A 52,634-nucleotide genomic window follows, 5' to 3' on the forward strand; every position below is an offset into this window, starting at 1 on the left:
CACCTAGTACTTTTAGTACCAAGTATTTTTCTTCCATCACACGAGATTACATGAATTATAAAAATTTTATCCCGACCTCAATCTACTAACCACATAGGCAATTCACTTTTTCTTCAGTCACCCTGCCTAACTTGGCAAGTTTTTTTTTTTTAATGAGACTGACGTGAATACTGAAAATGGAAACTACAATTCTTATTGAACACAAAAAACGAATTACATAACAAAATCTTTATTTGACTGAAAAGTCCACATCTAGCCCACTTTCTGGGCTTGTTCTTTTGCCTTTGCCTTTTCCAACTTGTTAATACGAGCTGCAGATTTAGATCCCAGCAATCCACCACCCCAATGACGGCGAATCTTTAAAGAAAAAAATGATTTTTTAATAAAACCCAGACAAAAAAATCTGATAATAAAAAAGATAAAATCTCTAAATCAAAAAAGAAAATAGAGGAGGGGTTCACATTACTATTTCAAATTCAAGTGGACAGGATGACCACAACAATGGGTCCTACTGTTCGAAGATAATATTGCACACATAAAACAAGATACAAAGTGATTTTTTAGCGAGTATAATCAATAACATAGGTGGCAATTCACTGATTTGAAAAATCTGTAGTTTATCCCGTGGCGACACTCAGAATCAAAGAAAACATGTCAAACAATAAAAAGGGTAAAGCAAGACTTTTTGAAATTGCAACGGGTGCCCATATATAAATTCTGTTTTTCCACGACACATTTTCCCGTCCTGATTTTTTAGCAATAATTACCCAATTAGCTTGCATTTTTTAATCATATTTGGAGACAATTACTGATTTTTCTTATTTGAAATCCTGATTGGAATCATCTCATGCGTACTACAGAGAGAGAGTAGCTTTACTGCAACCTCATTTAGACTTTCGGAGGGTAGATAGGACAAATTACCGATGTTACTTAATACTCGAAAGAATGAAAACTTATGAGAAATTTAAAAATGTTTTGTTGGTGGCTTTGAGTACAATAAAGAAAATAGTGATTTTGAAATATTCTCAAAAGACAGTTATCCTTTACTAAGATTATTCCCCTCTATATTGTTATATCAAGGTGTTGAATATTTCTATTCTATTAATATTTATATTTCATAGGCAATTAAAACCATTGTTATAAAAGGAATTTATCATTACATTGAGTATTTATTAATTATTTATAGTATTATTGTAGCAAAGTTCCACTGCAATCCTTAAACAGGGTTCTCAAAACCCCTGTTTACAAGTGCAAGATCGGGGATCACTCTCGTGAGATTACCTGCACCCCCCATGGGAGAGAGAAAAAAACAGATCCGGCAAAATAGGGGCATCTTTGTTGTTTGGGACACTATGTCCAGCCACTTCTATTCTACTCACATGACTAGTGACATCCAGGAAGACGAAGGGGGGGGGGGATACTAGCATAAACTAAATGCCATGTAAATGGGTTGTAGAGAAAATCTATTACTGGTAAATTCTAGGGATATTTCATTTTCCACGTAAATGGGGCTAGAGAGATGTTGTGAAGATGACTATATTGTTTTGCGTGCCTGTTTTTTTCCCCCCAGAAGGTGGGGAGCGCTCCTTGTCAAACTATTTTCAGAAGCCGCTGCTGACAAAAGTTAGAGAACCAGTGATACACATACAGCATACGATATTAGACTTTACAATTTACAAATATTCAATTTCATTTTCTGACCTAATCTCATCTAATAATTCCTAATTCTGAAGAAATATCATTGCAGAACACAACCCCCCCTAGTTCTTGAACTCACAAAAACCAAATATCATGCCATTTGAAGCTATTAAAATTATAAATTACTATGGAGAAATAACATTTTCACGTACTTCTTCAGAACGCTCATTGAAGTTTGTCTTGACAGATTCCACCAACTTATTCATATTTGTACGATCCTCACTAAAATAAAACAATCACATATTAATAAGGTTTCAGTAACAACCAAATCACAATATCTGGTTCCACTGGATTTTATAACTAAAAGATATACACTTATGCATAATACCAATCACCTAGAAAATGATTGGAAGAAAAAATATGCAAATGAGTGATTTTATTTATGAGATCTGAGACACTGAAGTACCACAATGAGTGAAATCAATTTCCTGGATCTCAAAATTAAATTCATCTGGCAACCATCATTCTGGTTACAACCTTTTCAAATTCTGTACAAAAACTATCCAGACAAACAGAAAAATTAGATGTTTCTATATATTGAAGTAAACTGTAAAAAGATTTTTTTTTCATTTTATGTCTCTACCAACTTAGAAAAAATAGTTTCAGAAAATAAAATTTAAAAATTCAAATTATTCCAGATATTGAAAAATTTAAATGATAGTACAAACCAGTGTTTCTCAACCTTTCTGACAATATATAAGGACCAATAAAATGTCAAATGATTTGGCGGACCACTTGTGTCCCATATTACAGGGCATTCCTGTAGTTTTTGTTCTCACATTTTCTTATACATGTTTTTTCAACGGCACTTAATTGAATTTGTAACAATTACTAAAATTGTAATACACAGCGTTTCCATAATATAAATTATATGATAATTATGGCAAAAAATATAAATATTAATCTCACATATTTGACTGGTTTACTGTTTCTTCCAGTTTTTCACATATATCAATTACAATCTGTGATTGTGACTTGTAATTAATTTTTTTACATTTGGCAATGCCGTGATTTACATATTTTTCACAGTGAGAAATATGGTCACCAGATCATTTGATTTTTTTTTTTTTGTGAAATACTGTACATTTTTGTAAACTATGATTTGTAACAGCCCTTTAATTCCACACCATTCAACTATTTTAGCAATTAGAAAATTACACAAAGCAATAAATTACAATTTCTGGCAAAATTTGGTGATATCCCATGTTTAATATTGCAAAGCTCCTGTATTCTTCTTGATGTATGGTGAACCTCAGTATATAATTTTATTTGAATCCATATGAATATTACTAATATAAATTAGACTGGTGAATAGTTTTATCATGCCTGCGTGCGGGCAACTTATGCCAGCGTTGTGGACCACAGGTTGAGAAACATTGGTATACACTTTACACATTAAATTCTGAAACAAGATTCTACTGCACATAGATACAAACTCACCAACACAAAAAGAACTTATCAAATATTATCAACACAAATTTGGAATTAGGATACCAATCATCTTTCTTAAATAACTTTCAGTGTCAATACTCTGCAAAACCAATTTTCTCATACAGAGAAAATGGCGACTTTGAAATATTAATCACTTTTTGAGGTCACAAGTCTTTGCAAGAGAATAAAAAAATCTCACAAAGTCCAAGCACACCTCAGAAATTCTATAGCAATTTTCATAACTATTCATCAAAACACATTTCTAAAAACAATATTTACACAAAAACCAAAATCCTATTTGCTTCCCCCCCCCCGCCCTTCTTTTAAAACCACAGCACAAGCGCAATATCACGTCATTAGATAAATTAATCATTCATAAACTCTGGTACCAGTCAGTTCTTAAGATGGCAGCAATTGGCAATAAAAAAACAGGCAAAGCCTTACACAGGATTGTTACTGTAGTAAAAAAACGCCCTTTAAATCATAAGCACAAATAGGAGAGCAAGCTAGTCCAAGCATTTTAACTTGTTTCTTAACAACCAGGTGCTGACATCAATAACACTAGGCCACAAGTGATTTGCCATAAAAAGTTCTACAAACAAGAAACAACTATCAAGAAATTCTGTAACATATGAAAACAATTAAGGATATATCAGAACTTCTGTCTGGCATAAAGACATTATAACCAGGGGATGGTATCTGAATTTGATGTAGGAGTAAACACTAACATTGAAACAATACTAAAATTGTATCAATGTGGTAAGCCACTCCACACAAGACAATCCTCAATGACCTTGATCACGTCAACTTACAAGGGGATATTTTTTTTGTAGGATTCTGTTTTTGTGAAAATTTTCCTGAAAATGGTCATTTTATGGAAACCAAATAATCAAGTTAATTTATCACAAACACAAAGAAATGAAAGATGTATGGTTTCATTCATTTTTATTTTGTGAAGGGTCCAGAAAACAGACCAAAATTTTAGGGACAGAGCCCCAGAATTGATGAATGTAAATCCACCAAAATCAAGTAATAAGGTTATCGTACAGTTGACAGATGTGAAAAATAAATTGCAAAATCGAAAATTCATAAATGGGAAAGACTTTCGAAGAAATGACATTGTTTATGACCAGAAAATTAGTTCATTAAATTACACGTGGACTATACAATGCAAGTCTGAGAATTTATAGAGCAAATGCAAACCAATGCCACTATATTCAGACTAGAGCAGTGGTTCTCAATCCATAGGGCCCAGCATACATTTCCCAGAAACTACTGCGACTCCAAGAAAAATAAAACTCAGTAAATGCATAAAACAGTAGGAATCTATTCTAAAAAAGGCTCTGCAAGTAGAAATGGTTGAGAACTACTGACTAGAACATGGATGCATAAACGACAGCCAGCAGCTAATTTGGCTATTCCCAAAACTTTATTCAGCCAGTGAAGCAATTTAAAAAATACATTTTTATCAAAATATAATTTCAAAATACATTCTAGCATGCATATTTAACAACTTTTTTCTATGTGAAATAGAATTACATAAAATGCATTGATTTCAAGAGAGTGCCACAACACAAATTAAACATGTCAACTCTTTGGAATTCAACCCATGAAGGAAGAGAATTTAGTCCTTATAGCATTTTGCAAATACAATCCTAAGCAAAACATGGCCTGCAAGCCAAAACATTAATGCACCCTTGTTGCTTATTTCATCCCACCATTTCTAGATTTATCTTTTCACTCATATACATTTATTTTAAGCCTTAAATTATTAGGCTTTAAATATAAAAATACTAGGCCAATTTCAATTATAATCAAATTCAAACAAACATCATACTAACACTTTTTTCACTGTGCAAAGAAAAGCTATTTACTCAAATATCAACATTGTATCAGAACTTCTGTCTGGTATAAAAACGTTATAACCAGGGGATGATTTCTGAACTTGATGTAGGAGTAAGCATTGGCATCAATACAATTATTCAAATGTATCAATGTGGTAAGGTACTCCATAAACAAGTCAATCATATTGGAATTACTCATAAAAAACCAAAAACTGCTACTAGAGGGACGATACTAAGCACAATCATTCTTAAAAAGGTCTCTGTGTTCCCCTAAAGTCATTATTGCGCTTTTAAGAGGCGTAGTTTGTCCTGGATTGGAATATGCTGTAAGGCTTTGGAGACCATACATACAAAGAGACATAGATTTGATTGAGGGCATGTAGAGAAGAGCTATGTGTGCTCTTGACACACAAGGCCTGAGCTATGAAGAGTGACTATTTTGATAAAAGACAACCATAACCTATTTTTATGGACTAATATTACATATTACCAATTATTAGTTTTTGATGATAGTTTTATACGAAGGTTTTAAACAGCTGGCTGATGCGAAAATGAATTTACATAAGAGAAACTTCAACTGCCCTTCCAGGGAATTAAATCCACATCTTCTAACTTGCCAGGCGAGTACCCTAGACCAGTGGTACCACTAGGGGGCCATGGAAAAAAAATGAAGGGCCTATGACAGGTGGTTTGGAGGGCTAAGAAAAAAAAGGTGTGAAGAAATAAAGCTTTTATATTAATGACTATACACTTGCAGAATCCAACAAAACCACCCACAAAACCAGGGCCATCTTAGGGCATGGACCCACCTGGGCCTGACTGCCTACATTTTGAAACAGGTCCCCAGCTAGATTTTTACAGACTCCTCTATATTATATTTATAGTGTGAAAAACAAAAAAAATGATGAAAACGACATTAGGCCCCGGGCTGCAACTCTTTTCAGTCCCACTCTTGTGAGGGGTCATGCCCGAGGGTCTCATGTCCATAATGACCACATCTTATATTTTTTATAGTGCAATTAATTTTGAAAATAAGTAGGAAATAGTGTTATGTAGGCTGTTTATTTCCAGTTAAGTATGCGACTACCATAGTATCACTTTGCCTGGGGGGGGGGGGGCATGTTGAGACGGCCCTGAATAGAACTCGGACTAGCGGGGAGATCAATAAATTCTAAATCAGTGGTCTGGAGGCCAATCTTTGCAATATTTTTGTTCAGTATAAATTCACTGAAAAAATCATTTCAATACATATAAAGGATTTTGCTTCAGATGAGAGTTGAAGACCCTGGTTGGGAGGAACCACGAGAAAGAAAAATGTTTAAAAAGGGACCACAGGTAAAAAAAGGTTAAAAAACACTTCCAGACCAGTGTTTCCCAACTGTACTGGGCCCCTGATATCATTTATACCAGGCTGTGAGTGAAGAGCCAGTTTCCTTACCCATGCAATTCCCTTCATTCATGTTTGACTGTGCCTTCTACTTACAATAAATGAAACCAGGCTGCTTTGTTCTAAAGGTTGAGAACCACTGACCTAGACTTGTTCACAAAAGCAACAAATATTTTTTAAAGCTTGTGTGCACTGAACAGGACTACATGGATGGTCTGACTTAATTCAGGCTAAAGCATATAATTACTGACACTGCTATCCATATAAAGGTTTTTAACTGGTTGATGCGAAGATGAATTTAGGAAAAATTTAAATGGTCTAAGATGCTCAACTGAAAAGTGAGAGTACATGGGTTCTATTTCCTCCACTTCTCACAAACTCATATCTGCTAACATACGTGGACATGCTTATTTGTATTTGGTTAACATATATTGGTTATATTTGACATCCATATTTCTTTATGGACATCTTTTCGCAGCCACCTTGCTGGGCAATTTGTCTGTTGTGGCCTTTGTGTTTGTATAAAATTCCACATTTGCCTTTCTCTGCCATAGTATACCAAAATTTTAGAGGGAAGTAAAAATAGGGTAATAATTTTTTCCCTACTAACAGCCCCCACAAAACAATTTAAAAAATAAATTAGCCACAAAAATGAAAAACAATGCACATGATTGACAAATACTCACGAGTTAACTTGAGTGATGGCAAGTGCTGTGCAAGTCTTCCTTCTAACCACAACCCCAAGTCGCGATTTATTCTTCACGATGCAGTAAGGAACACCCATCTTACGGCACAAAGCTGGGAGAAAAAGCACTATCTGCGACATAATAAGAAAGAATTCCAATTTTAAACACATGAATTTAACACATTTTGTTAAGCATTAATCTAGTTGCAATATAAATTTTTTTTTTGTTGCTACAAAATACGAAATTACCTCGATAGGATCAACATCATTGGCGATAATCACAAGTTGAGCTTTCTTCTGCTCCACAAGGGAAGTTACACAATTGATTCCCTGCCTTACAACAGGAGCCCGCTTGGTTGGAGTGTCATCTTTACCCTGGGCCCTGAGCTCTGCTCTGTTGCGAAGCCTTTCCCGTTTCGCTTGCTTGGATTCAGGACGATACTTATCCAACAGCTTGAACAATTGGGTAGCTATTTTAAAAAAAATTCATATTTATTTAACAGAAATTAAGACAAATATACAATAGAAAACAAAGAGTAAAACCAATTACATTGCCTCTTTACACCACTGGGGGAGTTGATGAACAGGATGATGAAAGATGACCAACCAACATGAAATACTATTGAAAGGGATAAACACAAATTTCTAAGACACCCAACAAAAATTTCCAAGACATCCTTCCCAAATCATAAACAGTGATAGAGGATTGCACTCCTACTGAATATCGACTATCCATGCCTGCCAACTTTGGAAAATGAAAATTAAGGTTATATCATGCGGATCCAAATTATGTACAAAACAAATGTATTGAGTTTTTTTTCCCGTAAAACAAGGAATTTTCATCAATAAAAGTGAAAGATTTTTCCCCTTTTGCAAAAATGTGACATTGTGCAAACCGTCACACATCAGCGAGTAATCAGGGGTGGGAAGTGACTAAGTCCATTTCGGAACAGTTTTGGAGCAACAAATTTGGGATTTGGAGCAGATATTTATAAATTGGAACAGTGAAATTAACAAGAATATTTTTGCTAACCCTCAACCCTTTTCAAAATAAAATTGCACTGTCTTCTGTTATCGTCTTTCGTTAACATTTTTTCGTCTTGATTTTTGTGTTTTAGGCTTTTGACACCTTGTTTGAAAGAGCGGCTATCATAAAATTTTTTGCACCCGTCTATTTAAGATGATTTTTACTTACTGTGGGCACTATTTGCTGCCTTGAACAGCAGCACTTCAAATGAGCTAAAAAAATTTTACAAGTTTTTAATTTTTTTATACTTGGAAAGAAATTGTTGCAAAATGGGAGAGAATTTCGGAACAATCAACTCGATGTTTGGCGATCTGACACTCGTTATACGACAACATTAGCGATTTAACGCTCGTTATTCGGCAAAATTAACGATTTAATGCTCGTTATTCGGCAAAGTTTCTAAACTAACATTCATAATTCGGCAGACATGCGCTTTTTACTCCCAGAATGAAAATTTTTTTCACGAAACATCAGGATTTAACACAATGACAATCAACTACAGTAATTTCTGCTGCTTCCAGTGACGACTTTTTTTTTTACGGAAACACTCAAATTTGCACTTTAAAGCTGAAAGGCATTGCAAGCCATCTTCAGTTCCACAATCACAGACAACATCCGGGGTTTCGCGATGGAAAGCCCGATCAGGGGTCGATAGTTTAAGTATAGTGGAATAAAACACGCTCTTCTCTCTCGTAAAGAAACGTTTCGTGGCTAGCAGGAACAAAATTTTTTTGGCGTCCTTTCCGAAATTCCGGGCATACTGAAGCAAAATTCGCTATTTGGCGCAGAAAAATACGAAAATAAGCTATTGGAACAGGATGGAGCAAGATATTAGTTTTGGCGCAGTGCGGCACAGAGTTCCCACCCCTGTATAATACAAAGGAGTTGCCACTATAGATGTAATATATTAACATTAAATAAAATGTATCAGGGACGAACCAGAGAAATAATTTTGTTTGGCAATCGTACAGAAATAGTTAACAGGATTCACAGAATATTTTTCCTCTAATCTGATTTAACGCAATGGCATCAATTCTCTGATTGAGGCAATTGCATTTTTTACATATTAATCATGGAAATTAATTACGATAATGGAAAAAGAAAAAAACTTACCAGTCTGCCTGTCGAGAACCTGAGTGAACTGATTGATAGAGGGTGGCACTTTCAACCGTTGGTACAAGACAGCTTTCTGACGCTGCAGCCTGATGTATTTTGGCCATTTCACAAAACGACTCAGATCACGCTTGGGTTGGATGTCCTGACCTATTTTTGAAAAATTGTCAAAACTCTCAAATAGTTTCTATAGCCTTAATGAAAAGTTTCGCATCCATGAACATTTTTCAATACTTGCATATAAAGATATGTTACATTTCAGAAAAAAATACATACATTAAAACAAAGTCGAAAGGCAGGCAGCTAGGGCCTAACAGCTGTTTTTTTCTCTGCCCTAAACATAAGAAATCAGATTTGCACAACAGCTGTATCATAGGCCTTTAGCCTCTGGCATACTAGCTACTCACCAATTCCAAAATTACGTGGACGCTTCTCAAATAAAGGGTTGACCGGTTTCTTATGCTCTCCCTTCTTCGCAGCTAATGGTGCTGCTGCAATCTTCTTCTTTCCCTTCTTCCCCTTAATCTGTAAAAGACGAAAATTTCTAATGTATCACATCAACACAGTTACCACTTTCAACGAGGCATTGCTTACTTTGGACGGTGTTAGCAATTTAACTTATTGACATTAATGATTTTGAATTAGTTATTTGAAAAACATTGATGATCTAATGACCGTATTCACCAACACAGTTCAAACTACAATCACAGATAAAAGGATTAGCAATCGACACGGATTGGTTAAAATTCTCAATTTAACCAATCCGTTTCTATCTTCAATCCTTCCACCTGCGATTGCAGTTTAAACTGTGTTGGTGAATACGGCAGAAAGACTATATTTAACAGTACTGACAAATTAATTTTTGCTGACCAACCGCACAACCAGACTTTGCAACGGGAAACCACATATAAACCTCCCATTTACATGTGCATGATTGGAGGATTGCTTAGATAATTACCTACATGGTAGCTTTTTTCCTTATGGGGGGAGGGGAAGAGACAGATCAGTCAAAAGAGACCCATCTTTGTTGCAGAATGGTAAGTGACACTAACCTCCTGTTTAGGTGAGTGAGTTAGGTGAGTTAACCTTGTAAAACTACTGTTTAACAAGTCTATAATCATCTAGAGCAGGGGGGTTCTCAAACTATGCCACAGAACCCTGGTACACCCTTGACAAAGTTTTCAAAATATTCTTTGTTAAACAGCTCTGGGAAGCTAACGTTCTTGCATAAACACTGAATAGAGTAAGATGCCGTAGGTGAAAAAGTTTGAGAACCCCTGGCTTGAGGGATATTGCAGCGGTTTTTTTTTTTTGGTTTTGTTCTTTATCGTTTCACCAGCCATAGTATCTATTTTAGACGCTTTTCTTTGCTAACAAAGACGTCCATGAGCATGACTCCATTTCACTCCCAGCAGCTTATGCACGTTTTTCTTGCCAGAGAAAAATTATTCTGCCAACTAGGAGAGGAGGTAGTTGAACAAGTTTCAGGCAGGACTTAGCAAATTAGAAAATACTAGGGCCTATATACTTTCTATACTATATACTTTCTCACCAAAATACTACACTGTGACAACAGCATTAAATACCCACGCATTCCTCACCCCTTGAGAAAGAATTGTATATGGGCCATCTTTTTAAGCTGTTTTTAAACATTTCATACCGAATATTTTCTTCCTGCAGATGAGATCCGTGGCCCACATCCCAGAGGGGCAATCTCCTCCCAAAAAATTGTGACCGTAACTCAAACCATCTCGGTGAATATCGGCACAATGGGTCTGGAACATCACCGGAAATGTTAAAAAAAAAGACCCCTTGCCTCAAACTTCGCAAACCATGCTGGGTGGTACCACAAAACAATCCGTACGTTTGTATACAATGTAAAATTTGCTCAGATCAGAGTTGATGCCGATTTTATTTCTCTACGCAGAATCAGACATTAGTTCGGATTACAATTCAGAGATCGGTTCACCACACACGTTGCAAGTCATTGTTGCCGATCCAGCTCAGAAACCAAAAAAATTTCTTTTGATTGGGTAGGAATTAATATATATATAACTGAAATCGCAAACTTACTTTCCTTTGCACCATCTTGGGATTTAATGGAGACTCTCGAATAAACTATAAAACCGATGGAAACAGATTGCCGACGTTCACCAATTTCAGCAAATGTGGTGAGCCAGCAGCAGCCAAGCAAGAATGGAGGATAAGGATAAGGATAAGGATGCCTTTGTAACGGCTAGCACCGCAACACCGGTGCCTCTTCTCATCGTGGTTGATTTCTTTTGCTATGCCACTGCATTAGCAGTGCTTTCGTGTCATTCACGATTTTTTCCTTGTCAGATGGTCTTCTAATGTTTAGACCGAGTCTAAAAGCAACACGTTCATCTACATCTGGAGGCTCTTGTAGGTACATTTGGCAGCGTGACAATTCAGGACAGTGTAATAGGATGTGTTCTATGGTTTCCTCGTTCATCCTGCAGAGAGGGCATGTAGCGATCATGTTCACAGTGAACTTAGCAAGACGGTGGTTTGTCTCCAGTGAGCGAGTCCGAGCTTTGAAGAGGAGTGTTGATGGAAGAGATCCATCATACGCGCTCTCCCAGGAATAGGCCAACTTCCTGCAATAGTAGTTCAATGATGATTTCTTTAGTACTTCTTGCCTCCACAATTCGTGGGCCTTCTTGCGAATCGATGTTTTAATTGCTTGACCTGGTCGCTGGATGTTTTGTAGCACTAGCGTGTTAAGATACTTTTTACCGAGGAAGTTGGTCCTACGCCACCAGGATGTACTTTGGAGGCAATAGAAAGAGTAGATGAAGAGTTTTTTCACCACTCTACGATCATCCAGTGACCAAAGTCGGGCGACGTATGATAGTTTTGATCTTGCTTCCCTTACTTCAAAGGTGGAGATACCAACTTCACCTTGGATTGCGCACGTTGCTGCGAGTGAGGTCGCTCCGAGGGCGAATCTACAAACCGAGGTCTGAGCAGCTTCCAGAGCCCTTCTGGTTGTTTGGTCGAAGACCAGAACATGGAGTCTCTGGAATTGTTGCCACATACATTTGCAAAAGATCTGGCGTTGTAATGATTATACAGGACAATTACGCATAAGGTCGTTTCCTGCTCGAGAAGGACACATATGACTAGTGAGTAATGGTCACATGGATGAAACGAGGCTAATCTTGATTAGAATTATTTTCCCGAATCGAGGACTCAGACACGGAAGGAAAGAAGATATGCTCTTTCAACAACAAAGGTGTGTGAAGGCACTGAAGTGAAGGATATTGACATCATCACCGCCCCAATCAAGACCATCTCCGCACATTCGCACTTCACTTTCAAAAATCTGGCAATTTTTTTAAACATTTCTGACGGGTTTTCCCATTACTTTATTTCTCCTCTAAGGGTTTTCCTAGGAATAGGTTTCTTGCGCCGCGTGAGCCGAATTAGACCATTTCGCGCCAGCAGAAACGTGTTACATAATTACGCTACGCGTTTGTGATTTCCTAGCGAGGCGCATCAGATCAAGGCGGCTATATTACAGTATATGGCCTTGACATCAGCTACTCTGTCGTCTACATGTTCCGATTTGAAGGGAAGGGATAGAAAACACACAAGATAGAGTAAAGCCGGGTTTTCCTAGGAGCAGGTTTCCTGTGCCGCGCGCAACGTGATTCGCCCAGCGCGACACGCCGTCCACTCACCAGTAAGAAAAGCAGCATGACTGTTTTCCTACAGAGCGCAATACGCCTGACGACAGCGCTTTACGTCGGGCGTGATTGGCCGACTGCTTCTGGAGGAGTCAAATGCGTCGTGCGCCGCGGTTTTGCCGATATTCTCTTCACTCTTGTGTGTTTTATTTCCCTTCCCTTCAAACCGGAGCATGCAGATGACAGAGTGCTATTCCTAGGAAAACCCGACTTAAGGAGAATATCGGCAAAACCGCGGCGCACGACGCATTTGACTCCACCAGAAGCAGTCGGCCAATCACGCCCGACGTAAAGCGCTGTCGTGAGCCGTATTGCGCTCTGTAGGAAAACAATCATGCTGCTTTTCTTACTTGTGAGTGGAAGGCATATCGCGCTGGACGAATCACGTTGCGCGCGGCACAGGAAACTTGCTCCTAGGAAAACCCGGCTTTAACGAATAAACGATCTTTTTCTCATTCGCCCCATGGTTCAACTCTGCCATAATTTTTTGGAGGCAGTTGTCCGTGTGAGATACCCAATTCCCGCATGATTCTTGGCAAAATATGGTCGGGTTATAACCATCGCATCCTGAAATTCCTATTCAATTACTGCGATTCTTCCTGCCATCTATCAATAAATTTTAGAACTTAATTGTGAATCTCAAACATAAATACAGAACCTACGCCACAACGCCTTCTAAAATACACTGACTTCTAAATAACACTTCTAGAAGGCGTTGCTCATGCTGTCATCTATATATTTAGGAAAAACTACAAGTAGTACTCTTTTTAAAACATAGATGACAGCAAATGTATGCGTGATATTTCTTAACTGTTGGCACAAGCCGTCCATATTCTTCAATGTTCAACAAATCTGGCGGTGACCAATCTAGTCAGGCCTTAAAGGATATTTTCGACGATATTGCTGACAAGGGCGTACCCATGATCTAAACTAGAGGGGGGCAACTCACCGATACTAAATTGATACGTCTGTGCTGTGCGCCAATTACATACTACACTTTAATTTCTCTTCTGGGGGTCAGCTGCCCCCCTCCTGCCCGTTGCTGGGTTCGCCCATGGACCAGGATACTATAGATCATAGCTCTTTCCCAGTCACTAACTTTCCAGTCCATAACTTTTTCCCAGTCACGGGCACTGCCTGTACCCATCATAAAAAGAAGAGCACCCTTACGGCATGCTTGACATGCAAATGCATAAAATAAGGTTGATTTCAATCCTTGAATGCAACTTGTAACAGGTGGTTAATTGGAATCATAGGCGTACGCAGATTTTTTTCCCTTCTGAGGGGCGTTTTTTACTTTTTTTCCTGCAAAATAACGCTATAATCTTGGCTCGAGGGGGTGTTGAAACCCCAAAAAGACCCCCCCCCTTGCGTACGCCAATGATTGGAACTTGATCAAGTGCTCGAGAGCATAAAATCGGGCACGAGCACTCTGGTTGCTTCAGGGAGAATCGCGTTGAAGATGGCTGCTATAGATGTAACAAACTTTCCCTAAAATACAACCGTTAAGCCGGGTTTTCCTAGGAGCAGGTTACCTGCACCGTGGAAGCGCTGATTGGTTAAAAAAACGTAAATTTCAGGTTTTTACCCAATCAGCGATTTCACGCTGAGCGCACCGTAGAAAACCTTTTCCTAGGAGTAGAATTTTTCAGCGCCGGGTGCAGCGTGAAAACGATGATTGGTTAAAAACCTGAAATTCAGGTTTTTCTGACCAATCACCATTTTCACGCTGCACGCACTGTAGAAAACCTGCTCCTAGGAAAACCCGGCTTTAGGAATAAAATTGTGTCAATGGTTTTTTTTAGATAACGGACAACTACAAAACAATCATAAGAACATCCGTTTTATGTACGTTGCTGGTGTAAACATGGTCGGTCTTGACTAACTGTAGCTTTCCCGGAAAGCTGTGACTATACAATCCTATATTGTCAATAATGCTTTCTTGATGGAGCGGTTACTGCCATATATGCTTCATATTTATCGATGATGTTTTCAAATTTGCCGATAGATAGCAGCAAAGAACAGAATGTTCAGACCATAAATTAATAATTGAAAACAGAGCGAGAAAAGAAATTTTTTGCACCATTTCAGTAAATGAAAAAAAAAAAAAGAACTATAATGTTTAAAAAAACTTTCTTCTGACTTGATATTGCTTTCATGTGATTTTTTTCATTTCTGGCGTTTCTTACTCATATGCGATAAAGCCAATATTCGAATTCAAAAAGTCGAGATCTAATCACGTGTTTGTTTATACAGTTTGGTTTTTATTTCAGTTAATAGTGAAATCGTATATCCGAGATCTTAGATCGCTGGGAATAAAACATGGATCAACATGATGCTTACAAGATCAGGTATAAACAGTCAAGTGAAAAACGCAATGATAATGCATGTCTCGTTAGCTTCAGTAATGGCCAATTGAAAGCTGGGGAAGATGCTGATAACGTGCAGTTCAACGTGTACTCTAAAACGTCCGATTCTTCGACATACGTAGCCAGTAGCGTAAAGAAGCGACGTCTCTTAGTTGCTAACACCCCAAGAATGAGTTACGCCGGTGCAGGTTACGACGAAGGTAACAACGCTAGGAGCTGCAATTACTTCCTGTGCGTTGTAAACAAGCGTAAAAAAAGGATGAGGATATACGACACTGCCTTGTACCTGTGCAAACCCGTGCTTGAAGTGAACGACGGCCTTGGCGACAAGAGCGAAAAGTCATTCAGAGAGAAAGTAGATGATTTGACGCACACGTTCGGAAGCAAAGCGAAGAAACGCTCAATGAAATCGAGACACAGATATCAGGTGAACGAAGAGGATATGGAAAAATCCCTGACGGATGCCGTCGAGAAGTCTGTGACAGGCAGCTGCAACAACGAAGAAGTGGGAGAGACGTCTATCGATGGAGAAGTAGATGAAACAAGTGGCTTTCTGCCTCCGATCGACAGAGATGCTGTAGATGTCTCAGAGGTTTACTGCATATTCGATATCATCCCGAGAAATGAATACGAAGAGTTGGAAGCCGCAGAACTCATGAACGCCACTGATTTCGATATTGAGAAATGGAAGGATGAAATGAAGTGTTCAAAGTTAATGTTAAATTACATCGAAAATCATAGAAATAACGTACCTCTGGACAAAGCAAAATTACTAGTGTATTACGATTATCTAATGAAATTTTTCAAGCTTGGATACAGAGATTTTTTAAAGAGAGATCCGTGTCCTGATATCCCGGAACCTTTCAAATCTGGGTTTTTTGACCGTTTCGTTGTAACTTCGTTTACTCAATCCGGTAGACAGTCTAGAACTATATCACCAAAAATGAAAGACAAGATTATCAGTTACGCTCTAGTTATTGGTCTGTTTATTCACGATTTTGTTGTTGATCTGGCCTTAATCCTGTCTGACTTCAAGTATGGACCAGTAAAGATAACAAAAATAGTTCATGTTATGGGCTGCCACCTTGTGTACAATAAAAAGGGGAACTCTCTCCAGCCACAACGTTTGGCGCAACTGAAATTTCCCTTGTTTACTGTAAGAGAAGATAGGGTCAGAGGGAGAGGGAAAAAATAACACGATGAAAAGTGACTAAAAATGTACAGTGATCAATGACCCTCTATAGTCAATTTATAACGTAAAAGGAGGAAAAATTATAAGGACTGTCTCCTGCCAGAGAGCTGGAGCCCTGTCAACCCCACCCTTGTGAGAGTCATGACAGCAATTTTTTTTAAACCAGAATTTTATCTTTTAACTCACAATCTCCTACATTTTACTTCAGATAATGTTATCAAATATATATTTTTTTCATATTTACACTTGAGCATGTAATAGAGAGATGGAACACTTTATGGCCGAAAAAAAAAGTGTGAAACTGTTATACAAGTAAGGGAAATCACCTTTCCTTCCAAAAAAATGTGAACAGCCAACACTCTGCCACTTGAGCATTGTTTTTTCCTACGTTACCTAAACATTTGTGTTTTAAATTTCTCGGCAGGTGTGTGTTCATGTGGCAGCTGTATTGTAAGAGTTGTTAGTGCATCACGTAATGGAGCAGGGAATCAATATGAAATTCTATTTCAAATTGGGTAAAACTGCAATGGAAACCCACAGTATGATGCAAATTGTGTACAGAGATGAAGCTGTATTTTACAAGATAGTATTTCAGTTTGTGAATTGTATTGGAAATACCAAATTTCGTCCCCAGTAACAATTGAATCAAGTATGATTTGAAGTAAAATGGTATGATTATCTGCCGTATCGATGAAGTCACCACACAACTTCATTCACTGTTGTTTTTGTTTGTCGCTTAAGCTGATGAGGGACAAAGTTTGCATTCACCCAAATTCTGAGTCAATGGTTCAGACAATTTTACACAGAGGATTCAATTCTTCTGCCATAATTCGGATGGACAAACGCTCATCTCATAACAAGAATTGCTGAACTCGGTCAACATTTGTGGCTGTTCTGCTCATTACTGGTCTCCCATCTTCTATGCTTTCATGACCTTCACGGAAGCATGTGAGCCCACTAAAATCAGCCTTTCGAGATACAGCTTCATCTCTGTACACATTTTGCAACATTTCGTGGGTTTCTGTTGTTGCAGTTTTACCCAACTTGAAACAGAATTTCTTATTGATTCTCTGTTCCATTATGCAATGTGCCAACAACTCTTTATGTTACAGCTACTGCGTGAACAAACACCTGCCAAGAAATTTTGAAAAAAGAGGTGCGGATGTTACATAACACAGGGAAGAATGTACCATTCATGTGGCAGTGTGTGTCAGGTTCTCATTTCAGAAAGGATGGGGTGATTTACCCTACTTTCCAGTCACACCATGTATTTTAATATTTCTATTCTCATCTTTCGTGAATTTGAATTTTAAAAATGCTTAAAAAACCATTTGATGTTGGACCCAATTGCTTGACATTTTTTAATGTTTTCTGCTAAAGTGTGTCAATATAATTTTACTTTTCACTCATTTATTATCGTCTGTATTATGTACTAAAATTTTTGCTAGTCTTTGTGAATACTTTCTTTTCAATTTGTTTTTACTATATAATTTTAGTGTGTGTTTTGTAAACTGTCAAAAATTGTTATGTTTATTTCTGTTTTAGTTCTCTCCATCATTGAATTTTAATGTGTTACACTTTTAACATGAGGTATTTAATGTTTGTAGTTCATTTCAAGACATGATTCTATTTAATTTGTTCCACAATAAAAATTGAAACACTGGGTAGGCTTATTTTATATGGCACAAAGAGAGACACTGTAAAACTTTGATTAACTGTCACCGTCTGGACCACTATGACAGATAACAGAAATCTTTCAATACATATGTGCAGTAACGTGATTTCACTGCGAGCTTGGGATGAAAATAAAATCTTTTAAAAAACTGAATATACACATATATTGTGTTCAATTTTACACAAAACGATCCATATAAACTTCAATATAAGGTCAGTCCGTCCCGACAGTGGCAACAGTGAAAATAGCATCCTTTATGTTGTATCTTTTCTGAAATTCTTTGACAGTCCTGACTCCATCAATAAAAGCTTTCCTGTAACGTCACTTTATTTTTTCAATTATGCCCTGGCCCATAGACTGGATAAGTGGAGTTGTATTCGCTGGGGGAGAGAGGAGGGGTGTGTCTGAGCATTGTCCACTAACAGCAGTGCATCCTGCAGCAACTGCTTTTTTTGGCACGAAAACATTGTGGAACCATTCTGAAATTTTTTTTGGGGCATAATAGTTCACAGGCAATGCGTTCATATTTACATTTTTGAAAGCATGTTTTTTTTTTTTTTGGATTTTCCAATTACAAGCGGGGGTAATCTATGATTGCTGGTGGCATTTTCACAAACCATAACAGTAATCCAATCTTTTTGGACCTTAAAACCTGGGGCTGTTTTTTCCATAGCGGATAACAGAAAGGGGCCATTCAAGTATTACGTAAGCAGATTTGTAGCCATTTTTTGGCTAAAAATCTGAGAGAGTTTCTCTTGAGAGCATGGCTAAGCGGGAGATAAGTCTGTGAGTAGCGAGTGGGTGGAGATTAAGTTCGAGTTTAAGATCGGAAACAACTAAAATATGACCAGCAGTTGTGAATAAAGCGGGCAGATTTATTTTGGATAGATTCAAGTTTGTCTATGTTACTAGAGGTGTGGGGGTCCCAGACCTCAGCTGCATAAGAAAGAACGGGAGAAATATAAGTTTGGTAGCAGAGAAGTTGGACGAGTAGAATGTTTGAGGTTGCGGCGAAGGAAAAAAGTTTGTTGAGGCATTTCTGTTAGACATAATTGATATGATTATTCCAGCCGAGATTATGACTCCCAGATATTTAAATTGAGAAACTTGGGATATGGTTAAATTATTGATCGAGTATGAGAATTCGAGAGGAAGAGTTTTACGAGTAGCTCTCACATGAAAACTGTTTTAGATTGGTGCTGATGTTGGCACATGCCCATTAACCTATCTGAGATGGAAACAAAATTACATTGGAGAATTTCTTGATCAGATCTGTTATTAATAGATTACACAATCATCAGCAAAAAATCTAGTGGTGTAGTTGTGGGTTTCAGGGAGGTCGTTTATATACAGGGTGATTATAAAAAAAACTATCCCGACATATGGGCCCCTAACTATCATTCCATTCACAGAAACTGAATGAAATTTTGGCATAAGGTATTTTGATGTATGCGCTCAAGAATGATATAGAAAACAACAGTGTCACTCTAACAGTTACGGTTACAGTGAGAAAATTTCGAAAATATCAAATGGCAACACCAAGTTTTTTGTATTGGAATGTGATCTCCATTGTGAAAAACCCTAAATAGCATTTGAACGGCAACTGCAGCATGAAAATCACCAGCAGTAGATAGGCTAAAAGTGAGGACAACCAATAAGGACAGAGAAGCAGCATAAAATAAAACATTTTATTGTGTTTCACAAATTTTCCACATGACCTTGTGGAGGACTAATCAGGCTGGGATCTCAGCCGAAGAAACGGTGTGACGAATGAAACAAACATTAATGCTCTGGTGCACGGCAAAGTCCTTTTTACTTTTTCCTTGCCTAGCTCCGGGGATTTTCGTACCATTGACGAGATCAAAATAAACCCCTCCGTGAGAGAACAAAAAGACCCCTCCAAGAGCGGCAGGTCACGCCCACTGGCGCATAGGTCTACTTAACCGGAAAAAATAGAACCGTTCTTATCTCACTTACCAACTAAATCACTTGTGCACTTGCCAACTAAAGCCGTGTAAACGGCCCTTATCGTCTGCATACATTGTATCATACTTGGCAACTAAAAATTAAGTTACCAATTAAAGCACTTGCCTCGTGTAAACGGGCCTTTATACAATTCCAATTAGTTGCCAAAATCTTGTATTTGAAGGGGTTGGATTACTATCTTTAGCCTCTAATGTTTTAAATGAAAAATAATTTTTATTCTATGAATAGGCAAGTAAAAGGCCCCAGAATGTCAAATTTTAGAATAATAACTCTATTGATAGTTCAGCCTTCTTGAGTATAAAAAATTGGAAAACACTACACCCACATATGACTGAACTGCACTTACCATATAGAAAACAGTGAATAAAATAAAGGAAACAAATGTTGCACTTAAATACAAAATGAACATCAAGAAAGTGGCATGTTATCAGTCATCTATATTTTTATGCGTACGTTATTTATATATAGAGTGAAATACACACAAAACTTGTGCATAAAAACTTTTTCAAATCCCATAAAAATTCTGTCTATAATAGGTAATCTGTGTCATAATCGTCTATTTCTAACCTTGAAGAACGTCTTACAGGTGTAGAATATGCAACTGAGTTACGTCTTTCAACTTCTATGCCATAAATATTCCCTTCAGAAACAAGAGTGTTTTGAAGCAGCTTAGAATGAAAAGCTGACTTTGATGAAGCATTACTGCTCTCAGAATGCACAGGTCGGTTGGACTGAAAACTAAAACTTGTATGAGCTGCTGCTTCTTCTTCAGTGTTGCAGACTTCATCATTTTCTTCCAGTATGTCTGGTATATGTTTCTTTCTTTCATCATAGGAAACTGAGCTAACACATAAGTTTGAACTGAAAAGCATGAAAATTATATACAGTTAAAGTCTGATATAATGAGTGATTTGTAAATGATTGTCAAAGAGCTAATGTAAAAGATACAAAAAACATTCGTTTGTGGCAAGTTGAAAATCAAAAAGTGTTTACTATAGAAATATGCCCCTCTTTCCTTTTCTATCTCTTCAAGAATTAAACTACAGATGGATTGTTACCACTTATTACCACACTCCTCATGAATATTACTCTGCAGTACTTCCAAAAGGTGGGCACATAAAAGTCAAATTTTTTCACCCTTCTTCATATTCTTAGGTTTTTTCAACATACATACAGGAAATGTAACAACATCATTTGGCTTTTATCACTTCCAGTGACTGACACACCATCATTTTTCACTGCCAGGGCTGTGATTGGAACTTACTGTTCTTAAAGTCGCTTCCGAACAACTGGACAAATCACGCTAAGAAAACTCTTCCAATTATTGGAAACATGACAATGATGCAAAGATGCATAGGAGTCCAAAAAAAAAAAGAAATGTTTTATGACCGGAGAATCCTAATCATGCACTAATACTAGAACAAAATTATCTAAAAAAGATTATTATAATGTCAAGCAGGAATTTTCTACAATTTAATTACTGATAAAGTTAATTTTTTCTAGGAAAAAAAATATTCTTTGATCCTACAAAATTTTAGCTGACGCCTAAAATTTATTTATTTATTCATCAATCCCTGCCTTATTTGCTTAATGGTTCTTAATTGCAAAGAGTGATTATAAACAATGCATGAATTAAATATGGAGCAAATTAATCACTTACGATGAGAATTCTTCAATATCAAGGTCGCTATCATAGTCCTGGTTTAGTTCGCTTATCTGGTGAGAATCAACATCCTGATTGAAAATTTCATTATCAGAGAAAGATGCCTATATATTCAGGAGGAAAAAAATAGCATGTTATTTTGCAGAACACCTATATATATGGTATTGCTAGAGCCCAAAGTTCACAAACTGGCCAATCCAGTTGACCCGAAAATAATGAGCATCATTAATTATTGCCAAAAAAGTAGCCAAAAGTGAGCAAAGTTTCTGTTTATCAACGAAAAATTGTCAATGGTGGAAAATGAAGTTCTATTGCAAATCACAGTGGATTAAAATGTCATTCACAAAAAACCCCCTTTTTTTTTATGAAAAAGTTCACAAAAACAGTGTAAGAAACATGTGAGATGAATATTTATTAGACAATAATTGATTTTTCAAAGGTTTCAACTGGCTGATGTAAAGATGAATTCAGGCTAGAAAATTCAACTACCTCTGCAGGGAATCAAACCCATGTCCTCTCATTCGCCAGGTAAGCGCACACATTAGACCATTACAAAGGTAACAGAACTTCTTTCTGTAGAGCTCATGTGCACTGAATGGGACTGTACATGGACAGCTCAGGCCAAAGTTCACAATTGCTGACACTGCCACCAGATGGCGACTTATACAAAGATGGTGTCATTCTTCACTATTCATAAGATGATTTCAACAACTGGCTGATGAATTAGGAAAGAAAATTCAACTGCCTTTGCTGGAAATCTGGTGGCAGTGTCAGCAATTATAAGCTTTGGCCTGAGTTAGATCTGACAGTCCATGTACAGTCCCGTTCAATGCACTTCAGCTCTAAGGAAAGAGATTCTGTTGTCTTCGTAATGTAGTGGTCTAACATGCTCACCCAGCAAGTGAGAAAATGTGGGTTTGATTCCCGACACAGAGGCGGTTAAATTTTTTTCTCCTGGATTCATCTTTACATCAACCAGTTGTTGAAACCTTCATATAAATAGCAAATATCTGAATAATTGTGATAAATTATATTATGATTATTATGACTACTGTGTGTAGTCAATGAGAGAAAAAATGGGAAGTTTTATAAAAAATTTGGGATCTCCAAAATTACAGAAATGACCCGTAAAATACAGGTCATATGGTCACAGATATACATACAAGTTTCTAGCTCGCAAGCGACAGAAATACAGCATGTTTGGTCCATGAACTGAAATGTTTGAGCACCCCTGCCTTAAAATTTTAGAATTTCCTTTAAGAATTTTGAAATTTTAAGTAACAGCATATCATTTGAAAACTTTTTCTAATTGAAAGTATGTTTCTAAAGTCAAAGATATCTGCTGTGCCAACAATTTGGGACAGCCTGTATAGCCTAAATATGTGCCATAGCTAGGTTCAACAAAATTCTGTGCAAGAGAAATATATAGCAATTGAAACTCTGAATAGATTTTGTGAAACAATTGAATCAATTATTTTCAGCAAAAACCAAGCAAAACATCTCATGAGAAATAATTACTTCTCCTTCTCCACCACCAGGAAATGATTCACTTGGGACTTCCTGATTTTGCATTGCATTCAGTTTCTGCACATGTTTACGACAATCTGATGCACAGCCAACACCATAAACCTGAAAAATACAAACAGCAACAGTTAGTTCTCACCAGCAAAGATCAATTGGGATGAAGTCAGGATTGATAATAATCAAATTTCAAATAATTTTGCTCACTCAAAACTAAAATTTATCTTACTTTTTTGACTGATTGTTTCACTCCACATACTTTGCAGTTCCATTTGTTCGACTTCTTCACCTGATGGACCTGGAACAAGCCACATTCACAGCAGCAAAGAACATTGAATTCTTGAGGCATTTCTGCTCAAATATGGAACTGCAGCTGGAAAATAACAAGCAGTAGTGATTAAGGGGGACAAAAAAAGCATTCATTTTCGTGTCCATCATAACATTTCCTATCCAGACCTCTTGCTGGATAGCAGGCACTGCTGGTGAATATACTGCATCCAATGCTCAAAGTCTACTTGCAAATCTACAGACTTTCAGATACCACTGTAACAAATTGACTGGGCTGTCATTTGGTGGGCTAGCCAGCCATAACAAATACCTATCCTTTTCCTCGTAGATGCAACTTAACTTTCTTTCCATAAATCAACATCTCTTCATAGAATTAGTGTAGTATACTACCACTACTTAACCATGCATGCATAATTGGGTGCCCACAGCACAAGTCCATAAAGAGACCTCTATGTACGTTTCCTTTGTAGAGGCAACTACAAATGATTTGTCTTTCCAAAAATCATCATCTCTACATTGTATCTGACTTCCTGTATATCTTGTATAAACAGTGGGGAGTGACATCATCTCTGAGCACAAAAGTCCATAACTTTATTGCTACTCTGCTATAATCAAACCATGCATACACCTTATTCCTCTGAGGTACAGCAGACTCTTAATAATCCAGCCATGCATTAATCTGGCATTTTCTTGCCGCGGTTCTTTTGTTCTCTTACCAAACCTTTTTTCACAGGAAAAACATTATTCGTATAAACATGTTCCACAAATACGTGGATAAGATAAAAAAACAAAGACAAACTAAAAGGAAGACATATGAAGAAAAAAAAACAGCATGTGCTTTGTGTGTGGCCTATATGCCCCCTACAAACATCTCACCTATGAGGGTTGTTCAGGGACACAACTAGTGGGGAGAAGGCAGGTCTGGTGCCCCAGTGTCGGACCACAGGGGGCACAAATTTCATTATTAACCCATTAACTGCCAAAATGTTTTTTCTAAAATTTTTGGCCAGATAAGTTATATATATATATATGCACAAAAAAGTTGTAAACGTGAAGCACGTAAAATTCCAAAATCCCTAAATGGGGATTGTGGCAGCTAATGGGTTAACTTCTCCTTTAACAATGCAAAGGGGTGCCAAAATGTGTGATTGCCCTGACTGACCAAGCACCTAGTTGCGGTCCTGGGGTTGTCGACTCCTTGTGGATGTGGAGAAATAGAAAATGTTGCATACATCCACTGCTTAGAGGAAAACAATACCGGCCAATAATCTGTATTGTAACCCGCCCATCAGGTGTATATGGTTTAATTTTTTTTGATTCAATTAGATCCTCAGCCTCCTTCGTTTTTGTCACCATAGTGATGGTAGACTGAAGTTGGATTTCTGTAGTTCCCAACTTCGAGGTGCGAATGCAAACAGATTTCCCCATTAAAAAATCTTGCCACAGAGAACAACAGGCCTACAACAATACAATTATTCAATCATTACACTTCACTCATAGTTACAAAACTTGATGGTAGATATAAGCACTACACGCAACAAGCATTACACAGAAACAAACTTCACGTCAGGTTCACTTCCTGTATATCACATACATATACAGGAAGTGAATATCCATACATGCTGGAATGTGTGTGTATCATATATATACACACACACATTCCAGCATGTACCAATTTGTTAGAAGTTCCGCAGAGGAATATGGATGAGGTGCATGTCATTAATTCTGAATCTCCATCGATTCTGCAAATATTTCACTCATTAATTCTGAATCTCCATCGATTCTGCAAATATTTCACTCATTAATTCTGAATCTCCATCGATTCTGTCTTTTTTTTCTCTCATGAATTCAGAATTTTCACCGTCTCCTTCGTTTGTGATAGTGCCTTACCTGCATAATCTGTTGTTTCTCTAGTGTTTGCAATGTTGTTGCAGTCGAAACAAAAGCATAAATTATTAACTTACTCTTGTTCAGAAAAAGGTGATTATTAAAAAGCTTCAGAAAAGGTGGTTGACCTTGCCAAGGAATATGCCCCCTGTACAACCCTGGTTGTGTTCCTCCAAAGGAATAATAGTTACCAATTTCACTTTTTTTTTGTTGTTGTTGTTAATGAAAAGAAATGTACAGACTAAATGATGATATAGATGAGTTTAACAATAACGTAAAATCATTTAAGCAAAAATTTATAAAATGTACGATATCCTAGATTCATACATAAGGTTCAGTTCATTTTTTGCTTTATACAGTGTTTTGTTCATAAAAAAATTTGCCGTACAGTGGTTTAAATAGTTAGAATGCATTGTTTTTTTTTCAAAATCTTTCCAGTATCTCCTGGTCTTGTATGTGCCACATTACCGAGAGTCTAATGTATGTTTAAGGAATCTTTTTTAAAGGTTTAATTAAATCTTTAAATAAGACTGACCATGACATAAGTCGGTACAGACTCCAGCGTCTAATGAGACAGCCCTTGCTATATATATGGCTCTGCTCCCACACGCCATGGTCGCCTTTAGGGGGCGGTACATGAGGCTTTGCACTCGGGTGGCAGGTGAGCTCATGGCCGCTGTGGTGGTCGAGTGGTCATAATGACGGACTCGCATCGCGAGGATACGGGTTCGAACCCCACCATCGCCATAGTGGTGGTCGGCTGAAGTTGGTTTCCTGTGGTTCTCAACTTCGAGGCGCAAATGCGAGCCGATCTCCCCATTGAAAAGTCTCGCCACAGTGAGCAACAGGCCTACAGCGATTAATTATTCAATCATTACACTTCACTCATAGTTAGAAAAACTGGTGGCAGATGGCAGCACTACACATAACAAGCATTACACAGAAACAAACTTCACGTCAGGTTTCACTACACTTGCACACACATTCCCGCATGTACCAATTCGTTAGACGTTCCGCAGAGTAATATGGACGAGGTACAGGTGTGGTATAGTAGTAGTAGTAGGTGAGCTCGTGCTGACCATGCCTCTGGATGTGATGGTAGCATTAGAATTGATCGAGTGAATAAAAATAAGAAATTTTCTTCGTAGAAATGATTCAGGGCAAAAACATGGCACTTCATCATTTTATCAATAAATAAATACAGTAGTCTATGTGTGAAATATTGAAAATGAATAATGAAATATTTTAATGAAAAATGAAATGGGGGGGGGGGGAATTCACACTTCACACAAAAATGTTTACCGGTTAGAGTTTAGCTGGATCAAACCAGCCCGTTGAATATCACTATTTATTATGGAGAAAACGCCTTCAATCGAGTGCGATAAACCTTGATATTGTGTATCTATAAGATGTAAACAGAAAAACCGAAAAAGAGCGGGAATCCTTTAGTCGTTGCCAAATCTTAAAAACCAATTATGCAAGAGGGAAAAATTAAGAATATTGAGCTGACCATATTTCTCTCAAGGAAAATACGTGAAATCATTATCTCGAATACTACCACGAGTTGCATATTACTAGGATGACCATACGTCCCGTATTTCCCGGGACAGTCCCGGTTTTTTCTGTTTTTCTAGCCGTCCCAACTTTTTGGCAAAAGTGTCCCGGTTTTTCCCGTATTTTACACGAAGCCTACTTGAATTTTTATTCTTTATTGAAGTCAAAGATTGACATTATTTTTCAATTCATAAATTATTTTATGATACATCTATATATGAGTCTATAATCTCCCACATTTGCCTTGGTTTGGTAAACTTTTTTCGTGGAATACATTTTAATCCACTTCAATTTGCAGTAATGCATCATTTCCCGCCATTGTGATTTATCCGTAATTTCAACAATATTTGGCAACTTAGTTTGGTTTTGGCGTCGTTTTTGGCGATAATTGGCGATGTCCCGTATTTTCCCGTATTTGTAATCCTAATGTCCTGTATTTCTCTCGAGGAAATATGGTCAGCCTACATATTACCCATAATTCCTCAAGAATTATACCTATGATAACCCTAATAAGATGTGGAGCGATGATATTCCCTAAATTATTAATTTAGGACATTATATGACATTCATGTCATATATATAGCCATCTGGTGGCTCGTCGTCCATGAGCTATTAGCTGATCGGTTCACCGTCCATTGCACGGTTCCGTTTGGCACATATAAGCTCTAGCGAAGGAAAATCTCTATCTCCTCTGTAGCTTAGTGGTCAGAGCACTCGTCCGGCAATCGAGGGACCCGGGTTCGACTCCTGGTAGAGGCAGAAATGAGTGTTTTCCTTCCTTAAAAAAATTAACATCTCAAATAATAAATATCTTCACAACATCCAGTCTTCTGTATATCTTGTATTGTACTACCCAAGTTGTCGCCTGACGTTGAAATAATTTCAGCATTAATGAAAAAGTGATAATTCCAAAATTAATGAAAGAGATAATTCCAAAATTAATGAAAGAGATAATTCCAAAATTATAATTTTGATTAATTAAATTCATTATTAAATAATTCATAATTAAATTCATTAATTAATGAAAGAAACAAACCCAGAATTGATGAAAGTAATTACTCTAAAAGTAATGAAAGAAATATTCAATAAAGGAAATAATTCCAGAATTAATGAAGGAAAATTCAAGAATTGATGAAAGAAATTTTTCAGCATTAACGAAAAAAATTATTCCACATTAATGAAAGAAATGATTCCAATATTAATGAAATAAATAATTTAATCTTTCTTCATCTTTAGATGAGTTCTCTATATATTTTTTTAATATTTAAAACGCAATATTTACCGAACTGTACATTTCCATGGGCAAACGAGCTTGTTTTCACCGAGTCACGTGGTTTCCTTGCATTAGATGTAGCCGCCGTCGCGGCGGCTGGATGCTCCCTCCAGTAATAGTAAGCTCGATGGGATTGTCCCTATATCGCGCAATGCCACTACCGATCGTGTTATCGTAGCAGTAACCACCAGGTGTTATTTTACGAATATATTATACTTTATACTTTATTTCTATAATAATACTTTAATATTTACTTTATTTCTCCTCGATGGTTATATTACAATTTCCGTTAAGTAATCTGTAAAGTTTAGCTGATGGCAGTTACTTTTTTTTTATCCTTGAAAAATATAATAATCATAAATATAATTATTTGCGTTATTTATAATTATCGAAAAGAAAAATATCTTCAAATTCATTTTTTTAGTTCAATGTACATGTCAAAGAAAACATTGCATCTTTATCTTTTCCAATTGTTGACAGATTTCACAGATCCTCTGATCAGCGCAGATAAAACAAGAAAGATTATATAAATTGTAATTTATGTACGTGTTGATAAATTTATATGAACAGTTACTCATTGAAAAGTTTTGCATTTCCATTTAATCAAACGAAATAGCAGTTAAGTAAATCATTTATCTCGTGACAACCAGTAATGAAAATAGGCCTAAGGTAATTTTGAAACACTCTCTGAAGGTTCATTAACAAACATTTTAGATAATTTTGATGTTTTCATCCGGCTATGCTAATGCAAGTGTATTGGTGACGTATATATCAAATTCATAATCATCAGTGGGGTTTTTTATTTCTGAATTTTTAAATTGTACACTGCTGTCTTCTTCAAAGGAGGAAAGCGCCGTTAGCATAAATCTAAAAAAAAAAATCATTATTTCCAAAAATGTCTACTACTATTACTAAACCAGACAGGCACCTCCTCCATACTCCTCTGCAGAACCTCTACCGAATTGGTACATGTTGGAATGTGTGTGCACGTGTAGTGAACCTTCCGTGAAGTTTGTTTCTGTGTAATGCTTGTTATGTGTATTCCTGCCATCTGCAATCAATTTTTTAAACTATGAGTTTTCTTTCCTCAACTCATAGAGCGTGAAGTGCAATGAATGAATAATTATAACGTTGTAGGCCTGTTGCTTTCTGCGGCGAGACTTTTTAACGGGAGATCTGCTCGCATTTGCGCCTCGAAGTTGGGAACCGCAGAAAACCAACTTCAGCCGATCGCCACTGCGGCGACGGTGGGTTTGAACCCGGATCCTCGCGATGCGAGTCCGTCACTATGACCACTCGACCAATACAGTAGCTCCAAATATGTCTGCATGTTGTTATATATCTCTCGTTTTCTAATACATTTCCAAAACTTCAGATCTGGTTGTTTACGTCCTGAATGTGCGGTACGGGGTAGAGGTGTGGTGTCGTGTTGCAATTTAGCATGTGGTAGTCACAGGTGAGACGAAAAGAGGTGTTATCTTTCTTTTTCACAACATGGATCGTGACGCATACTGCGAGTTGCTGGGTCGAATAATACCAAGATCGAGCCATGTGGCCAACTCGTTCTTGACGAACGCGTACTGTTTAGGAGTGAGCCGTCGGGACTTGCATTGCACAGGGGAATTTTCCTGAGTGTCGATGTAATGTGGACGTCGTGTTTGTGTGGATCGACTTTCAGGTTGAACGGTCGGGTAAGCGACGGGAATTTTTTCAAAAGCGAATGAAATTCGGAATTCTCGGACAAGACAGGCGAGATTTGTAAGTCGACTTGCTTACCTTTTGTTGACAGTTCTCATTCGTGTGAGGCCCATGCGTTTAGGTACCTGACTGCGTGCGGGACATGTTTTTTGAAAACTCGGTGATTTTCACAAGTGGGTATTGAATAAAAATACTGTATGAAATAAGGAAATCCAGTGAAATTTCTGAAATATCTCTAAAACTTTTTGAGATATTCTAAATTACGTCCTCAAAATTGGCTCATTTTCAGTACTTACTCTAAACATTGTACACTAAAAACCCACACAATTTACTTGAATAGTTTTGATCATGTATGTTTCTGTTGTCTGTGCAATGAACCAAAAGTTTTAAGATACATAAGATATTCTCTGAGATATATGACAGTTTTCGTGAAACAATACGTGAATTTTCACAAAAACATTCAATTTTTTGAATGTTTTACAAACAGCTATAAAATATTGAATTCTAAACATATGACAAGATCCTAGTTCATTGCACAGCAGACGTTATCTGTAACACTGTTGAATAATTTCATGGGAATATCTTGCATAGTTTTTGGGGAATTAGGTTTTAATTCGCCAAGGTTTAGGTTAGGTTAGGTTTTAATATTAGGAGGTTATAATTTAAATCGCGCGGAATAAAAAGTAACGAAAAAATGAATCTTCAAAAAACGCGTTAGAAAATTGTTTGTTGCCTTCGAAACCATTGTTCCAGATGATTTAAATCAACCATAACTTTGTTGTTACTTACTGCATGTATGTACAAGAATGAAATAGTTTTGGATTCTGTGTAAAACATTCTTCCAGATAAATATATAAAACCATTTCCGACAATTTTCGAAAAAATCACCATTTGAACATAGTCAGGTACCTTAAGACGGCATTGCACTGGACCACAGGTGTGTGGGTAAAAGAATAAATCCATCTCTGCGAAAGGAACAGTAGCGCAAAACGAACAAGATTTACTTTTCAACTTAGAACATCTGTGCTGTCGTAAAGTGATACACAAAAATTTCAAGAATGAATTTAAATCCTCTACAAAATGAGCGGTCCCTATCGTTCGCCGTATCAGATGTAAGAGATGAAGATCTTCCTTCTCTAAGTATCAGGTGCCAGTTTTTCTTGATTTCCGCGAATCGATTCTCTTTGTCGAGGATTACAGTGTTTTTTGGGTGCTTTGTCGTCCCTTTTTAGAGCAGCGATTCAGGAGGGTGAACTAACTCTGTGCACTCCATCTCTGGGGATTCATCCCCAGCAGAGATAGTTCAACCCCTGACACATTTGTACCGGCTAGAGAACCTACATGAAGGTTTCTTAATACTGCCAGGTGACCCAAGTCGACGTCGAGCCACTAGGCGTGCGATACGTTCATTTGGCTGATTTTCACAGCTCAACACCTTGCACCCATACAGCGAACAATGAGAACCATGGAAATTCGATAAATCCAGTTATTATGCGTAATCACTGGCTATTATGCATAGTTACCAACCATTGTTGTAAGTTTAATAAATTTTGTTTCTCACATTTACTGATGGTTGTGTGTAATCCCAGCTCGTAATGGTAAATATGAAATATCGACAATAAATTTACCGGATAATTTTGCTCAAACTTCAACCTAGGATGATGGATTCGATTGGTGATGTTGCTTATGTTTAAAAATGTCGATAAACGTGGAGCAACTATGCAATTTTTTATGCATTTGTATGCATTAAAACTTAAAAATGTCGAGATTTTCGAATGCATTTTGCGTATAATCTGGGCTATAGTTATCAAAAAGGTTATTCGAACTCACCCGATATGTTAACAAAGAGAGGAAATACTAATACATTTCATGTGCATATGCAGTCATACCTCGGCTAACGAATATAATTCGTTCCAGAATCTCATTCGTTAGCCGAAATACGATTTCTCATAGGTTTATATGGGAAATTGTTAATTAGGTAATTTTTTAATTCGTTCTGGGTATGGTCAAAAATTTTGAAAAAAGACAAGTTTTATTAAAAACTAAGAAACACTGTAAAAAAAAAAAGGTGAAGACTGAGTAAAAGCCACAGAGTAATAATACTATAGAGTGCGCGCGAGGGGTTACAATGTGAAGCAAAGATCTGGAGTCACGTGACTCCAGTCGAAAGGCTGGTCAGGGAATCTCGCTGGCAATGCTTTCCTTATGGCTACTCGTATGGCGATCTACACGCGCTGCCTTATTTTTGATTAGAATGGCCAACACTTGCGCAGCTTTCGGATGTTCTGAGCGGTTTAGGGAAGGGGAACCAGTATCCTTTCACAAGGGAATACTTTTTTGCTTATTCCCCTTCTTATAAATTAAAAATTGGAATATTAAATTGACGATTCAATGGATTTCTGACGTAATCTCAGTTTTTAACGACTCCATTTTGGATTTAATTCAATTAAAGTTCCAAGTTTTGGTAAAATTCAAATGTCATGAATCATTATTAAATGTTTGAATAGAATTTTTGGCAATAAATGATTGAAATTGTGTTTTATGAAGTTTTAACTGAAATATACGTCTCCGCAAGATTTGGCGAGATTTGGCGAGCTAGTGAGTTCATTCGACTTTTGCTCAACTTGGAAGAAAATATGCTTTTCAGGAGGAGAAATTTATGAAAAATATTCTATTTAAATAGAATGTGAGGAAAACTCCCCCCCCCCCCCTCTAGACAATTGCAGTTTTGCATAAAAGTGCATAACAACCTCTAAAAATAATAGTATTTTTACCCCTCTTCACACCTGAGATAAAACTATTACAGAAAAGAAATTTTTTTATTCATTAATTTATGTTTGTTGTATGTGAAATTGCCGCTTCAAACAAGAAAATTAATTATTCAATTGATTTTTTGAGTCAATATCTGTACTAAGACCAGTGCCGTCTTAAGGCATGGGCCCACCCGGGCACGGCCCAGGGGCCTCGAGCGAAGAGGGGCCTCACAAAAATGAGATCTGGTTGAAATTTTCGACAAGTTGTTTGCTAGGGCCTCAGAAAAACCAATTGGCCCGGGGGTCCATGATACTCTTAAGACGGCCCTGACTAAGACCTGAAGTCATATACTGTGTACCTCAGATGTTATCTTGAAAAAGAATCATTCTAAAAACGATTTAATACCTTAAATTAAGATTAACATATGCATACTTTTGGAGCGAAGAGATTACATGTGTTATATATATATATATATATATATATACACACTTTAAATTATTACATATATACTCTACATGGAATTTTAATTCTTATAATTTAGAGAAATTGATGATGAGATTCTGCAATTTTCTTGAGTAAAATCTATTTTAATCCTGAAATATTATGTAAGTGTTTACAGTTTTGTGTGATGAGGTTATAAAAGGTTTTTCAGGAATGTTAGAAATGAAACTTTTTCTTATTGTTTGAATATTATTTCATGACTGAATATGGTATGAGTGTGAATGTGTTACATTACATAACATAATATGATGCATTATAATTAATTATACATTAATTATGAGTATATAGAGTAATTGTAATGTTCTGGAAAGATATATTTTTGTTTTAATAACCCCTAGTATAAATAAATTTTCGAAATTAAAAGCGACAAAGTGAATGAAGAGAATATTTAAAAATATAAATGAATTAGGCTTTACAACATATACGTTGTTCCGTTTTCCAATATTTGTTTATTTTATAGACTTTATTTTTTCAAATCTGATACTCCCTAAATATTTCACATAAAAATGAGTGAAATTCATTGAAAAAATGAAGGAAAGTTTTCATCAACTTGATCGAATTGAGTCAAATTTCGTTACAGCAACATCCTAGCTTCTGCGAAAACGCGCCAAATGTAATAGCGCAGAACCTGTTCTTTCCCCGACAATACTGCTCATCTTTTCTTCACGTTCGACAAGTTTTATGAATAGCGTGCGCGGTCTATTTATATCTTAAGTCTATGGTAAAAGCTGAGCTGAACATCTTTACAATTAGATGTAAGAGAATTTAAAGCAAGATGAGATGCAGGTCAAAATAGTGCCGTTTCATCCGAGGTGATAACGTGAATTTATCCGCTCTTATCCCCCTCTTTGTTATCAAGATTACACCTTCATGGGGGTGGGAGAACATGTCGGGTACCCGTTGTTCGTTGTAGCTATTGTACTTGATGTGTCCATTGGCTACCTAACCAAAGTAAAAAAAAAATCGTACCAGAGTGATTGTATTACATTATTACAATCAGTACACAGTGGCTTCATAAGCGAGATACATGGGTGAATCTTGCATAACTCGGAAATAAGGTATTTAATTTCCAAAATATGAATAACGTAGACTTTATCAAAACCAAGACGGTACATTCCTGTATAATATACTATGTATTTTACTCCTGAATTTAAATATCCTGTAAAAAGTTGAGAAACTTTTAAGAAAACTTTTGAAAAAAATAAGCTGCTATTTCCAGGAGCTATATCTATGAGAACTTGTGAAACCACGGGGTGTTTTATCTTGATTGACAGTAATCCCCCTATCGACATGGGGGAGGGGAGGGGAAAGAAGAGATCGGATGAAACGGGACTATTTTGAACTAAGGATGAATCGGGAAAGGACGAAACGGTCAAAGCCTCCTAGAAGTAGTATCTAGGAGGCTTTGAAACGGTACCTAGCCCCATAGTAAGAACCACTGGTATGCTCCGTAAAAACGTTAAGAAATACGGATTTAGTTTATTCTGTTTAAAGTCGTTTGCATTTACCATAGTTTATCACCTGTCATCAGGATTCGTACTCATTTTCTTGAACAAATTTCTTTGATTTTTCCAGTAAAATTTAAAGAAAATTTTAGACACTAGGTAATTTGTATATTAAAAAAAATGGTGAGTTTGTTTTTTTTTTAATAAAAAAGAATTTTATTGATATAAACCAATTTTTTTCCAACAAATTCTAGCTACATTTGCATATTTTTTCACTGAAAACAATAGTTATTCTTCTTTTTTATCATTCTTGGCACAACATTGGCTTTCAGCATTCAACACCAGGAAGTTCGTCTCTTTTTCCTCCTGACTAAAGATGGGTTTAAATGGGTCGACCCCATAGCTATCAACTGGGTCGATTCAATCGAAGTAAACTGTGTAAACGGCTCATTTCAATGAAATTGATCAAAGTGGATGATGAGCGGAAGAGTCAACCAAAGTGAGCTTTGTAAGCAAAGATGGCGCGAGTATAACCATATATACTAAGCGTGCCCAACCTTTTGGAAAGTGCGGGACCACTTCATTGGTTTGAAACCGTGTCATGGGCCATTTAAGTGCTCTGGAACTGGACCGCGGGTCACTCGAATGAACCGTAAATATGCTGCGAGTTACTCAAGTGAAGTGTAAATGTGCCGAGGGTGACTTGAGTGATCTATGAACGTGCTGCGGGTCAGGAAGAAAGTCACTTGAGTGATCTGTCAATGTGCTGCGGGCCACTTCGTTGATATGGAACTGTACCATGAGTCACTTAAGCGATCTGGAAATGTACCGGGAGCACTGGAGTGATCTGGAAATGTGTCGCGGGCAGCTTGAGTGCTCTGGAATTTTGTCGTTGGTCACCCAAGTGCTCTGGAATTGTGTCGTTGGTCACCCAAGTGCTCTGAAATTGTGCCGTGGGTCCCTCAAGTGATCTGTAAATGTACCGTGGTTCACGCAGGTAAAGTGCGCTGCGGGCCAGTTGAGTGATGTGGAACTGTGGCACAGGCCGATTGATGGCTCTGTAAATGTGTGCCGCTTATTTCATTTTTACAAAACCAGGCGTGAGGTAGCGGGTCACATCAGATACATGTTCGATGCGCGGGTCACATAGCGGGCCACATCAGATAACTCCGAGGGCCACATTTGGCCCGCGGGGTATGGGGTTGAGCATATTCGCTGTATACGCATTCAAATCACTGAGATAATTTCGATCGAACCAACCCCGCACTCGGCACAAATAAAAGCCTTTAGACAACATTTTTTCCTTCTTTTTCAACAACATTCTGCAGCGTTTTTCATCAATGTCTTTTCAGTATATCACAAATCGACCGCAGGAAAAATCACTGAAGCTCAGCATCACCACATTACGCGCACTTAATTCGGTTCATTTTATAATGGAGTATCACGTTGCTCATCATTCGAAAGACGATTATGAATATCACTGGTACACCGAAGTAGATGTAATAGTCATCATCATTCACGCCCATCTGGTTCATTATTTGTCGTCGTGTAACGCATTCTGCAGTCGAGCATTCCACCGTTTCCGTATCGTTCATGGCGTACACGGAGAAAATGGACGCTTGCAAGACGTATCTGATGTTCGACACGTAAGCGAAAACTCTCAGGTACACGGGGATGGCAGTCAATCTTATCAGGAAACCGCTGAATATAGACAGCAGCGCGAAGACTGCACTGCCCACCAGTATTGCAACCTTGAAAGAAATATGAGAGTAGCAAAATTTAGGGGAAAAATAAGGTAAATACAATTATTCGATAACAAAGAAAAATTCACACAAGTATTTTTATCAAATCAAAATTTAAAATAATCGCCAATCGTGCCAATTACAGTACAATTAATTTAACCTTCTCAGCAGCAATGATAAGATATCTCGCCTAATTTGATGCCTTGTATTTCGGCATGTATGCGATATCTCGCCCCCTTAAAACATGTTTTTTCGGCAACACAAAGCCCAGAGAGGTCTCTGTAAAGAAGGTTTCTTTGCATGTTTCCCCATGCTAACCCACCCAACCTGTCAGATCAACTGCCAAAGAGCGGAGTCAACTTTTATTCCAAGTTTGATAACAGAAAGGGGAGAGAGCGAGAGGCCGCGTTTTTCTCCCTTTTTCGAGGGTAGCATAGGAATATGAGTGCAGTAGAAATAATAGAAAAAAGAGACAAAGTATTTATCTTCTCATTTGTAGAGTCTAATAGCTAAATGAAAAACAGGAAAGAGATGAAATTCCCGTAATTGATAAAGTTGATAGATATAAAAAGAAAAGAAATATAATTCGGATAAAAACACTGGAGCAAACTGATGGGGCAATACAAGCATTGAAAAAGGATGTCAATCCTATAAAAGAAAAATCAAAATTAGAGATCATTGGATAACTAAACAAGGAACTGTGATGGTTGAAATGGAAAGTAATCAAGATATGATTAAAATGAAGGAGCAGCTAGAAAGAGATGAATTAAAGGATAAATATAAAGTTGAACAAATTAAAGGAAGAGAGATCCTAAAATTATAATATATTCAGTGGATAAGGAGGTGAGAGAAGATGAATTGTTAGAAGCTATAAGAATTAAATTAGAAGAAAAAGACAAAGAACACATACGTGTTATAATCAAGTATGACCTACAAAGGGGTACAAATTGGATGCTTCAAGTAAATGGTGATGCTTATAAGAAAATTCTATATATACCATTTATATACTGTGGTTGGAAGAGTTATAGAGTGAAAGAATACCTTAAGTCTCTACAGTAATTTAATTGTTGGAAGTTCGAACATATGGCTAAGACGTACAAAAGAGGTAGTGTATGTAAAAATTGTGGCGAAGCGGGCCATCTAAAGAGTGATTGTATTAAAAATGTAAAATGTGGTAATTGTGCGGAGTTTAATAAACGGAAAAATACTAAATGGGACATTATGCACTTCAGTACCGCGGTGAATTGTAAACTATATTAGAGAGAAATTGAAAAACTTAGAGAACGGACGAATTATTAAAATGTAATAATTCTTGTGGGAAAGAAATATAATTGTTATATATATTAATGATGTTATACCCACTATATTGTTGAATTGTGAATATAATGTAGATATGTAAATAATGAACTAAAGTATTTTATTTTAGAACAAATTGTATTTTTATTTAATTAATAAATTGATAAATTGTTCCAGTCAAGGGAATGAGTGGGAATCCAGGACAGGGATAATTAAAATGAGATAAATTTTATTGATTTTGATTTTAATTGAAGTTAAATTACTAAGCGAGTTGCTTCAGCCCAATTCTTCTCGTGCTGGGCTGGATTGCATTCGCGATGTCTGGTTTACAGATAAACCGCATATCCCTAGGGGTGGGACAGAGTGACTTGGGTTATCTTCTCTCCCCAGCTGTTTTTTTTTTTTAAAATTCTTGGAGTTGGAGAGGGAAGCACTATCGGCAGCTTAAATTCGAGAAAAAATATTTTATTTCTTTAAAAAAAAGGTGCTGAATATATTACAGAGGCTTTAGTGATTCTCACTGAGGCGATTATAATGCGAATCAGTGAAATTTTAACCGCTCAAAGAGATAATGAAGAATTCACCTTCGTATCAAATATTGCTCCGACGACCATGCTCATCGCCTGTGCGCCAGCGAACAGCTGGGTGTTAGCTGCTACGAACAGCGTGAAACGGAACTCTTCCGGTGGCTGTTGTGTCATCCAGTACACGATGCCGCTATGCAGTAGCGGTAGAATCACCTGGTATGAGAACAATGTTGAGCGTTATTCAAAGCAATACACCAGTTTTTATTCAATGAATTATGAAGGATAAAACATTTCTGGAGAAAGTTCCGCACTGTGGATTACATGGAAAGCAGGAGCAAATTAACATATTCAAGGAAATAGACTTTTTCTGGATATTATGCCGAGGCAAACTCGGAAAGAAAGGAAGAAAGGCAGGGTCGTTTCCCCAGTTGTGTATATGGCACTCGCCCGATTTTGCAAAAGGAACTCTGGATTCCAATCCCGGTGGAGACTGATGACTTTTTTACCCAGGACCATGTAATAAGGGCTGTCTCATGATGCACCGAAGTCAGTACCAGCTGATGTCATTGCCCTAACAGAACCGGTTAATTGCCATTGGCTACCCTGGTATTTCAAGGTCGCACTTTAGTTAAAAAGTATTAGAGCAGGGACGTCACACGCACCTGATCTGAGACCACGTCCACTGTGCCAAGGCGGCAAGAGTAACTTCAAAGGGATGATACAGACCTTACTATATAGCTCTGTTTCTTCCCGAGTTTACCTTGGCAATATATCCAGAAAAGGTCTTATTTCCTTGATATATTGGACTGAGAAAAAAGCCGCCTCAGATTAAATATTCATCTTCCTACATCTGATTAGCTCGTTTTGAGCACCCTATATTGATGGTGATACGTGCAGGCTTTTGGCTGCAAATTTGAAAGATGTATTGTGTGTTGCAGGAAATATATATACCTCAAAATATATCTCAGAAATTGGAATCTTTCATTTACATTTAGCAAATAGAGAAAAAAAAATCAGTAAATCAGGTTTTCGTTTCTTCCCTTCCCTCCTTCTCTCTATACATGTGATATTCTCTTTTATTCGTCAAACCATAGAGAGAGAGAGAGAGCAAATAGAAAAAATAAATAAAATTCTCTAGCATAGGATTACCAATGAAGTTGTGGTAATAATGAAGTGTGGAAAAAGAAGATGGAGTGCTCGAATGCATTTCTTCTATCTACTCTAGGTAATGTCATCTATAGCTAGAGAGGGTATTGCTCGAGGCTGAGATATCTCGCCCTTGTACGGAAAGAGGTTGAATAACCCCAATAATCTTCACCGTCACTTAATAGTAAAAACTGAAAGTTTTGCCAAGAAAATGAGTCGGGATCGCGTGTGTCCGTTGTTCTAGTGTTCATAAAAGTTTTTTTTTCTTCTCAATTAACTGATCCAGTGCGCCTCCCCCCCCCCTCCTCTTTCCAGGGTGAATAGTCCTGGTCGACCCTCAAGTGGAGAGTTTCTACGGAGGCCCCTTTCTAGTAAATCTGTAATGTAAGAAAAATGATTGTTCCCCAGCTAGAGTCCCGTGAATTTGGAAAACAGATCGCAGCACCTCTTTAAAAACACATAACAGGCAACCCGTGGAAAGGAACTTCACACAAGTTATGTTTACAACACATATACAGCGCATTCCGACATACCACAATTCGTTAGAAGTTCTGCAAAGGAATATTTACGATTCGCATGTACTGTGCTTGTGGTAATAGTAGTAGCTAGAATTCACTCGCCCTATTTCGTGGAGGGGGGGGGGGGGTTATGAGCTGATCAGTAACTGACACCGAGTTAGCTGCTGACATGTCCCTACCATCTTCAATCGCTATTACACCAATAAATGTCTGTCTATCTGACAAGCAAAGAATTTATCTTTGTAAATAATTTGTACGAATGGTATTTTTACCTGATATGGTGTTTCTATGAAGCATCTGGAAGTGAAATAAGCTTTCGTACTGTACCAGTTATTCTTGTATTCCCTTGAGACAACGTTTTTTTCAAGACAAACTGTAAAAAAAATATTGAATACAGTTATTTTGAGCACGGGGTTTATTACAATAGCGTGTTTAGGGCGATCAGAAATCACATCATTAGACGCATATATTTTTCTGATTACAAAAATAACTGAAAGGTCGTACAAATAAAAACACAGGGTTGGCGAAAAGTTCATGAAACATTTCAAAAAGTTATTAAAAAAAAGAACCAACCAATCAATTTGAAAAAGGGTCTGGGTTCCAAACTGGTTTTCACATTCTTATGAAGGGTGACAAGTCCACTCAATATATTTCAGGCTGAGGGGTGCGAACATAGTGCGTGCCGGTTTTCGATTTTGCAAATCCACCATTACGGATTAGTTAAAAACTTGAATTTCAGGATTGATTTTACCAATCCATAAGGGGTCATTCATGTATTACGTCAGCATCGAGGGAGGGGGGGGGGAAGGGGTTTTCGGATTTGCTGACTTTTGATCACAGGGGGGGGGGGGGGTTGAAGGTTGCTTACATCATCAACCACCCTTTTTGAAGATATGAAATATTCTAAGCTGTTGACGAAATTTTGCTGACAAGGGGGAGGGTGAGGGAGGGGGTCAAAAATGGCTAAAAATCTGCTTACGTAATACTTGAATGATCTTTAACGGCGCGGACTAGCAGAATCGGAAAGCAGCGTGCACTGTATTCGCACCCTAAGGGTACGAACATGGTGCACAGCTGTTTCGATTCCGAGAGCGGGCGTGGTTTACTCCCACCGGGAGGGATGTACACAATGCAAGCTGATTATCGGTCGTAGACGTCAACAATGCTTTATACTGTAGACCTATATATATTTTTTACTCGTCAGAGGGAGTTTAATTAAGCAGTTTCGATTCACAGGGTTGTCAATAAAGTGTTTAAGAAAGGGTTACTATAAAGCAGAAAAGGCCAACTTCTTTCAGTCTAAGGGCCAACGTAACGGTCAGTTAGGGTATCTATAGGCGTCTTAGCCTCGCCACTATTTTGCACTCTTGTGGCACTTTTTTTTTTTTTTAACGATAAGACGTCACGTTGAACAGAAAACCGGGTTTGTCGCTCTAAGATGAAAGGCGATGAGTCCGCTTAGTATATTCGAGGTGCCTTAAATCATAGAGTTCATGTTTTAAGAAAAATTAGGAATACAGTCGAATCTCTCCGTTTTAACGGATACCGTTAAAGCGAAAAATTCATTTTAGCGAACACTCTCTAATTCCCCCAGATAAGTTTACATGGGAACAATGCAAAAACCTTGAATTCCTTTATAACGAAATTTCGTTTTAATGAAGTGATTTCTCTGGTCTCTTGGAGTATTTTATAACGTAATTCAACTGCATATATATATATATAAGGTTTTATTTTGTTGCTTTTTTTTTGTGCGTGTTTGTGCGTTATTGGGGGGAAGGGGTTACAACAGTCACTTACATGAAAATACAGAAGGGCCCAACGCCATGAATAAGATGAAAAAAGGGTTGAGGTACATGAAACCAAAATTATCTCTAATTTTCTCTGGATCGCTGCCAATACCGTAGAATGAAACGCCAATGAATAGACCACCGACGACATTCGCCAGAATCTGAAGATGAGTTACAATCTGGGGAATCAAAGGAAAAAAAATGGGGTTGAATATACATAGAATTATTACTTTTTAAGGAGACTGTAAATCACATTTAAGAAATACGAAACTGTATCGACGAAAAATAAATAAATAAATGTCAAGTACTGACCGGATTTCTGAAAGAATTGAGACAGTTTCTGTGAGACAAAACCTTCACCTGGTGGAAAAAACTTGTGGGATAGTGGATGTTGTCGGGCTCTTCTGATGCTTTCTGAGGAATGCGATGAAAAATATTTTTAATACACATATATAGTGTACGTACTGTCTGTACAAAACTTACAGAACTATAAGTTACGGGACTATTCTGGAGAGCAGCAGATACACTTTGACTAAGGCAAGGGAGCTGCGGCTGAAAATGTTTGAGCGCCACTGCTGTACTCAGAGGTGCATTTATGGTTGTGCCGCCTTTGGACTACTCGGATTTTGCTGCCCTTCTCCCATTCTAGTGTGATTCTCTTGACTACTCGTTCGTCGACTTCCCCACCCTGTGCTATAATCCGCTTGCCCCCTCGATCCATGCTTCTGCCAGTACAACTGTGTCTCTAAAGTCACTCTTTTAGTCATTCATATGCTTGCACACTGTTTTGGTCCCTCAGATACTTGCACACGCTCTAAGTTACTCACTGACTTGGTCCGTCACCCTGTAGGTCACTCATTTGGTTATTCACATGCTTGCTCACGCTCTAAGTCACTATTTTGCTCACTCACGTGCTTGCAAGCTCTCTAGGTCCCTCTTTTTGTAACTCACTGACATTGTCCTTGATGTCTAGACAGAGGTGGATTTATTGAGAGTTATACAAATTTAGTCGCCCTACTCCCATGTTACTAATTTTCTTGTCCACTTGTCCACTCATTTCCCAAATTTGTCGCCCCTATGTACTTTCCGCCTTAGAATAATATTTAATTATATGCAACGTATGAGTTTGAGCGCCATCTGTCTTTCACAAAAGACAACTGAAAAAAAGAACTTTTTTTAGGCAGCCGTTTTGAGAACGTCTTTTTTCCATGGGAGGAGATACGGGCCTCCCCCCCCCCCCCCAGCGTCAAAGGTGGAGCCGATCGATCTAAAGTATATGTGTATATATGAATTAACATCATCATCATCGTGCCCTCCCAGCAATAATGACCGTGCCCCCCCCCCCCAGACTTCCAAATCTATCTCCACCTGTGCTTTTTTCCGACGATTCCCGCAGACTAGGGGTTAAAAAGAATTTGCTTACTTAGACTCAACCAAAAACAATTTAATAAGTTGTAAGGGTTTCGCTCTGGATTAGGGCACTGAATAGGGCAGGGGTCCACGAGTAGAAAATGTGGTCCATGGACGAAAAGAAGGTTAAGAGACCATGATCTAGCTCAGGGGTTCTTAACCTTTATCAGTTGTGACCCAAAACCAACTACATAATTGACTTCGCGACCCATCGGCTATTTCTAATTTGAAAATTGTTGTTTAATATTTCTAATCAGCAAAAAGATTAGTTGTCGAACCTAGTAAAGCCTAGGTTCATGATGTCTTAACAGGTGGACCAATAGAGCCTGGAATCGGACAGGAAACGAGGATTATTGAAAGTTATATCAAGATAATTGAAAGCCTTCAATAATTCCCAAATTATTTCTTTCACGAATTCTGAATTTTCATTAATTCTGGATCTATTTCTCTTCAATTTTCATTAATTCTGGAATTATTTCTCTTCAATTTTCATTAATTCTGGAATTATTTCTCTTCAATTTTCATTTATCTTTCATTAATTTCAGAATTATTTTTCATGAATTCTTGAGTAATTTTATATCTTCCGGAATTATATATTTCTCTCATTAACTTTCAATTACGTTTCATTAATTTTTGAATTTTCCATTAATTCTGTAATTATTTTCTGGAACTAATTCTGGAATCATTTCCCATTAATCGTTAATTCTGGAATTATTTTCCATTTATTAGGAAATGTTTTCCATTAATCCTGGATTGTAAGTGGATTCTTGCGATCCATCTCAGGAGCTTCTGCGACCCAAGCTTTGGTCGCTGCCCGTGTACGTTAAGAACCCCTGATCTAGAGCCGTATTTATTCACTCTAGGAAACACTGCAAATCACATATAAACCATCAATCAATACCCAATGACCAACTCCACATAATTGCGTTCCATATGTATCACCCTGTAATCGAGTATGGATTCTCGAAGACCTGCGCGAAATTTGTCGTTAACAAAATCAAATACAACTTTCTCCATTTCGTATGGAAAGTACAAGGATCGGATAATAAATTAATGGGAAAGGAGTCCTGATTATAAATGGATGATACACGAAAATGAATGAATGTAAACTACATGACCCGAATGAATCACGTCTTCATTCAGAGTGAAGCGCATTCTGAATGCTAAATGGGTGTTTAAATATTAATGAACGGAGTTTCCAAATGATGTTAATGGTTTATTCTACTGAAATAAATGCATATACCCCATGATAATTATCTATACCATGCCAGGGAAAACATTCAAATAAACAGCGTTGTGGGGATTTTACCTTGCTAGGCAGCCGTCACCGGAACTCAACCAGCTTGATTATTTGCGAGGTATTTTTAATTCCAATTTCATTCACCAGAGGCTTCTCGAACGCAAAAAAGGATTGGGACTCTAGTGGAAATAATCTCTACAGTATTATACAGTATTATATTATCCGTAAGTACAGGGTGTCGTGAAAGTGAATGGCGGTTCAAAAAAAAAAATTACATATATATATTGTAGATGAAAGATGTAGATAGAAATGTAGATGAAAGATATAGATGAACGATGTAAATGAAAGATATAGATGAACGATGTAAATGAAAGATATAGATGAACGATGTAAATGAAAGATATAGATGAAAGATGTAAATGAAAGATATAGATGAAAGATGTAGATAGAAATGCAGATGAAAGATGTAGATAGAAATGTAAATGAAAGATGTAGATAGAAATGTAAATGAAAGATGTAGATAGAAATGTAGATAGAAATGTAGATGAAACATGTAGATAGAAATGTAGATGGAACATGTAGATAGAAATGTAGATGAACGATGTAGATAGAAATGTAGATCCAAGTATAAATAAAAATATGTAGATGAAGTGTAGATAGAAAGATCATTAGGCAAATCTGTTGCAAGAATTATTATTATTTTTTTTTAAATGATTTTGCTTTTTCACAAATCGTCAGTCCACTTGAGACACCACCATTATCATCAAATACGCAATTGAATGAAAACATACTTCTTGAATGCCAATTCCCACATTGTTTTCCTCGGAAACATCCATCGAAAATGCCATTGGAGCTGTTGAAACTTCCACGGTGATTTTTTCCGGTCTCGTCTGTTCAGTAGATACCCCTTTCACGGTTTCTCGTTGTTTTCCGGTCTTCCACTCAAATTGATCATCCTCTCCCATTAGAACATCCATCACTGTAGGCGAGAAGTTGGCATTGAATCAAACTGATATAACATAGAATTTCATTCCCGAAATGCCGAGAAGAAAACTTCAAAATATAAAGTAACAAGTCAATGACAAATTAAGGGGCGATTCTAAATTCATGGAGAAACTTTAAGAGGTGATATAAGACTCCTAAGCAAGCATTTTTGGTCACAGAATGTGCAGTTGAACCGCAATAGCAAAGGCGGTAGAGGGTGCTCAACACACCCACACACACACACACACACCACCACCACCTACACCAAAAATAAATATATTTTCCCGACGAATTTTCTGCAATATGTGCTATCAACCATTCGAGGGAGGGTGCTGCATTTGCACCTTCGGATTGGATTACAGTTTGCTTTTTATTGATGCAAGGACCATCAAAGTTATGCTTCGCTAAACAATGATCGAACGGTACAATAATGACTTGTGGTATAATTTGCGCGCTACCCAGGTTGACCATGGGCCAGGCACACCACATTACAATGTCCTGCTCCCTCGAATGGTTGATTGCACTTATTGCAGCAAATCCGTCAAGAAAAAATATGACATTGGTTTTCGGTGAAGTGTTGTTGTGCACCCTCTATAAACGCCCTCTATCGTCTTTGTTATTGCAATTCGACCGCACATTCCACAACCAAAAATGCTTATTTAGGAGTCATATCACCACCTAAAGCAAGGGCGCTCAACCTTTTGGAGAGTGTGGGCCACTTCATTGGTTTGTAAACGTGTCGCAGGACATTTGAGTGATCTGGAACAGCTCCGTCACAGGCCACTTAAATGATATGGCAAATGTGCCGTGGTCTACTCGAGTGGCTACTATTACGGAACTGTGCCATAGATCACTTTAGTGACCCGAAAATATGCCATGGATCACTTTAGTGACCCGAAAATATGCCATGGATCACTTTAGTGACTCGAAAATGATGTGGCATGGATGAATTTAGTGACCTGAAAATGATGTGGCATGGATGAATTTAGTGAACCAAAAATATGCCGTGGGGCACTTAAGTGACTTGGAAAGATATGTCTCTAGGGCTACCTTTGACTCAATGGGCCATAGGTTGAGCGTGTATGTCCTAAAGTTTGTCCCATGAATTTAGAATCAGTCTATACAGTATTAATGAAGAACAAAGGAGAGAAATTATTATGGAGTATTTGACATGCGCAGACACTACGGTATGATGTTTTTTGCAAAAAAACAAATATCACTGAATTTCTCACCATAGTCAGCTGGATTGTAGTACTGAGGGCATCGTAATCCCTGCTCCGACAGGAACGAAACCAGCTCTTCTGTCGGTCCGTGATACCGACACTGACCATCCTTTAATAAATACAGCTACAAAGAATTAAAAAAAAAACACAATTTAACCATAATACTGAAGTAAAATCTCGAAAAATTTAAGCATTCGGCCATGTTTTTATAAGTGAATTAAATCACAATATTAACGAATGAAGCAAATCACCTTATCAAACAAGCTGAAAAGTTTCGAGCTCGGTTGATGCATCGTGCACACTATCGCCATACCTTCACTTGCCAGGTGTCTGAGAAGCTGAATGCATTGGAAACTAGATGAAATGTCCAGTCCACTGCAAAATGAAGGGGATAGATTGAATAAATGACATTTAAGAATGATTAAACAACGTGTAAGGGTTCAAACCTCATTTCACAGACCTAGTTGGGTCCTCCAGAAAGATAATGGCTGGATTGTTTACGATATCCTGAGCGATACAAAGCATTTTCCTATCACCGACAGACAAATTTCCAGCTCGGACATTTCGCACTTCACCAAGACCCAAAGTGTCGATGACGCTTTGTACCTGAATTATTCAAGAGTATCGTATACTGCTTCAGAAATGCATCAACAAACTAGAGTAGTGTGCACAAAAAATCAAATCAAAATAATATAGATATGTTGTGCAAGAGAAATGGTGCAGGGAACACGTAAGACAACGAAACGGTTCTTTTTTATCACCTACAAGACGTTGATGAAATAGTTTGAGGTTACAGAAGGTGCTCAAAGACACGGATATGAGCCCGAACACATGCTTGTCTCGAACTATTCCAGCTACTTTCGGAAAGGACGCGACTTCCTAAAGGAACTGCAGATGCTATCTAAAAGGTCATCATCAGAATAGGGTGATCAACACCTATTTTATCTTATAAATGAAAATATCTGTTAAGCTATATTCTGGGGGAGCCACGGTGGAACGATGAATTGGGTAAGGGAACCGCGGGTGACAAATGTTTGAGAACCAGTGGTGTAAGGTGTTCTTCCCAACTTTTCTCTGCTTTTTGAATTCAAACATCGCAATGAATATTGTACTTGGAAACATGGAATTTTTTTTGTTGGTCCCAGGAGAGACAAGGGAAACAACTTTCTTATTGGGTATTTGAGGATAGGGTGTCAGCATAAAAAGTTCGTTTTGTATTTTAATAATTATATAACCCTTTGCAACATAAATGACGTATTTGAGTTTTGTGTTATTTGGATGCTTTTTCTGGCTTGAAGTATGTCTCCAGGATTAAGGGTTCGCCAGTAGAATGCGGCAAGGGGAATTATGAATAACCCTGTATTAGAATTATGGAATCACCCTGTATAAGAATTATGGAATCACCCTATATTAGAATTATGGAATCACCCTGTGTAGATCATAACATATACGTTTCCAACACTGATTCAAATTGACTTACTATTTCGCTTTTCTCTTTGTTCGAGACAGCATTTGGTAATTTCAGGGATGCGGCAAACTTCACGGTCTCTTTAACGCTCAGAAAATCATGCAGCTCCACGTCTCGTGTGATGTAACATGACAGGTTCCTGAAGCGGTTGATTTTCCGCTCCCTCATGTTGACAAACACATTGCCGGAATACTTCTCGTTCCTGTGTGATGAATGAATCGATTATAATAATAATGTGTATCTTTACCCATTTTTGATCGCTCTTCTAATCTGTGACCAAATTGCGCAAAATTTTTACGTATGGGTTACTACTGTACTTAACGACTTACGAGAAACCCGATAAGATATTGAGCAGCGTCGAGATTTCGGCTGCAGATGTTCCCATTATCGCCGTTAATTCACCTGGCATGACTATGCCATTCAAGTCCTGAAGTGTAGTATCTCCTGTATTCCGTAAGAAACGTGCAATTGTTAATTTCTACACATAAGGGAACAGTGTCCGTGGGAGCTTAGATGGCTAAAGGTATTCGATCCTTATACGTACCGTCCTCACTGACCTGTTTTGGTAGAAAACGAGATGTTTCGCCAGGATAATGTCACGGATTCACGCTTCTTTTGAGAACCCTTGGTGTCATGCATGGTGATTTTGCTACTGTAGCTGGTTGCGCTAGCATTTCTAGCATCTGAGTTTGTGTGAGCTGACACGCCCGCATCAGTTCCCCGAGAAGTGCTGGAATTCTTCGGAGCTTTTGGAGATAAACAACGTTTGAAATCAGGGGATTCGATGGAGTGGAATCCTGTCAGGGCAGCCATCTTAGACAGATGTCACTTTTGAACTAAGAAAAGAAAACAAATACAAAAGAAAAATTACAGTATAGATATTGGGTAGGGTTTACATAATTCAGTCATTTACTCAGTTAAGAATTTAACGCTTATAAAAAAGGATGTACAGTAATTATGGGTAACTAGCTCTGGTTTTATCAACGAGCAAGATTCGGCTACACACATTTAATGATTGAATAGCGCGCCAAATCCGATGAGCGGCAAAATTCTGACGTTCACGTCATGTAGTTTAAGTAAAAAAATTTTCGAGAGTGCCGTGTTAAAGCATGGTCCCAAATCCTTTTCAGCCCCTGCGTTCACAAATATGGTGGTTGCTTTTTCTCATTGTAGATTTTTTTTTTTTTTTTTTCCTTTTGATCTCAGGGAGTTAAACCCTGACATAAAGGATTGTGTGAGTTTTAAGTTAGAAATATGGTGAGTACGAACTTTGGGGGCTTTCATCATAGGGCAGCACTTAAAGTTGAACTTATAGGGGGTTTTCAAGATGGCTTCCAGGAGGAAAGTGACTTCGGGAAATGTGTGACTTATTGCATAAAATTTAGCAATAAATTCTGGGAAAAAGTTGTATGTGAAGATGAATATATCCTGCATCATCTTTTCCGCAAAAATATTTGAATGAAGTAAACTATTTCTTGACAAAAAAAATTTTAAAAATGAAGATTTGCTTACAATTATGAGTTTTTCAATGTATTTTTGGCGTATCAAAAATGCAAAAACATCTCGAAAATTCCGAAAAATGAATGCTCGGGGTCTGAAAGGGATATGGGGCATGGCACCCGATGGCATCATCAAGAGTAAATACAAATACAACGCCACAACAGGCAAATTGCCCAACGAGGTGGATGACTTAAGAACATCATGGATCCCCGAGCCATTTTTTGGAGGCCCTACCTACTACTGCTACACCACACATGCCCCCCGCCCACACCCCCTTCCGCGGAACCCCCAACGAATCGGTACATGCGGGAATGTGCGTGTACGTGTAGTGAAACCTGACGTGAAGTTTTTTGTTTCTCTGTAATGCTTGTTATGTGTAGTGCTGCCATCTGCCACCAGATTTTCTAACTATGAGTGAAGTGTTATGATTGAATGATTTATCGTTGTAGGACTGTTGCTCTCTGTGGCGAGACTTTTTAACGGGGAGATCGGCTCGCATTTGCGCCTTGAAGTTGGGAACCACAGAACACCAACTTCAGCCGACCGCCACTGAGGGGTTCGAACCCGGATCCTCGCATCGCGAGTCCGTCACTAAACATCAGGCATATAAGAGGTACATGATTATGAGATCTGATTCTATGATTTTTGATAGCAAGAATGGCATCCAAAAATACCATCATCATGGCGAAAACCGATTTCTCATCCACATAATGACCATGATTATTATTATTATTATTGTGAATATATTATACAGTTTCCCAAAAATTCCAAAAAAAAAATGGATGCTCAGATCTGAAAGGGTGAAACTGCCTGCAATAGTGAACGTTTAAAGAACCCTTTTGCACATATGCAAAGCTACGCATTTAAGGGTTAAAAAAAATAGACATTTCAAGGAAGGGGGGGTTTGGCGATTTCTGCTGTGCCGCTTAAAGGGTTTAATTTAAATTCTAAAAACTAGTATTAATGGATCAAACTTTATTAAAAATTCTTGGAAACAAAATTTTTTCAAGTAAAACTATTGACGTCAAAAAAAAAGTCAACTTCAGGCGCGTCATAGTTTCTTCTTGTATCGATCATAATCATCAAATCTATACATTGTGTGTGTGTGTGTGTGCTCTCTATATTCAAATCTGCAATTTCAGATCTATATCGTCGCCAAATTTTTCTTATGTACCAAACAGGGGCCGGATTGAATGATAGGCTACTTTAAAAGTTCGTCAGAGCTGGGGAAAATGCACGAAATGTTCCAAAAAACGATCGGGCAACAATGGTTTCTGGGCCTCAACAATCACTTTCGGAAAGTTTACATTGGTTACCATGGTTCCCTAGCAATGCGTTCCAGATATGCATATGACTTTCCATGGTTTGTCTCTTCTTTAATGCTGTCACTATTATGTATATAAGAGTTATATATATAAAACTATTATAAACCATTATAAGATACAGGCGAATCTTGTTTTAACGAATACGAAAATCGGACATAGCGAAAATCTCGTTTTAACGAACAATTTTCTATCCCCCCAGATTAGTTAGCATAGGAACAATATATAAACCTGGAATTCCTTTATAACGAAATTTCGTTACACCGAAGTGATTTCACTGATCTCTCGGAGTTCGTTATAACGGGATTTGACTATACTCCTTTATAAAGGTTTGACACTCTTTCAATCCGCCCAGTAATTGAAGAAAACTCGGGCAGCGCCTGTTATTATACAGCTAGTGAACAAATATAATTGTTACAAAGATGAAATTATCGTATATGATTTCTTACCTTCTAATAACTCTTCATCGATAGAAAAAACATCGTTCCAAAAAAACACTTTTTACGAAATGAAGCAACAGGAGACAACTCTCACCGACTATATTCTCTGATTTTAAGACAGCGAATGAATTAAAAGAGAGTAAAATTCTATATTAATAGTACCTATTGTAGTATTATTAATAGCGTATAATAGTAATTCACTTTCTCTTATATAACACACAAAACGGCATTTGTTTCTTTTATATGGTTCAATAACGCATTCAGTAGACCGTAGAGTGCCTTGAAGAAAATCACTGGGACAATATAGATTAGTTCCCACAGGTGAATCGTGATAAGAGTATAATCTCGTCGCTCACGAAAACCATAGAGACATTCACAAATACCTCTGTTAGTTTTAAACCTTTAAACACCAAAATATATGTGTAAAAACAGTAAATATTGAAATGAGACAGTTCTTTTTCGTTTAACGAAGAAGTGATTCGTTGTTCTTGGTCCTAACGAGCCTATTAATGAATACGCTGAATACGCCTTTCGATTAGAGAATTATATAGGGTAATGTGTGGGAATATATAATATATAATCTACTTGAAATTGATTAATTAATCCGATTTCGAAAAAGATTAACTAAATTACATTGATGAAAGCTCGTAATAAGTCAAGTTTGATGTTATGAAGCGGGGACATCCTTAAATGATGAAATCTCTATATTCAATAGCATTATAGTTTTTTCTTTGCTGTTGCATTGTACCGTGACTATAGTCTGTTTCAGGTTAACTTTGCAGTGAAGAGGAAGCTACGAGGGAACCGCATCACTCGTTGCTATGACAACGAAAGCCTCTTAACGTATGTATCGGTGCGCGGCCTCGGGAAGGTATGGCTGATTCTCGCCAATCTCGCAGAAAAAAGATATTTTTTACGTATAACGTAATGCTTGTAGAAAAAATTGCAGTCAGTTAGTAACAATTAGCTAATGAAAAAAAAAAGAAACCATCGTCGATACTTTCAGAAATTAAAGTGCGGTTTTTGAAAATTTTTTTAATTGAAATGTGGTACAATGTTCATCGAAGGAAAATTCATCGACAGACACGTCACTGAAAGAAAATTCATTTAGAAGGCACTCAAGGAAAATTCACTGAAAGGACACTTGCTCGCTTGATCTCAAGCTCAAGATTACACGGATTTTTAATTGAAAAGTATCTTCGTAACTCCTATTAACCCGGTTTTCACGTTTGAATTTGGGAATAGCCCCAAATAATAATAATAAAAATGATAAGGAAAAATTTAGAATTCTTTTACTCACTTTTCTTGCCGCAATTTCCGTCGCTCACCC

General features: G+C 37.5%; 4 protein-coding genes across 4 annotated transcripts; 1 reads left to right on the forward strand and 3 right to left on the reverse strand.

Annotated features, from left to right (window-relative positions):
* Window positions 1-213: 213 nt before the first annotated feature.
* RpL7A (ribosomal protein L7A) lies at window positions 214-11,387 on the reverse strand. The gene is made up of 7 exons (XM_089231194.1): window positions 11,259-11,387; window positions 9,593-9,710; window positions 9,186-9,335; window positions 7,295-7,515; window positions 7,047-7,177; window positions 1,851-1,920; window positions 214-357 (listed from the first exon to the last, which is right to left on the reverse strand). Exons 1-7 carry the CDS (start codon window positions 11,271-11,273, stop codon window positions 253-255), a joined length of 810 nt encoding a protein of 269 aa, XP_089087320.1. The 5' UTR covers window positions 11,274-11,387; the 3' UTR covers window positions 214-252.
* A 3,706-nt stretch (window positions 11,388-15,093) lies between these two features.
* LOC149086985 (DNA-directed RNA polymerase I subunit RPA49-like) lies at window positions 15,094-18,274 on the forward strand. The gene has a single exon (XM_089231195.1). The coding sequence runs from the start codon at window positions 15,218-15,220 to the stop codon at window positions 16,457-16,459; it is 1,242 nt and encodes a 413-aa protein (XP_089087321.1). The 5' UTR covers window positions 15,094-15,217; the 3' UTR covers window positions 16,460-18,274.
* Window positions 18,275-20,545: 2,271 nt separating this feature from the next.
* Window positions 20,546-26,914, reverse strand: LOC149086986 (uncharacterized). Its single transcript, XM_089231830.1, has 5 exons — window positions 26,779-26,914; window positions 23,531-23,674; window positions 23,299-23,409; window positions 21,778-21,884; window positions 20,546-20,978 (listed from the first exon to the last, which is right to left on the reverse strand). Exons 2-5 carry the CDS (start codon window positions 23,648-23,650, stop codon window positions 20,645-20,647), a joined length of 672 nt encoding a protein of 223 aa, XP_089087956.1. The 5' UTR covers window positions 23,651-23,674; window positions 26,779-26,914; the 3' UTR covers window positions 20,546-20,644.
* An 8,050-nt stretch (window positions 26,915-34,964) lies between these two features.
* Window positions 34,965-51,398, reverse strand: LOC149086987 (ATP-binding cassette sub-family G member 1-like). The gene is made up of 12 exons (XM_089231831.1): window positions 51,314-51,398; window positions 48,372-48,878; window positions 48,055-48,244; window positions 47,035-47,180; window positions 46,826-46,949; window positions 46,584-46,698; window positions 45,159-45,346; window positions 42,030-42,131; window positions 41,728-41,896; window positions 40,203-40,303; window positions 38,324-38,479; window positions 34,965-36,452 (listed from the first exon to the last, which is right to left on the reverse strand). The coding sequence occupies exons 2-12, from the start codon at window positions 48,449-48,451 to the stop codon at window positions 36,105-36,107; spliced, it is 1,719 nt and encodes a 572-aa protein (XP_089087957.1). The 5' UTR covers window positions 48,452-48,878; window positions 51,314-51,398; the 3' UTR covers window positions 34,965-36,104.
* Between the last annotated feature and the right edge of the window lie 1,236 nt (window positions 51,399-52,634).

Source organism: Pholcus phalangioides, unplaced genomic scaffold, assembly GCF_987345545.1.
Source record: "Pholcus phalangioides strain wild (caught in Gottingen) unplaced genomic scaffold, Ppha-v1.0 ptg000004l_1, whole genome shotgun sequence".
Taxonomy (NCBI): Eukaryota; Metazoa; Arthropoda; class Arachnida; order Araneae; family Pholcidae; genus Pholcus; species Pholcus phalangioides.

Coding starts and splice junctions, on each gene's coding strand:
- LOC149086987 (XM_089231831.1), bottom strand. CDS start 48,451: ATGCCAGGTGAATTAACGGCGATAATGGGAACATCTGCAGCCGAAATC. Junction 40,304..41,727: donor GGGCCCTTCTGTATTTTCAT/GTAAGTGACTGT, acceptor TTTTTTTTACAG/TTTGTCTTGAAAAAAACGTT. Junction 38,480..40,202: donor TCATAGAAACACCATATCAG/GTAAAAATACCA, acceptor TTCTCATACCAG/GTGATTCTACCGCTACTGCA.
- RpL7A (XM_089231194.1), bottom strand. Junction 7,178..7,294: donor ATGATGTTGATCCTATCGAG/GTAATTTCGTAT, acceptor ATTATGTCGCAG/ATAGTGCTTTTTCTCCCAGC. Junction 1,921..7,046: donor GCCATCACTCAAGTTAACTC/GTGAGTATTTGT, acceptor GTTTTATTTTAG/TGAGGATCGTACAAATATGA.
- LOC149086985 (XM_089231195.1), top strand. CDS start 15,218: ATGGATCAACATGATGCTTACAAGATCAGGTATAAACAGTCAAGTGAA.
- LOC149086986 (XM_089231830.1), bottom strand. CDS start 23,650: ATGCCTCAAGAATTCAATGTTCTTTGCTGCTGTGAATGTGGCTTGTTC. Junction 21,885..23,298: donor CTGGTGGTGGAGAAGGAGAA/GTAATTATTTCT, acceptor CTGAATATATAG/GCATCTTTCTCTGATAATGA. Junction 20,979..21,777: donor GATATTGAAGAATTCTCATC/GTAAGTGATTAA, acceptor CATGCTTTTCAG/TTCAAACTTATGTGTTAGCT.